Source organism: Bufo gargarizans, chromosome 5, assembly GCF_014858855.1.
Source record: "Bufo gargarizans isolate SCDJY-AF-19 chromosome 5, ASM1485885v1, whole genome shotgun sequence".
In the NCBI taxonomy this organism is placed as follows: Eukaryota; Metazoa; Chordata; class Amphibia; order Anura; family Bufonidae; genus Bufo; species Bufo gargarizans.
The window spans coordinates 167418763-167490851 of NC_058084.1; positions in this window are offsets into that span (position 1 = coordinate 167418763).

Consider the following 72089-nt stretch of genomic DNA (forward strand, 5'->3'; position numbering starts at 1 on the left):
CCATCAAGATTTTCCTTTTTTAGATCCATCCCCTTTAAGACCCAAAGGTGGTGTGAGGTTGTCAATAGAGATAAGCACATTTCTTAAACTCAGATCCATTTAGGCCAAATCAACCATCTGATGCACTTCACTTCGCTAAATTTTTTCTCTCTAATCACGCAAAATTCAGGTTTGGTAGAATCAGGATTTAAAAAAAAAAAGTCAGCTCGAATTTCAGAATTTTAGATGAGATTCGTTCATCTCTAATTTTTAAAGCGCCAGCCTTATTATCTTTTCAAACTTGACACCAGCAAAATCTACTGAAGAAGTGTCAAAAATCCCTCATGATATATACTGTAGGAATTATATTTGATGCTATAATTCCATTGTATATTTGTTTAATTTATTTTCATGGATATATAATTGTGTGGGCCTCTTGTTTCTCTCAATTTAAAATAAATGAAATGTTTAATAAGGTCCAATTAAGGCCTTTTTTTCTGGGCAATATTTGTCTGAATGAGTGTTCCTAAGAATGAACTTTACTTATCCTTGGCCCAAATTCATAATTCTCAACAGCATATGTCTTAATATAAATTAACAATTGATTGTCCTTCATACTGTTTGCATCAGCCCTTGGGAAAGACCCTTTAAATGAGCACTGGTTGACTTGTTATATCATCATCTGTACCGTGCAAATGAGGATGCATTTCCACAGTGGTGTGAAAGGTTCCTTGTATCCATACAGTGGATATAAAAAGTCTATACACCCCTGTTAAAATGTCATGTTTCTGTAATGTAAAAAAATGAGACAAAGATAAATCATTTCAGAACTTTATTGTGACCTATAAACTGTACTAGTGAATTGAAAAACAAACTGAAATCTTTTAGGTGGCGGGAAGAATGCAAAAAAAGAAACTAAAATAATGTGGTTGCATAAGTGAACACCCCCTCTTATAACTGGGGATGTAGCTATGTTCAGAATTAAGCAATTATATTCAAAATCATGTTGATTAGGAGTCAGCATACACCTGCCATCATTTAAAGTGCCTCTGATTAACCCCAAATAAAGTTCAGCTGCTCTAGTTGGTCTTTCCTTACATTTTCTTTGTCACATCCCACAGCAAAAGCCATGGTCCACAGAGAGCTTCCAAAACATCAGAGGGATCTCATTGTTTAAAGGTATCAGTCAGGAGAAGGGTACAAAAGAATTTCCAAGGCATTAGATATACCATGGAACACAGTGAAGACACCATCAGTGACATTACCAAGAACTGGACGTCCCTCCAAAATTGATTAAAAGATGAGAAGAAAACTGGTCTGGGAGGCTACCAAGAGGCCTACAGCAACATTAAAGGAGCTCTAGAAATATCTGGCAAGTACTGGCTGTGTGGTACATGTGACAACAATCTCCCATATTTTTCATATGTCTGGGTTATGGGGTAGAGTGGCAAGACGAAAGCCCTTTCTTAAGAAAAACAACCAAGCCAGGCTACATTTTGCAAAAACGCATCTGAAGTCTCCCAAAAGCATGTGGGAAAAGGTGTTATGGTCTGATGAAACCAAGGTTGAACTTTTTGGTCATAATTTCGAAAGATATGTTTGGCACAAAAACAACACTGCATATCACCAAAAGAACACCATACCCACAGTGAAGCATGGTGGTGGGAGCATCATGCTTTGGGGCTGTTTTTCTTCAGCTGGAACTGGGGCCTTAGTTAAACTAGAGGGATCTATTAACAGTTCCAAATAACAGTCAATATTGGCACAAAACCTTCAGACTTCTGCTAGTAAGCTGAACATGAAGAGGAACATTATCTTTCAGCATGACAACGACCCAAAGCATACATCCAAATCAACAAAGGAATGGCTTTACCATAAGAAGATTAAAGTTTTGGAATGGCCCAGCCAGAGCCCAGACCTGAATCCGATTGAAAATCTGTGGGGTGATCTGAAGAGGGCTGTGCACAGGAGATCTGACAGATTTGGAGTGTTTTTGCAAAGAAGAGTGGGCAAATCTTTCCAAGTCAAAATGTGCCATGCTGATAGACTCATACCCAAAAAGACTGAGTGCTGTAATAAAATAAAAATGTGCTTTAACAAAGTATTAGATTAAGGGTGTGCACACTTATGCAACCATATTATTATTTTTTTATTATTTTTTTCTCTCTACCTAAAAGATTTCAATTTGTTTTTCAATTGAATTGTACAGTTTATAGGTTACATTAAAGGTGGAAAAAGTTCTAAAATGATTTATCTTTGTCTCATTTTTTTTACATCATACAAACCTAACATTTTAACAGGGATTTGTAGACTTTTTGTATCCACTGTATATTTGATCAGTATTTCTCATCCATCCAAATCCCAGGCGTGGATCCTAAACAAATATATTGAAATAATTTTGACTTTTTTCCTCTCTTTAATCCACTCCTGATCATGACTTTAAAAAGTTTTAATAAGTCATTGGACAGCATTTATGAATGTTCTTACAACATTTTTCTTTTGCCACAGATATCTATTCATTTTCCAAACTGAAATCTGCAGCAAAAACGTTTAACATTATCTGCACTTTGATTAAAATGGGAATATTTGTCATAGTTCATACACCATGGATTTTTCCACAATCTGATTCAGAGTCCACGTTACTGAAAAAAAGCATTGAATAGGGACAAATCTGTGAGTGGATCTGTAGCATGTCAACTGAAAATCCAATGCAGAAAGTCGAGGGTCAGTCTTGGATTTCTGTTGCAGATTCCACAGCCGATACAATACATCATGGTTTTCCAATGTTTATTTTCCACCATGTGCATATACAATTAGACCTTGTAGGGATCCTATTGACTAGTGTAATAGTAATATGATGGTTTCACTATATTTATACTTTACCAGACGAAATAACAGAGGAGCAGTACATTGCAGAGGTATAACAATAGTGTGCGCCAGAATTTTTATTTCATTTGTCCTTTAAATTGGCATAATACGTGCTCTACAACATTCTGATCACTTACCATAGCCTACTGTGAAAATACTTAACAAACTTGTCTTCAATATCATGAGACCTTTAAGAACAGCCAGGGCTATTAAACAGTCTATAACTAAAACTATTAGATCAACTGTCTCTTGGGAGGTTGCAAGTTCCAATAGTTATATCTTGGCAATAATAAATTACCAAATAACCCTTGAAAATAACTTGTATAATGCATTTCCATTTCCCTAAGAAACAAACAGAATAAAAGTGATGGTTACTTCCAATGTGGGCAATAGAATTACCCCTGTTGTTTCCATAGCCTCAGAGGATATTCCAGAGAAAGACATATTGTGATCTAAATTATATAAACTTGTCTAAAATCAATGAAACATGCAAAAGACTATTGAAAAGAGGTTGCATGAGCCCATATACCAACAGAAGTCAAGCATCTGTGACATTGTGAGCAAATGAAGGTATCAGCTCCCACAGGACATGCAAATAAATATAACTTCACAGCATACTTAAGGGATTTGATATTGAATATGTAAAGATTCCTACTGTTAGGGAATGTAGAATTTGCTCAGCATTTAGAATAAAAGGTTCAGCTCCCACTATGTAGTCGAACACTGAAATTCTACATGTAAATTTGTAAAACTGCTTTAGTCTTTGTTTTGTATGTTTACGCAAAACATAGACAACGCACAATTTTATTTTGAAGCAAGAGATACGTGCTCACATGAGCCCTGCTACAGCTTCAAACAGCTCTTTGGTTGGGGTCCCGGGAGTCAGATAGGTCATCAATATCCTCACCTAAGGATAGGTCATTAATATTTAGTCATTGCATAACCTCTTTAAGTAAACATTGCAACAAGTTAGAGGGCATCTGACAGCAGAATTGTACATATGAAACTGTCTGACCTGTTGCATGTGTGCTTGGCCGTTGAAGGCATCTGTGTTGGTCCCATGAGCATCTAGGAGCAACAGGGGCGTTGCCATTATATCTAGAGGCTCTAATCTCTCTGCAACTGCCACTCTTCCTGCACTTTGATTGATACCCTGCCATTAGTACCAAAGTCCTATAGGGCTAGATAGGACTCTAGGTATTTCTGTGTATTAACACTCCTACCTCTGGGGTCTGTCATACTGATAGTCAGTCTGGATTTTGGTTAGGGTTTTACTAGTAGGTGTCCATCTTCCTTCCTTAGTTCTCAGGCCTAATTCCCTGTTCCTCCCTTCCTTCTTATGCTCGGTGTGGCGTTCCCCTCCCACACCGAAGCGTGACACTAAAATTAAACTATTTTACAAAGATATTCTGCAAAGAAGGATGGTCCAGAAGTCCACTGTTGTTTAGTTTAAAGGAAATCGAGTGCTGACCTCAATCCCATTGAACACCTCTGGGATAAACTGGAACACTACTGCCAACCTCACAAAGCTCCAAAATCTTTATAATCATATTAGTGAAGGGTATTATAGATGCAAACAAGGGCCTAATACATTGGTTTGGAATGTGGGTGTGTTATGTTTACTGTGCAGCATAAATAAAATGTTTCCTCTGTTCTATGGGTGAGTATAATTATGGTGATAGCAAATTTATATTTTGTGTATATTTTATTACTATTGCACAATAAAAACATTCAAAATGATGCTTGTTTTGTTGTCATATTCTAAGACCCCAAATGTTTTGTTTGTCTATCATTGGAGCTATGTGGGGACTTCTTTTAGGAAAGTGAACTTATTTTATTAATACCATTTGAAGTACTGCATATACAACTTTTTCATCACTTTGTATTTCATTTTGGACCAAGGGTAACCACAAAGTAGCAATTATAACTGTTGCATCTAAGGTGTTAAATGGATGGGCTCAGAGTATGATACTGCAGGCATGATGATACAAGTTCATGCAGGTATGATGGTCAGGTGTTCACCTGCTTTTGGCATTATATTGTATATTTTAATTATTTTAGTAGATAGGATGGAAATGGAAGCCAGAAGAAATCAGTTATTGAACTTCAAGTATTGGAAGCTGGAAAATAACCAAGCCGAAACTTTGTGAGACTGACAAAGGCAAATTTGTAATGGCTAGCTGACTGGATCAGAGCATTTCCAAAAATATGGGATAGATGTTCCTTGTATGCTTCGGTTATTACCTACTAAACGTGGATTAAGGAAGGATACCTGGTGAACCATTAAAATCATGGTCATGAGTGCCCAAGAATTAATAATCATTAACACATTTGGAGACGGAAGGCTAGCCTATCTGGGCTAATCACACAGTGCTACTGTAGAATAAATTGTTGAAAAAGGTAATGCTGGCTCCTTCATCTGGAGAAGGGTTGCTGATCCCATAAAGAAATATTGCTTCTGGACAGAAGATCTCAGAAATGATGATTAAAGTGATTGTATCATATGTAAAGGGATTAGGTAGCGGGGCTGTCGTCTCCTGGGTAGACAGGCACAGTTTAGCAGGCACACCGACGAAGTTACAGTCCACACGGCAGGAACTTCGTTTAACTGACCTCAGCCAGTTTTATTGTCAGGTTGAGGTACAGAACATAAAACATAGCAAACAAAAGTCCTAAGCCTGTCCGGCTCTAACTATACAGCAGGAAACCTCCCTGACCAAGTGCCGGCCTAATACCAAGCACCCAAACAAAATAGCAAAGTCCGTACCTCTTGTAGTGCTCTCACAGGCTCCATGCAGGTAACCTGTTCCCAGGCTGAGCGAGCTGTGTCTGCATTCTCAGCCTTATATCAGGCTAGCACACCTGAGGAGTAATTACCTGACAGCCCAAAAGCCGGACTGTCCGGATGGAGTGGGGCCCACCCTTCTCTCCCCACTCCAGCAACACAGGCCCTAAGAACAGGTTTTTTTGCAAACCCGAATTGCACAGACCTCTCCTGAACATTTCCCTGGTTGCTTTTAAATGACAGAAGTGAGAAATCTTGGGCACACATAGACCCCATCCACTACTTCTCCAGACACTCTGTCACACATAGAAGAGAAGATTGTGGAACAAAGGGAATATCTTTGCAATTATGTATCATTTATTTATTAAGCATCATAATTTTCAACTCATGATCCAGATGCTTCTTGCATTATCATAGCCACTTTTAGTGAACACATTGACCGGACGTTTAGATCCTAGTTGGACCTTCTTCAGCAGTCTAGTTATCTGGTATCTGTGGCTGGAGGTATGGCGCGCTGGTTGATGTGTTCACTAAAAGTGGCTATGATAATGCATGAAGTATCTCGATCATGAGTCGAAAATTATGATGCTTAATCAATAAATGATACATAATTGCAAAAATATTCCTGTGTGCCGCAATCTTCTCTTCTAAAATTTACGATTACCAATTACCAAATCCTTGCTGGCACCAGCTAATTTAGTGTGTGGAGCTCCACTAAAACAAAACTAAAGTGATTGTATCAATGATGCGTTCAGTCGATGAATTACCGTATTTTTCGCCGTATAAGACGCACTTTCCCCCCCCCCCCAAAGTGGGGGGGAAATAGCAGTGCGTCTTATACGGCGAATGTAGCCGATTTTGCCTAGTTTTCAATGATACACCCGCCGCGATGCCGTGCGGCGGGTGTATCAGCTGTGAGGGAGGAGGGGCTGGGGGCGGCATCTGCATTTATAATGACAGCGGAGCCCGTGCAGTGACTATTCTACTACACGGGCCCCGCTTACTGTATAATCAGATCCCTAATAGTTAATTGTTGTGTGCATGTAAAATCATAATGAGCGATAATGATGAGCGCTGTCTATTACTTACAATTAGAAGCGCTCGCTGTTCGGAGCAGAGAGGAGGGAGGAGGCAGGCCGGGAGGACGGGCGCTGGCAATGTGAGTCATACGTCACGCGCCTGCGCCGCCCACTTTATGAATGAAGCAGGCGGCGTGGGCGCATGACGGATGACTCACACTGCCAGCGCCTGTCCTCCCGGCCTGCCTCCTGCCTCCTCCCTGCTCTCTGCTCCGAACGGCGAGCGCTTCTAATTGTGAGTAATAGACAGCGCTCATCATTATCGCTCATTATGCTTTTACATGCACACAACAATTAACTATTAGGGATATGATTATACAGTAAGCGGGGCCCGTGTAGTAGAATACAGTCACTGCACGGGCCCCGCTGTCATTATAAATGCAGATGCGACCCCCACCCCCATTATAAAAGCAAATGCGACCCCCACACTTATGGAGGGGATCTGTGGATGACACATAGCATAAGATGCTATATATGTGTCATCCACAGATCCCCCCCATAACTGTCATACACAGATCCTCATAACAGTGCCATCCAGAGAGGATCCCCCATAAGTGTCACCCACAGATCCCCCATAACAGTGCGTCACCCACAGAGCCCCCATAACAGTGCGTCACCCACAGATCCCCCATAACAGTGCGTCACCCACAGATCCCCCATAACAGTGCGTCACCCACAGATCCCCCATAACAGTGCGTCACCCACAGATCCCCCAGAACAGTGCATCACCCACAGATCCCCCATAACAACAGATCCCCCATAACAGTGTGTCATCCACAGATCCTCCATAACAGTGCATCACCCACAGACCACAATTAGTTCAAAAGCGCACCTTTTGGTTCAAAATATTTTTTTTCTTATTTTCCTCCCCAAAAACCTAGGTGCGTCTTATACGCCGGTGCGTCTTATACGGCGAAAAATACGGTAGCATTTGCTCATTCATAGGGTGATCAGCAGCAACTTCACATAGGGCAATTATCGTGAATGAGCATTCCTACAAACACTCACTCCTGATAATTATTAAAATTATTGGCCCATATAAAGGGGCCTTTATTCTGAATGCCACATTTGAAGTTGCAAATCAATTTTTTCCCTAGGATAAGGAAAAATAGATTTTTTTTAAACTTATGGGGGTTTGTTGTCTTTGTCTTTGTCAACTATGCGGAATAACAGACTGAACAGAATCGGATGCACGTCTTATTTTAGCTATGCAAACTTTTTTACTATTTTTCTGCTACAGTGCATGACAGCTTGCTGCATTTAGGATTCAATAGACTAAGAGAATTAAGTAATATCATAGACCCTTATTTCTGATATTTAAGGAGACTATATGGACAGGGAGCGTTCCACAGGATTGGTGCTTAGCAAATGTGGTGCCAATATTCAAAAAGGGGTAAAAAACTGAGCTGAGAAACTATTGGCTGGTAAGTTTAACATCTGTCATGGGTAAACTGTTTGAAGGTTTTCTAAATATTTGTACAATCACTCAGAATTGAGAAAGCGAGTGAAACGTTTTCAAGAAATCTACAGTACGTCCAGTTGCCTTGAATTATTCTTTACAGATATATACCATGACCTGGATAAATGAGAACCTTCACAGACTTTTCTAAGAGATGCTATCTTGGAGTACCTCAATGAAAATAAAAGAAAAACCCAGTATCAGCATGACTTTATGAGGGATCGGTCATGTCAAACTAATTTAATCGGTTTTTATGAGGAGGTAATTTCTATACTGGACCAGGGTGGATCAATGGATGTCATATATCTTGACTCTTCCAAAGCATTTGATACTGTACCACATAAAAGGTTAGTATATAAAATGAGAATGCTTGGACTGGGAGACAATGTTTGTATGTGGGTAAGTAACTGCCTCAGTCATAGAAACAGAGGGTGGTTATTAGTGGTACACACTCAGATTGGGTCACTGTAACCAGCAGGGTACCACAAGGGGTCAGTATTGGGCCCTATTCTGTTCAATATATTTATTAATGATCTTGTAGAAGGCTTGCACAGTAAAATATAAATTTTTGAAAATTACACTAAACTGTGTAAAGTAATTAACACAGAATACTGATCAATTTAAGGTTATGCACATGGGAAGGAATAATACAAGTCACCTGTACATACTAAATGGTAAAACACTGGATAGCACTGACATGGAAAAGGACTTAGGAATTTAAGTGGAAAGCAAACTAAACTTTAGAAAACAGTGTCAGGGAGCTGCTGCCAAGGACAATAATGTGCTGCATCAAAAGGGACATAGATGCTCATGATGAGAACATAGTCCTGCCACTTTACAAATCACTAGTCAGACCACACATGGAGTACTGTATACAGTCCTGTGAACAAGACAGACATAACAGAGCTGGAGAGGGTTCAGAGGAGAGCAACTAAAGTAAGAACTGGAATGGGTCGACTACAGTACCCAGAAAGATTATCAAAATTAGGGTTATTCAGTTTTGAAAAAAGATGACTGAGGGGAGATCTAATAACTATGTATAAATATATCAGGAGTAAGTACAGAGATCTCTCCTATCATCTATTTATATCCAGGATAACTGTAATGAGGGGACATCCTCTGTAGTGATGTTCTGAACTATTCGACATGGCTTGTTCGCGTTCGCCGTGGCGGGCGAACATATGCGATGTTCGGTCCGCCCCCTATACATCATCATTAAGCAAACTTTGACCCTGTACCTCACAGTCAGCAGACACATTCCAGCCAATCAGCAGCAGACCCTCCCTCCCAGACCCTCCCACCTCCTGGACAGCATCCATTTTAGATTCATTCGGAAGCCCCATTCTTAGTGAGAGGAGGGAGAGTGTAGCTGCTGCTGATCTAATAGGGAAGGCGTTAGATAGGGCAGTGTTCTGTGTCCACAGACTCATCTGCTGTAAGGACAGCGTCCTGACAGCACCCCAAAAAGCCCTTTTTAGGGCTGGTAAATTAGTCTGCTTTATATATATATATATATATATATATATATATACACTCACCTAAAGAATTATTAGGAACACCTGTTCTATTTCTCATTAATGCGATTATCTAGTCAACCAATCACATGGCAGTTTCTTCTTTTACAATATTTTTATTGAGTTAATCAACAAAATAGTACAGGCATTTAGTAATAGCAGTTTGATCAGACATACCATAGTTGTGATAGTACTGAGAGCCTTGGCATCACATCCAATAATTGCCCGCATCAGGACAGGGGGGATAAGGGAAGGGACATAGGGGAAAAACAAATACCGACAGGTAACAACAACAACAACCTGCCCATGGTCCAAAATCATATCCACCATACCAATACACCTTATGTACGCATGATGTTTTAAACAGTATGCTCTCTAGACAAAGATAGGCCTCGAAGTGAGAAGGAGCACCATAATCTGTTTACCCTAGCTAATTTAGCACCCCCCTATTGACATGTCAATAACACCCACTCCCAACTCTCCCCTCTATCCATTGACAGTGGGAAACTTTTCTTTCCAAACCCCCCAATTATTCAGGTACTGTTTGAACCTACCCTGACAAGACGCCAAGGCGCCTTCCATTTCACAATGAAAGCTGACACGGTTGATTACCTCTGTGATACAGGGAACTTTATCAGATTTCCAATATTTAGCTATGAGGATTTTAGCAGCCGTCAGTACATGAAAGACAATCGTTCGATATGCCTTCGGCACTAGCTGCAACCCATAAAGCAATAAAACCAGATCCGGAGTAAAGGGGAGAATTAAGTCAGGAAATACAGAAAGCATTTTAGCCACTTCTTTCCAAAAGGATTTCAGGTTTGCGCATTCCCAGAAAATGTGCATCATATCCCCCCCAAACTTCCCACATCTCCAACACACGTTTAGTACTTCGGGATATATCGAGGACAACCTTTCTGGAGTCATGTACCATCTGTAAATTTGTTTCCTAGTAGCCTCTAAGTGATACGAACATTTGGAGTGTTTCTGAGCCAGTGAGAATATATGTTCCCATGCTATTTGATCCATAGGCAGGTCCAAATCTTTGGACCATTTATCCAACCCCGTTACAGCCTCTTTGTTATAAGCTTCCAGGAGTAGCTTATAAAACTTAGAGATACCCTTCTCCCTGTTACTAGCACCGAAGAAAAATGATGTAAATAAAGAGTCAGGATCACCTACTTCCTCTGGTAAAGAGTTCAATATTGATCTCAGCCTCAAATATTTATAGAACTCTTTATTGGAGATCCCAAACTTACTTGATAGATCAGTAAATTGCACCATCCCTGAATCTTTCCACACCTCTCTTACTGTCTTAATCCCTTTCTGTATCCATGAAGTAAAGGATATATCCGGTATCATCTGCTCTATAGCTTCCAACGGAATATCTGATCGTTTCATATGAACCAACTTTTTGGGAAGAATTACATTCTTCCACAACGCAAACCCTGATTTAACCAGTGTTGACTGTGTTTCACTACCTGCCGGATTGATATATGGACATTGTAGAGCTACCCTAATATTCTTTTCACCCGACATATTTGCCTCTATCTGCGCCCACAATGGAGGATTTGGATCCAACATTCTTTGCCTTATAGGAGTCAAAAGCGCTGCATAATGATAATGTAATAAGTTCGGAAAGCTGAGACCTCCCTGTGCAACAGATTTATAGAGGGTAGTAGCTGCTACTCTATGCCTAGCATTTTTCCACACGAAACGCAGCAACAGGGCTTGCAATTTCGCAATGTACTTTTTGGACACTGAAATTGGAACATTTCTAAACATATATAAAATTTTTGGCAGCACCATCATTTTTATTGTAGCTATCCAACCTACCCACGATATTTCATTGCTTGCATATGCTTTAATGTCCTCCTTTATTATGTCTATCAGCGGTTCATAGTTTATTTTAAATAGCTTTTTAACCCCTTAAGGACCGGGCTCATTTTCACCTTAAGGACCGGGCCATTTTTTGCAAATCTGACCAGTGTCACTTTAAGTGCTCATAACTTTAAAACGCTTTGACTTACCCAGGCCGTTCTGAGATTGTTTTTTCGTCACATATTGTACTTCATGACACTGCTAAAATTGGGTCAAAAAAGTTATTTTTTTTGCATAAAAAAATACATTTTTTACCAAAAATTTAGAAAAATTAGCAAATTTCAAAGTTTCAGTTTCTCTACTTCTGTAATACATAGTAATACCCCCAAAAATTGTGATGACTTTACATTCCCCATATGTCTACTTCATGTTTGTAGCATTTTGGGAATGATATTTTATTTTTTGGGGATGTTACAAGGCTTAGAAGTTTAGAAGCAAATTTTGAAATTTTTGAGAAATCTTCAAAATCCCACTTTTTATGGACCAGTTCAGGTTTGAAGTCATATTGTGAGGCTTAGATAATAGAAACCTCCCAAAAATGACCCCATTCTAGAAACTACACCCCTCAAGGTATTCAAAACTGTTTTTTCAAACTTTATTAACCCTTTAGGTCTTCCACAAGAGTTAATGGCAGATAGAGAAACAATTTTGAAATTTCTATTTTTTGGAAAATTTTCCAATATAATCAATTTTTTCCAGGAGTAAAACAAGGGTTAACTGCCAAACAACACTCAAAATGGGTTGCCCTGATTATGTAGTTTGCAGAAACACCCCATATGTGGTCGTAAACTACTGTTTGGCCGAACGGTAGCACATAGAAGGAGGGGAACACCATATGGGTTTTGGAAGGCAGATTTTGCAGGACTGGTTTTGTTTATACCATGTCCCATTTGAAGCCCTCTGTTGCACCCCAAGAATAGAAATTTCAGAAAAGTGACTCCATCTAAGAAAGTACACCCCTCAAGGTATTCAAAACTGGGTTTACAAACTTTGTTAACCCTTTAGGTGTTCCACAAGAGTTAATGGCAGATGGAGAAACAATTTTGAAATTTCTATTTTTTGGAAAATTTTCCAATATAATCAATTTTTTCCAGGAGTAAAACAAGGGTTAACTGCCAAACACCACTCAAAATGGGTTGCCCTGATTCTGTAGTTTGCAGAAACACCCCATATGTGGTCGTAAACTACTGTTTGGCCGAACGGTAGCACATAGAAGGAGGGGAACACCATATGGGTTTTGGAAGGCAGATTTTGCAGGACTGGTTTTGTTTATACCATGTCCCATTTGAAGCCCCCTGTTGCACCCCTAGAATAGAAATTTCAGAAAAGTGACTCCATCTAAGAAAGTACACCCCTCAAGGTATTCAAAACTGGGTTTACAAACTTTGTTAACCCTTTAGGTGTTCCACAAGAGTTAATGGCAGATGGAGAAACAATTTAGAAATTTCTATTTTTGGGAAAATTTTACAATATAATCAATTTTTTCCAGGAGTAAAACAAGGGTTAACTGCCAAACAACACTCAAAATGGGTTGCCCTGATTCTGTAGTTTGCAGAAACACCCCATATGTGGTGGTAAACTACTGTTTGGCCGAACGGTAGCACATAGAAGGAGGGGAACGCCATATGGGTTTTGGAAGGCAGATTTTGCAGGACTGGTTTTGTTTATACCATGTCCCATTTGAAGCCCCCTGTTGCACCCCTAGAATAGAAATTTCAGAAAAGTGACTCCATCTAAGAAAGTACACCCCTCAAGGTATTCAAAACTGGGTTTACAAACTTTGTTAACCCTTTAGGTGTTCCACAAGAGTTAATGGCAGATGGAGAAACAATTTAGAAATTTCTATTTTTTGGAAAATTTTCCAATATAATCAATTTTTTCCAGGAGTAAAACAAGGGTTAACTGCCAAACAACACTCAAAATGGGTTGCCCTGATTCTGTAGTTTGCAGAAACACCCCATATGTGGTCGTAAACTACTGTTTGGCCGAACGGTAGCACATAGAAGGAGGGGAACACCATATGGGTTTTGGAAGGCAGATTTTGCAGGACTGGTTTTGTTTATACCATGTCCCATTTGAAGCCCCCTGTTGCACCCCTAGAATAGAAATTTCAGAAAAGTGACTCCATCTAAGACAGTACACCCCTCAAGGTATTCAAAACTGGGTTTACAAACTTTGTTAACCCTTTAGGTGTTCCACAAGAGTTAATGGCAGATGGAGAAACAATTTTGAAATTTCTATTTTTTGGAAAATTTTCCAATATAATCAATTTTTTCCAGGAGTAAAAGAAGGGTTAACTGCCAAACAACACTCAAAATGGGTTGCCCTGATTCTGTAGTTTGCAGAAACACCCCATATGTGGTGGTAAACTACTATTTGGCTAAACGGCAGGACATAGAAGAAGGGGAACGCCATATGGTTTTTGGAAGGCAGATTTTGCTGGACTGGTTTATTTACACCATGTACCCTTTCAAGCCCCCTGATGCACCCCTAGAGTAGAAACTCCATAAAAGTGACCCCATCTAGGAAACTACGGGATAAGGTGGTTGTTGTTTTGGGACTATTTTAGGGGTAAATATGATTTTTGGTTGCTCTATATTACTCTTTTTTGAGGCAATGTAACAAAAAAATTAAATTCTAAAATTGTTTCTACATTCGCTATTTAGTTTTGTGGAACACCTAAAGGGTTAACATAGTTTGTAAAGTAACTTTTGAATACCTTGAGGGGTGTAGTTTCTTAGATGGGGTCACTTTTTTGGAGTTTCTAGTCTAGGCTACATCAGGGGGGGCTTCTAATGGGACATGGTGTAAAAAAAAAAACTGTCCATCAAAATCTGCCTTCCAGAAACCGTATGGCGTTCCCTTCGTTCTATGCCCTGCCGTGCGGCTATATAGCCATTTACGACCACATATGGGGTGTTTCTGCAAACTACAGAATCAGGGCCATAAATATTGAGTTTTGTTTGGCTGTTAACCCTTGCTTTATTACCGGCAAAATGGATTTAAATTGAAATTTTGCCCAAAAATAGGTGTTTTGGCACAGTTTTTATTTTATATTTTTAACACCGTTCATCCGAGGCGTTTGGTCAAAAGTTATTTTTATAGCGACGACTTTTACGCACGCGACGATGCCCAATATGTATGGCTCTCAGACTTTGGACACACTAAGCAGGCATCCTAAAACTGCGGCCCTCCAGATGTTGTAAAACTACAATTCCCACTATGCCCTGATGATGGCTGTAGGTTGTCTGGGCATGCTGGGAGTTATAGTTTTACAACATCTGGAGGGCCGCAGTTTGAGGATGCCTGCACTAAAACTAATATTTTTTGGGGAAAGAAAAATAGTTTTCGTGTCTCCAAAGTCTGAGAGCCATAGTGTTTTATGTTCTCTAGTGAACTGTTGGGGATTATAAAAATTTAGTACTCCATGGAAGTGTGATACTCCCTGAAGCAATTGATAATGCAGAGGCCCGGATGATCGGGGCACGTGTCACACTGAGTTGTGGTGTCCTTCCGTATCCCCCTCTTGTGACACACTCTGCACTTTTTTTGGGTTCGTCCCTTCTTTCCAGTATGGGGGACCACACCTGGAAAGTGTTGGCCAGGGACGATCCGGGCGCCTCCAGTTCCCGAGGTACTCCGGCCTGCTCTTTCCCAGGTCCGAAAAGATCAGGTCCTTGAGGACTGCCTCATAGAATTGGAGGAATGTCCCTGTGCTGCCAGCGCTTCGGGATAGTACAAAAGAGTTGTACATGGCAACCTGCACCAAGTAGACCGCAACTTTTTTGTACCATGCCCGGGTTTTGCGCATGGCGTTATATGGCGTGAGGACTTGATCAGAGAGATCAACTCCTCCCATATACCGATTGTAGTCGACGATACAATCGGGCTTGAGGACCGTTGCCGCGGTACCTCGCACAGGGACTGGGGTGGTGCCGTTACCGTGGATTGTGGACAGCATAAGGACATCCCTCTTGTCCTTATACCTGACCAGCAACAGGTTTCCACTGGTAAGTGCACGGGTCTCACCCCTGGGGATAGGTACCTGGAGGGGGTAGGCAGGGAGGCCGCGCTGATTTTTCCGCACGGTCCCACAAGCGAACGTGGATCTGGCGGCAAGGGACCTGAACAAGGGAATGCTGGTATAAAAGTTATCCACGTACAAGTGGTAACCACTATCCAGCAGTGGGTACATAAGGTCCCACACGAGTTTCCCGCTAACACCCAGAGTGGGGGGACATTCTGGGGGTTGAATACGGGAATCTCGCCCCTCGTACACACGAAATTTGTAAGTGTACCCTGAGGTACTCTCACAAATTTTGTATAGCTTCACGCCATACCTCGCCCGCTTTGTGGGAATATATTGGCGGAAACTGAGTCTCCCCTTGAACGCAATGAGCGACTCATCAACCGCGACCTCCCTTCCAGGTACGTAGGCCTGCTGAAATGTGGCCCCAAAGTGATCGATGACCGGCCGTATCTTATACAGCCGGTCATAGGCAGGATCACCTCGGGGTGGACATGCTGCATTATCGGAATAATGCAGACATTTCCGGATGGCCTCAAACCGGTGACGTGTCATGACCATACTGTACAGTGGGGTCTGGTACAAGACGTCCCCACTCCAGTATTGTCTGACACTGGGTTTTTGGACTAGACCCATATGCAGCACGAGGCCCCAAAATGTCCTCATTTCGGCTGCACTGACCGGCGTCCAGCCACCGGGTCTAGCCAAAACTGAGCCTGGGTTTTGAGCGACGAACTGTTGGGCGTACAGATTCGTCTGCTCCACCATCAAATTCACCAGTGGGTTACTGAAAAAAAAACTAAAATAGTCTATTTCAGTAAACCCCACTGTGGGAATCTGGATTCCAGGATTGCCAGCGAAATCCGGAATCTCAGGCTCAAAGTCCACTGGGGGACACCAGCTAAGTTCATCGGCAGGGGTCTCCGGTGGACTTATTTGGTGGGCCGGGAAACCAGTACGAACCCCAGGGCGGCTCGTACTAGGGTGGGCCACAGGATCCCTAGCATGTGGGGCCCCTGGCTCCGCCTGGCGGCGTCTCCGCCGCCTTGGTGGCTCATCGTCATCCGATGATGATGAGGAGGATGCGGATGATAAGAGGAACGTGGGGTCATCCTCATCCTCACTGGGGCTCTCAGAGTCGGAGGCAATCTGGGCATATGCCTCCTCGGCCGAGAACACCCGGCGGGCCATGGGTGTGTGTGCGTGTAGGTGTGCGTGTGTGTAAAACTTTATTATATGTGCGTGTGTGTGTGGGCAACGGGTGTTCGCGTACTAAAAAAGGCAAAAAAAAAAGGGCAAGTGTTAGGAAAAAAAAAAGTTAAAACTTGCTGATCAGCGGTACAACGCTGATCAGCGGTCGGTGGGGTGTGGGGCGGGCGATGCGCTAACAGTGGACGGACGCTAAAAAGTGCCGGCCAGTCAGCGCACGCAGAAAAAAAAAAGTGGTGGTGAGGAGGGGGGCTGGTGGGGGGTGGGTGGGGTGGGGGGGGGGCTGGTGTAGGGTGGGGGGGCTGGTGGGGGGGGGGGCAAGTGGCAGGGGGGGGTCTGGGTTAGGGTTAGATGGATAGATGGAAGTTTGGATAAGTTTTTTTTTTTTTTTTTTTTCCTAACTTACTTTTCCCTTCTTTCCCTGCCTAACGGTGCCTCTCCCTCACTGACCCTAACCTACCTGGGTGGCGATAGGTGCAGGAGGGTGATGGATGCCGATTAGGGGGACACAGGAGCTGGTGCTGGACGATGCTGCCGGGTGCTCGTGCAGAACAGGAAGAGGAGGGGAGAGAGGAGCGCAGGAAGTTTGAATCTCGCGCCTCTCTCCCCTGCACCAATCAGCACCCTGGACAGCAGTGTTCAGCACCAGGGCCAGCACCGCCTCCTCAAATCCTCGGACTGCGATTGGTGGTGTATAATTACGCCACCGATCGCAGTCTTTTTCCGGTTCATCGGGTCACAGGACACCCGAATGGACCGGAAACGCAGAAAACCGCAGGTCTGAATTGACATGCGGTTTTCTGCGATCGCCGATACGGGGGGGTCAAATGACCCCCCCCCTGCGTTGTTACGGGATGCCGGCTGAATGATTTCAGCCGAAATCCCGTTCCGATTAACCCCCGCGGCGCCGGAGTTACGGTTTTAAGTCAGGACGTACCGGTACGTCCTCGGTCCTTAAGGACTCGGGAAATAGGGCGTACCGGTACGTCCTCGGTCCTTAAGGGGTTAAAAGGGTAAGCCAATTCCACCCCCAGGTACGTAATACTTTCTGTTGCCCATTTAAACGGGAATTTTGATGCTATAGATTCCTGATCAGTGGGTGTCAGTCCCATATTCAACACTACTGATTTACTAGCATTAAGTCTATAGTACGAAATAGTACTAAATTTCTCTAAGATGGATAGGGCTGCTACTAAGGAGTTAACCGGATCGGTTAGTGCTATGATAACGTCATCCGCAAATAAGCCTATTTTATGTTCTTGTTCTCCAACTCGGACTCCCAGTACATTCCCCGCCCCCCGAATATATTCCGCCAGTGGCTCCATGACCAAGGTAAAGATAAGGGGTGATAACGGGCACCCTTGTCGTGTACCATTTGTGATGGGAAACCCTTTAGACATGAAACCAGAAGCCAGAACTTTAGCCGATGGCTTAGAGTACATGGCCAATATTGCAGTTTTCGCCACTCCCACAATACCAAATTTATCTAAGATCTTCTCTAGATAACCCCAATGAACCCTGTCGAACGCCTTCTCCGCATCCAAAGATAGGAGCAGAGAAGGCGTACGACGCTGCTCCACCAGTTCAATTAGGTCTATGAACCTCCTAGTGCCATCCGCTGACTGCCTTCCCTTTATAAATCCCACCTGGTCTTTATGGACCAAGCTAGGAAGAACCTCCGCCAATCTCACCGCTAGAATCTTTGCATACAATTTTAAGTCTGTATTCAGCAGCGAGATTGGACGGAAGTTCTCTGGTTTATCTGGAGACTTCCCAGGTTTTGGCAGTGTGATGATAGTGGCCTCCAACATTTCAGCTGGGAAATCCCCCCCCCCGTCCTCACCTCATTGAAAAGTTTCCTAAGAGAGGGTACAATATATTCCTTAAATTCCTTATAATAACTATTAGTAAGGCCATCCGGCCCCGGAGCCTTGTTAGATTTTAAACCCCTAATGGCACTTTGTATTTCCTCTTCAGTAATTTCTGCTTGGAGATCCTCTAGATGAGATTGGGATATTGCCGGTAGTTTAACCCCCTCTAAGAATCTATCGATTCCCTCCATGGTGGGCTGAACCGTTTCATCGTTTAGTTTTAAATTATAAAGTGATGAGTAGAATAAAGCCATTTCGTCAGCTATCATTTGAGGGTCAAAAAATTTTGTACCATTATTGCTAAGTATATACGGAAGTTTCATTTTACATTGCCTCTTTTTAAGCCTAGAAGCCAACAAAGAACCCGCCTTATTATCCCTACCATAATACTGAGCATTCATCCGCCTGATCGCCAGATCATACTTATGTAGATCCAGGACATGTAACTCTTGCCGCAACTCTTTTAGTTCTTGCTCGCGCGCTGCGCTAAACACACTTTTATTTAGGGAGCTAATTTTTATGATAGAATTAACTAGCCGTGCTCTATGTGCCTCTCTTTCTCTTTTATCCTTGGCTGCCAAACCAAGAAAGTGTCCCCTAGCATAGGCTTTATGAGCACACCAAACTGAACTAATTTTAACTTCCCCTGTGTCATTATAGGCAAAAAATTCTTTGATTAATCTATGTGACCCTTCAATATATTTTGACGAATGCAAAATCCTCTCATTTAAACGCCATAAACTGCGAGTACCTGACTTGAATTGCTCCATCAATGTAATATGAACTGGGGCATGGTCAGACCAGCTAATATATCCTATATCGCAAGAGATTACTTTAGGCAGAGTGTTTAGATCAGATAGAATGAGATCAATTCTAGAATATGTTTTATGCCTCTGGGAAAAGAAACTATAGTCCTGTTCATCTGCATGTTTGGCCCGCCAGACATCTACTAAGCCCTCCTGTTGCGTAGCCGAAAATAGCTGGGAAGGTGCATCTTGCTTCTCAGCAGCTGAAGAATCTAACGCTGGCCACATCAGTGAGTTAAAATCCCCCATGACTAATACGGAACCTAATTTAAGACCAGAAATGATGTTAAACAGTTTGCGGACAAATTTCAACGGCCCCTTATTTGGCGCATAGAGTGCAACTAATGTAAATGCAATATTATTTATCTCACATATTAAGATAACATACCGCCCCCCGTATCTATTCTGGAGTCAACCAACTTAAATGCCACAGAGTCCCTTATGGCTATTGAAACACCTCTCTTTTTCTTATCCCTCATAGTGGATGAGAAGACATGCGGATATTTTTTGTGTTTAAGTCTATATGCGTCAGGTGTGGCCAAATGCGTCTCCTGCACACACAGGACATCCGAGTTATCCAATAACGCATTTTTCCACAGCTGAGACCTTTTAAAAGGACTGTTAAGCCCCTTTGCATTAATGGTAGTAAACTTAATCACCATTCTGACAGTAGTAATAGAAGCTAAACAAAATGAGCCCCAATTCCAACTTCCCTATAGCTTCCAACAAGCCTTGAGTGCACTGTGCCTGCTTATTGTGCGTACATAGACCTGGACCATGGAACATAAAAAATACAAAAAATACAAAAAAAGTAAACAAATAAACCTCAACTGTTCCATATCTGGACGTCGACAACATTACGTCCTAGAGGGGATGTAATAACCACCACCTACGGCCGTATAAGCCTAACTATGACACAGTATCTGCGTAGTCGGGATTGAAGAAGTTAAGTCCACTGCCACTGCATAGAACCCCTTCAAGTATCCGGAGCACGTCCTCTTGTCACTTCAGACCACTCGCCATCCAACTTCGCCGGTGAAGGAGCCTTGGACCTTTGAGAACTGGATGGTGACATGTTCCAATTGTCCAGCAAAGCCACAGCTTCATCCACTGTTGACGCCACAAATTTCCTGCCTCTGTATGAGATAAGCAGTTTTGCCGGAAACCCCCATCTGTATTGAACGCCATGATGGCGTAGAGTTTTGGCCGCTTCTTGGAATTCTCTCCTCTTCGCAAGGGTAGCCGCTGACAGATCTGTATACAAGGATACCTCTCGAAACCTCTCAGGTAAGTTAGGGCTTTCTCTGGCAGCCGCCATTATTCTTTCCTTTACATGGTAAAACGTGATTCGCGCCAAAACATCTCTTGGCACCTCAGCTGGAAGACTTTTAGGCTTGGGGATCCTATGAGCCCTATCAATATATAGCTCAGATTGCGACACGTCTGGTAGTAAGGCCACAAACAGATCCGTCAGAAAAACGTGTAGATCTTCTTGCTTAACCGTCTCTGGGATACCGCGAAATCGGATATTATTTCTACGGGAACGGTCCTCTAAATCAATTACTTTCGCTCTCAAGAATTTCAGCTCTTCTTCTTTTTCGTTCTGTGTATCCACCAGATCATTGTGCGCTCTGGCAAACTCCGCCATTTTGTTCTCTAAATGAGACGTTCTGTGCCCCACAGCCATTATCTCTCTCTGAAGAGGCACTAACATTTCTTTAATGTCCGCTTGTAGGAACTTCCTCAGATCCCCCATCAGCATAATAAGCATGGATTCAGTAAGGGGATTATCCCCACTTCTAGCCCCAGACACTAAAAGGTGTTCCTCCTGATATTTCATCAGGGCTGACCTGCTCTGTGCCTCTGGGCTCCCGCTCTGAGCCTGCCACACATTGTGCTGCTGACCTCCAGCTCCAATGATCAAGCCTGCATTCTGTGTGCCGATGGATTCACTCTGTGCTGTACTCAGCCGAATCGCAGGTGACCCGATGCTCGCCTGTAGCGAGGAAGAGGCTGCCGGGCTCATGTGAGTAAGCTCAGCCGCGGTGCGCAGGGCCGCGCTTCCATCAGCGCCATCTTGACTGCCGCTTACCGCCGGGAAGAACTCGGTGAGTTTGGAAGATGCCGGCTTCTTTTTAGGCTTCACCATCCTTCCCCCACGCTGTCTCCTTCTCCTGCAATGCGTAGAACACCAGCTGTTTCTGAAAAAATCGCTATGAGCCGCTATGTAGGCTTAATGGCACCGGAGCTCAGCTAACGTGCGTCTTGCTCCATGCGCCGCCGGCCACGCCCCCCACATGGCAGTTTCTTCAATGCATGTAGGGTTGTGGTCCTGGTCAAGACAATCTCCTGAACTCCAAACTGAATGTCAGAATGGGAAAGAAAGGTGATTTAAGCAATTTTGAGTGTGGCATGGTTGTTGGTGCCAGACGGGCCGGTCTGAGTATTTCACAATCTGCTCAGTTACTGGGATTTTCACGCACAACCATTTCTAGGGTTTACAAAGAATGGTGTGAAAAGGGAAAAACATCCAGTATGCGGCAGTCCTGTGGGCGAAAATGCCTTTTTAAAGCTAGAGGTCAGAGAAGAATGGGCCGACTGATTAAACCTGATAGAAGAGCAACGTTGACTGAAATAACCACTCGTTACAACCGAGGTATGCAGCAAAGCATTTGTAAAGCCACAACACGCACAATCTTGAGGCAGATAAGCTACAATAGCAGAAGACCCCACCGGGTACCACTCATCTCCACTACAAATAGGAAAAAGAGGCTACAATTTGCACAAGCTCACCAAAATTGGACTGTTGAAGACTGGAAAAATGTTGCCTGGTCTGATGAGTCTCGATTTCTGTTAAGACATTCAAATGGTAGAGTCCGAATTTGGCGTAAACAGAATAAGAACATGTATCCATCATGCCTTGTTACCACTGTGCAGGCTGGTGGTGGTGTAATGGTGTGGGGGATGTTTACTGGGCAAACTTTAGGCCCCTTAGTGCCAATTGGCCATCGTTTAAATGCCACGGGCTACCTTAGCATTGTTTCTGACCATGTCCATCCCTTCATGACCACCATGTACCCATCCTCTGATGGCTACTTCCAGCAGGATAATGCACCATGTCACAAAGCTCGAATCATTTCAAATTGGTTTCTTGAACATGACAATGAGTTCACTGTACTAAAATGGCCCCCACAGTCACCAGATCTCAACCCAATAGAGCATCTTTGGGATGTGGTGGAACGGGAGCTTTGTGCCCTGGATGTGCATCCCTCAAATCTCCATCAACTGCAAGATGCTATCCTATCAATATGGGCCAACATTTCTAGAGAATGCTATCAGCACCTTGTTGAATTAATGCCACATAGAATTAAGGCAGTTCTGAAGGCAAAAGGGGGTCCAACACCATATTAGTATCGTGTTCCTAATAATTCTTTAGGTGAGTGTATATATATATATTGCAGTTGCCTGGCTGCCCGTGTGTGAGAGGCTGCAGGCTCAGTCACAGACAGTACTGTGTGCACACCATTCATACAGGGTGTCACAGACAATACCTTGCAGATAAAAAAAGTCAATTTATATTATTTATCTGTGATATAATCGCAGTTGCAAGCCAGTGAGTGACTGTGTGGCCCAGAGACAGTACTCTGTGCACACCGTCCATACAGGGTGTCACAATACCTTGCAGAGAAAAAAAAATTCAATTTATTATTTTTCTGTGATATAATCCCAGTTGCAAGCCGGTGTGTGTCTGGCCCACAGACTGTATTGTGGCCACTTGCTGCTAGGCCACCACTGATACCGTTACAGAGTGTCACTCACAAATACCTTGCAGATAAAAAAATTCAATGTATTATTTTTCTGTGATATAATCCCAGTTGCAAGCCAGTGTGTGTCTGGCCCACAGACTGTACTGTGGCCACTTGATTGGCCACTTGATAGGCCACCACTTATACCGTTACAGGGTGTCACTCACAAATACCTTGCAGATAAAAAAAACAAAACAATTTATTATTTTTCTGTGATATAATCCCAGTTGCAAGCCAGTTTGTGTCTGGCCCACAGACTGTACTGTGGACACTTGCTAGGCCACCACTCATACCGTTAAAGGGTGTCACTCACAAATACCTTGCAGATAAAAAAAATGTTTTTATTATTTTTCTGTGATATAATCCCAGTTGCAAGACAGTGTGTGTCTGGCCCACAGACTGTACTGTGGCCACTTGCTAGGCCACCACTCATACCGTTACAGGGCATTCAATTAAATTCAATAAATGGGCCCCAGATTGGGGACGTAACAGGGATTAAACTGATGAGCAGAGAACTACAGAAAATACCACTCATATCGGGTGTGACAGTAAATTGCACGGTGCAGATGCAGTGACCGTGGATTCAAACAAAGGGGAGGGAGCCAGCATTTTTTTAACCATCTCCCTGTTCGAAAAATCAATTCAATTCACCTTTCGGGGACCCTTGGTGTTGTACGTGGCTGGATGGAGAAATAAACCTTCAATGACATCAACGGGACATGGCTAGCTTGGTATCCAACCTTGTGCAAATGGGGAGTTTGCGGTTGGGCAAATGGACTGTTTGCGGTGCATTAAATGGGGAGTTTGGTCTGTCAATGTCTGTGATGCGGGCGTAACCCTTACACTACCTGAACGATACAACATCATATCTGATCGTATACACACACTTGATGTTTTAAACCACGTTGTTCAATATATTTTAGGATTGTTCGTTGATTTATGCCCTTTATGGATTAAAATTCAACTCTGCGTCAACTATGTAATTTTCATTGGGAGTTTTGCCATGGATCCCCCTCCGGCATGCCACAGTCCAGGTGTTAGTCCCCTTGAAACAACTTTTCCATCACTACTGTGGCTAGAAAGAGTCCCTGTGGGTTTTAAAATTCGCCTGCCTATTGAAGTCAATGGCGGTTCGCCCGGTTCGACCGTTCGCGAACAATTGCAGAAAGTCACGTTCGCCGTTCGCGAACGGAAAATTTTATGTTCTCGACATCTCTAATCCTCTGCGTCTGGAGCAAAAAAGCTTTCTACACAAACAGAGGAGATTATTTCCCGTAAGAGGAGTGAGACTACAAAACTCTCTGCCTGGGGAGGTAGTGCTAGGGAATTCAGTGAGGGGCTTGTATGTATTTCTGGAGTGTAATAGTTAGAGATAAGCACATTTTTAAAAAATTCGATTCGGCAGGTTCGCCGAATTTTCAGAAAAAAATTTGGTTCAATCCGAAAAAAAAATTCTGGCGAATTGCGTTAAAAAACAGCTATTTCCTGGCTGCAGAGAGCCTTTATAGTGGTGTAGAACACTGTGCCTTGAATATAATATAATAATTAAATATAATAGTGAAATAATATTGTCAGTATGACATGCAGATGACAGGCTTCACTCTTAGAATCACTGCACACTTTACTTTCTTGAGCAGCCACAGGGCCAAAACTGACCAAATAACTCAAGTATGAACTCAAGAAGAAGCACACTCCTTTTACACCATCGTCAGGTGATTCCACATAGATGTCTACAGAACCTGATCTATTAAACGCTTATACAAGTAGAGCCCCCTGACAGAAGGAGAGGGTGTCAGTAGTAAGTTTGTGTTGACGTCACAGATTATTTTGCCCTTCCTCTGATTCGTCACAACAATAACCCGGAAAAAGCGATCCTGTATGTGGAGCATCTGCCTTCACTCGGTCAGCATTTGGTCAGTAATCCATCAGTATTGCTATTGCCCAAAAAAAAACAGGAGTGGATCCAAAACAGAGATGACACATGAATGGAATATTTGCATGTTTTCTGTGTTTTGCACCCACTCCTGCGTTGTGTGTCCCATTTTTTCTTCCTTCTGACAAATCAGAGAAAGGCTCAAATAAATGATAAAGTCAACCAGGCCGAAAGGCAAAACAGTGGGGAGAATAGGAACAGCATAAAAAGTCCACAGAGTGGCCCTATGAAATAGTGGTGAGGTAGAAGCAGCATGAGGAATCCACAGAGTGGCACAATGACAGTGTGGAGGTGGAAGCAGCAGCATCAGGAGGCACAGAGTGGCACAATGACAAAGTGTGGATATGTCGGCGGCAGCATCAGAAGGAGGCCACAGAGTGGCACAATGACATAGTGTGGAGGTGGCAGCAGCATCAAGAGGCCACAGAGTGGGAAGGTGACATAGTGCGGAGGTGGCATCAGGATCAGGAGGCCACAGAGTGGCAAGGTGACATAGTGTTGTGGTAGCAGCATGAGGAGACTACAGATTGGCAAGGTGACATAGTGTGGAGGTGGCAGCAGCATGAGAAAGCCACAGAGTGGCACAATGACAAAGTGTGGATGTGTCGGCATCAGCATCAGAAGGAGGCCACAGAGTGGCACAATGACATAGTGTGGAGGTGGCAGCAGCATGAGGAGGCTACATAGTGGCAAAGTGACATAGTGTGCAGGTGGCAGCAGCATGAGGAGATCGCAGTGTGACCCCATGACAGAGTGTGGAGGTGGCAGCAGCATCAGGAGGCCACAAAGTGGCAAGGTAACATAGTGTGGAGAAGGCAGCAGCATGAGGAGACTGCAGTGTGACCCGGTGACAGAGTGTGGAGGGGGCAGCAGCATCAAGAGGCCACAGAGTGGCAAGGTGACATAGTGCGGTGGTGGCATCAGGATCAGGAGGCCACAGCGTGGCAAGGTAACATAGTGTTGAGGTAGCAGCATGAGGAGACTACACCCGCTGACAATGGTGGGTGTAAAAAGGAGCACTTGGCATCAGATGCGTGGCATCAGGTGGTAACATCAGAATAGTAGCTGAGGCAGGTAGCCAGAAGAAACCGGTCTCTTTTGTCAAAGTGTTGGTGTAGCACCATAGATGATCTAGTCTGATGCATCAGGCATTGGTAGGTGGAAATCCTGGCTGATCCACCACTGATTCATCTTGACAAAGGTCAGTATTTCCACATTTTGGGTGGACAGGCGAGTTCTTCTTGGGGTAATTATGGCCCCCACCACACTAAACACCCGCTATGATGCCACACTACTGGCTGGGCAGGACAACTTTTCCAGGGCATACTCGGCCAGTTGCGGCCACAAATCCAGTTTGGCTTCCCAGTAGTCCAGTGGATCTTTAATGTGGGCTGGCAGGGTGCTGTCCAAGTATGCCACCACCTGCTGGTTCAGGTCCTGTTCCAGGTCTAGCTGCTGCTGGTGAGTAGTTTACTAGGCGGGTGAAGAAAGCTGGTCATCAGTGACTCTAGACTCAAGTTGTGCTGATGGAGCTGGAAGTTGTGCTGATGGAGCAGCCATGGCAGAGGAACTTGAGCGCAGAGGGCTCCCCCAGTCGTCAGACCTGCGAGAGGATGGACGATGTTGCAGATAGGCAGCGGACAACTGACTACATAGGATGTCTCTATAGCAGTTCAGTTTGTCCTCCCTCTCAGCGGGTGTAAAAAAGGCCCCCATTTTATGCCGTCAGCGAGGGTCCAACAAAGTGGGGAGCCAGAAATCATCCCTCTGCCGAATGGTGACAATTCGGCTGTCACTACACAAGCAAGTGAACATGCATCGGGCCATTTGTGCAAGTGACTCGGAAGGACTTCCTGCCTCCATCTCCACTCAATACTGCCACGGTGTGTCTGGGTCCTCTTCCTCCTTTTCCTCATCACCTTGTAGCTCCTCTGGTTGCTCCTGCTCCTCCTCTACTGTCACCTATGTATAAAAACCACCCATTTCGCTATACATTGCTTGTGCTCCAATGTCCTCCTCCTCCTGCAGTTCAGCCCCCACAGGGCTCATGTGGCGATGAGATCTAGGCGCCACGTCTCCAGTCCCCTGACCAGCCAGTTCCAGGACATGAAGCTGTGAAATGACGTCGTTCATCAAGTAGTGGCGACTGACAAATAACGTGGCCTCCTCAAAGGGACTGAGTAAATGGCAGGTGTCACGCATGAGCTGCCACTGGCTGACATCGAAGTTAAACAGGGAAGTACTCCTGTCAGCTTGAATCATCAAGAAATCTTTTATGGCCCTTCCGTTTTCATATATGGAGCGTGGAATTCCAATGGGTGGAAACGTCGCGTATCAGCCTATGTTGGGGGATGCCATTTGCAGTACAGCAGCCCTGCAGGGTATGGCGATGGTGAGGTCACGGTTACTTAGGCAAACGAGGGTTTCTCTGGGTTACTCACAGTTTCTTGAAAGACCCTGGGCAGGTGTACAGCAGTGATGGAGAGGCTAGCACAGGGGACCTCTGGGACACTCTCAGTGTATAGGGACCCGGCCTGATGGTAGATGAGGTACCCTGGATGTTTCAGGGGGCAAGGTCCCTTTAAGATTTGTGACTGCCAGTGCCGGTAACGGTGGCACACCGATTTATGATAGGAATAATTGAGGAACACGTTGTTGTGGTGAACCAAAACTTCCTTTTACTGGAAACAGTTAACTATTTACAGTCTAGGTTCAGTTCTACATGGCAGTAGCAATTATAAGCAGGCTTTTACAAATGGCGGGCACAATGTTCTTGCAAGATACTCAGAGGGTTAAAACACTTACAGATAAGGCTGCACTTTTCCTCAGAAATCCTGTGCACTATTCCTCAGAACTCCTGTCTGTCTTTATCCCAAGGCCCGTATGCCCTAATGCTGGCTTTATCCTTGGTTAGAGTAAACTTCCTCAGGTATATACAGTACAGACCAAAAGTTTGGACACACCTTTTCATTTAAAGAGTTTTTTTTATTTTCATGACTATGAAAATTGTAGACTCACACTGAAGGCATCAAAACTATGAATTAACACATGTGGAATTATATACATAACAAAAAAGTGTGAAACAACTGAAAATATGTCATATTCTCGGTTCTTCAAAGTAGCCAGCTTTTGCTTTGATTACTGCTTTGCACACTCTTGGCATTCTCTTGATGAGCTTCAAGAGGTAGTCACCTGAAATGGTTTTCACTTCCCATCTGTGCCCTGTCAGGTTTAATAAGTGGGATTTCTTGCCTTATAAATGGGGTTGGGACCATCAGTTACGTTGTGGAGAAGTCAGGTGGATACACAGCTGATAGTCCTACTGAATAGACTGCTAAGTAAAGAAAAACGAGTGGCCATCATTACTTTAAGAAATGAAGGTCAGTCAGTCCGAAAAATTGGGAAAACTTTGAAAGGTCCTAGATGTTAAATATAGGTTGTTATTTTTAGAGAGAAAATGGTGCGATCCGTCTCCACTTACTTGAGTGGTACTCCTCCTAATTGGTTAAACTTCATAAAAAATTCCCATAAACTAATCCTATATTTAATTATAAAATCACACCGATTGTGCTGATAAGTCACTGTGTGTTGGTAATGTCCCGTATCAACAAAGTTGTATTCAGGGATAAGTGATATTCAGATAGCGCTCCGCTCACTTGATACTTTTTGTAAACAGTATCTATCCTTATTGTGCAAACTATACACCGTTTCAGACAATTGTAATTAAATTGCTGGAAAGGAAAATCCTTGGTGAGTGACTGATAAAATTTGCTATCGTTCACTTCACCTCCTCATGTCATGATAATGCGCTTCATAATATTTTACCCACAAGTGTGGGCTTACCTCCGCCTGTGCTGCTGTTTTGATGGGACTTGTTGGTTAGTCTTTCCTCTGCTTTATGTGCAGGCGTCCCGGCTGCAGAGTTGTTAGCGTCATTTCGTGTCTCTCACAGCTGATCGTCAAGTGATAGTCCTATGCTTCGGGGTATCTATCCAGGATATATATATCCTTGCATTAATTAGTTCCTTCTGCCCTTCAGCTCTCAGGTTGGCTGGTTACTCTTCTGCTCTGCTCTGCGCTTTGGTTGTGGGAACTGCAGGTTTCTCAGGAGGCAACGTCTTTCCCTGGTGGCAACTGGAAGCCTGGGCTGTCTAGCTGCATGTCAGGAGGTGGCCCTCAGCTCCTCTCTGCTGAAGTGCACACTCTCTTCTGTCTCCAAACAGACTCCTGACTACACAGACTCCCCTTTCCCTGAACAGGACCTGACTATTTATATTAGGGGTTCCCTAGCTCCCTCTACTGTCTATGAGGAGGAACTACACCCTAATAGGCCTGATACACACATAACAGGGAAAAATACACAGAAAAGCATAGCAATAAACATTAAAATGGACTGTTAGATACAATGCCACTGTTCCACAGGAGGTGGAGGACAACATGGCCCAATTGACCCTTGTGTAGTGCCCACATTTACCTAGTGGGACACTTCACATTCTGCCGCTACAGCTCAAGGAGGGTGTGCTTTGCGGTGTAGTGCATGCAAAGTTTCCTGGCCATTTTTAGGATGTCTTGCAGATAAGTGGAAGACTTCAGGAACCGCTTGAGAACCAGATTGAACACATGAACTCAGCTCTCCTTGACGCAGCGTCGATACCATGTTCTTCCCGTTGTCGGTCACCATGGTTCCGATTTTGAGTTGTCGCGGAGAAAGCCATAATTTGATTTCTTAATGAAGGACACAGAGCAGTTCCTTCCCTTCATGACTCTGTTCACCCAGGCAAACGAGGTGCAGAACAGCGTAACACCGCCGTGCCCTGCACATGTCGTATGCTGGAGGGGCACTGTGAATTGTCCCTGCAGTGGAGGCTGAGGACACGGTGGAGGATGAGGAGGCAGAGGCGGACATTGTCGCAGGACCAACGGTGTGAGAACGTGGAGGTGGAAGCGGCGTCACCTGGCCAAGTTGCTAGTGTGGCTGGGCAGGAACCACATTTACCCAGTGGGTCATAAAGGACATATATTGTCCTTGACCGTAGTTACAGCTCCACATATCGGTGCTGCCGTGCACTGACCTACCTCTGTATATGTGTGCAGGGCTGGTACTGCCTTTTTTACTAAGAAATGACAGATAGGAATTCTCCACCTCGGCTCGGCACAAGCCATCATTTCTCTGAAATGTGCAGAGTTCACCACTTGGAAAGGGAGGGACTGCAGCACTAGAAACTTGGAAAGCAGCACGTTCAGCTTCTGCTCCGTAGGATAAGTGCAAGCATACTGTTATCTCTTGGCAATCGCTTCGGTGATTGATTGCTGATGGAATGACTGATGAGGAGTAGGATGGCGAGGAGCAGAAGCATCAGGACCAGCAGATGATGGGAAGGACAGACAGCACTCTTCAGCTGAGGTGGTGGAGCCTTGACTGGCTGAAACCAGGTGCGTGCCAATGGGTGATGCAGTGGTTGCTGCGGCAGGCTGGACCACCACATCGGAGCCACGGTTCTCCAAGGCCACTTTATGGTGATGCTGCATATGTTGACGTAGGGTCGTGGTGCCAACATTGACACCCTGGCCACTCTTCACCTTGTTCCCACAGATTCTACATATGACAATGTTCACCTCCTCCGGCGGCTTAAAAAAAAACTGCCACACTGCTGAGTAGGTGATTTTACCCCCAACTGCCTCCATGGACCCGTGCACCGCTACTTCCCGGGTTGGTATTCTACTGCGAAGCGGGTGGTCTACCCCAGGTACGTGTAGCTCTTGACCTCACACTGCTGCCATCCTGCTGACTCCAGGCCATGCTAGCGACTTGCTTGCCCCGCTGCTGACATACGAGCGAGCTGCTACCCTCTTCTTCCAATGATGATGAATCCCCTTCATCACTTGGCTCCCAAGTGCGATCAGCTACATCATCATCATCAAGTACTGTCTGCACGTCACTGATGTACTCTTCAACCGTCTCTGGGTCAGCAGCCTGACCGCTCACGACACCAGCTCCCACTCCACTCTCCTCATTACTACTGCCTGCCTAGTGGAGGAAGCGGCGTATGTCTCCTCCACATCTTGGCTTGCCAGTAGCTGCTGACTGTCTTCTAGTAGCTCGTCCTCACTGTATAGTGGAGCTGAGCCCATAGCACACAATACTTCTCTGGCTGAGGGAACAGAAAAGGACAGAGGCAGGTTGAGGACAGGTAAGGGCCATGCCAACTAAGGGTAGTGTCTGACGAACCCACTGACTCTTGGCTGAATGGCTGGGGGTGTCTGATGTCACTCGCAGCAAAGTCGAAGATCGGGTCAACCATTCAAGAAACGCTGAATTGCTGGTCAAGACACGACCACTAGCTGACACTGGGAGCTCAGGCCTCTCAAAGTGACCCCTGCTGCCACGCCCCTTACTCTGCTGCGACCTCTGCATGCACCAGAAACATTTAGGCCTCTGCAACGCCCCTATGCAGGGCCTGGCACTTATCTGCCTGACATACTGTTAGATATAATAAATAAATAAAAAGGAAATTAAAATACCCCAAAAAAGTCAGAATTTTCTCACTTCACCACACAACAGCTAATAATCCCTTTTTTCACACTAATACACACAAAAAAGGGCTTTAGAACATATAACTGCACCGCTGAATGGAAAATATATTTTTCTTTTGCCACTAATACACGCCACAAAAGGCTTTAGAACTTCACCACTAAACGTCAAATCTATTTTTATTTTGCCACTATTATACGCCACAAAAGGCTATAGAACATATAACTGCACCGCTGAATGGCATATATATTTTTCTTTTGCCAACATTACATGACAAAATGAGCTTTAGAAGATATAACTGCACCGTTGAACGGCAAATATATTTTTCTTTTGCCACTAATACACGCCACAAAAGGATTTAGAACATATAACTGCACCACTGAACGGCAAATATATTTTTATTTTGCCACTAATACATTCCACAAAAGGCTTTAGAACATATATCTGCATCACTGAATGGCAAATATATTTTTATTTTGCCACTAATACATGCCACAAAAGGCTTTAGAACATATACCTGCACCACTAAACGGCAAACATATTTTTATTTTGCCACTAATACATGCCACAAAAGGCTTTAGAACATATAACTGCACCACTGAACGGCAAATATATTTTTATTTTGCCACTATTACACGCCACAAAAGGCTTTAGAACATATAACTGCACCACTGAACGGTAAATATATTTTTCTTTTGCCACTAATACACGCCACAAAAGGCTATAGAACATATAACTGCACCGATGAATGGCAAATATATTTTTATTTTGCCAATATTACACAACAAAATTAGCTTTAGTAAGATATAACTGAATCGCTGAACGGCAAATATATTTTTCTTTTGCCACTAAAACATGCCACAAAAGGCTTTAGAAGATATAACTGCACAGTTGAACGGAAAATATATTTTTCTTTTGCCACTAATACACGACAAAAAAAAGCTTTAGAACATATAACTGAACCACTGAACAGCAAATATATTTTAATTTTGCCACTTATGACACTCCGCAAAAGGCTTTAGAACATTTAACTGCACCGCTAAATGGAAAATATATTTTTATTTTGCCACTTCTACACAACAAAAAGGGCTTTAGAACATATAACTGAATGGCTAATATATTTTTATTTTGCCACTAATGCACACCACAAAAGGCTTTAGAACATATAACTGCACCGTTGAACGGCAAATATATTTTTCTTTTGCCACTAATACACGCCACAAAAGTATTTAGAACATATAGCTGCACCGTTGAATGGCATATATATTTTTATTTTGCCAATATTACATGACAAAAAGTGCTTTAGAACATATCACTGCATCGTTGAACGGCAAAAATATTTTTCTTTTACCACTAATACACGCCACAAAAGGATTTAGAACATATAACTGCACCCCTGAACGGCAAATATATTTTTATTTTGCCAATAATACATGCCACAAAAGGCTTTAGAACATATAACTGCACCGCTGAACAGCAAATATATTTTTATTTTACCAATATTACACAACAAAAAGGACTTTAGAACATAACTGCACCGCTGAACAGCAAATAGATATTTCTTTTGCCACTAATATACACCACAACAGGCTTTAGAAAGTATAACTGCACTGTTGAACATCAAATATATTTTTCTTTTGCCACTAATACATGCCGCAAAAGGCTTTAGAACATATAGCTACATTGTTAAACAGCAAATTTATATTTTTTTCCACTTATACACGCCACAAAAGGCTTTAGAACATATAACTGCACAGCTGAATGGCAAATATATTTTTATTTTGCCAATATTACACGACATAAAGGGCTTTAGAACATATAACTGCACCGCTAAACTGAAAATATATTTTTATTTTGCCACTATTACACAACAAAAAGGGCTTTAGAACATGTAACTGAACATTAAATATATTTTACTTTTGCCACTAATACACGCCACAAAAGGCTTTAGAACATATGACTGCACCACCGAATGGCAAATATATTTTTCTTTTGTCACTAATACATGCAACAAAATGCTTCAGAGCATATAACTGCAACACTTAATGGCAAATATATTTTTATTTTGCTAATATTACACAACAAAAAGTGCTTTAAAACATATAACTGCACCGCTGAATGGCAAATATATTTTCTATTGCCACTAATACACGCCACAAAAGGCTTTAGAACATATAACTGCACCGCTGAATGTCAAATATATTTTTATTTTGCCAATATTACAAAACAACAAGGGTTTTATAACAAATAACTGCAACGCTGAACGGCAAATATGTTTTTCTTTTGCCACTAATTCACGCCACAAAAGGATTCAGAACAGATAACTGCACCTCTGAACGGCAAATGTATTTTTTTTGTCATCAATATACGCCACAAAAGGCTTTAGAACATATAACTGCACCCCTGAACGGCAAATATATTTATATTTAGCCACTATTACACACCACAAAAGGATTTAGAACATATAACTGCACTGCTAAATGGCAAATATATTTTTATTTTGCTAATATTACATGACAAAAAGTGCTTTACAACATATAACTGCACCACTGAACAGCAAATATATTTTTATTTTGCCATTAATACACGCCACAAAAGGCTTTAGAACATACAAACCGGATTCCGAAAAAGTTGGGACACTATACAAATCATGAATAAAAACTGAATGCAATGATTTGGAGATGGCAAATGTAAATATTTTATTTGTAATAGAACCTAGATGACAGATCAAATGTTTAATCCGAGTAAATGTATCATTTTAAAGGAAAAATACGTTGATTAAAAATTTCACGGTGTCAACAAATCCCCAAAAAGTTGGGACAAGTAGCAATAAGAGGCTGGAAATAGTAAATTTGAGCATAACAAAGAGCTGGAAGACCAATTAACACTAATTAGGTCAATTGACAACATGATTGGGTATAAAAAGAGCTTCTCAGAGTGGCAGTGTCTCTAAGAAGCCAAGATGGGTAGAGGATCACCAGATCCCACAATGTTGCGCAGAAAGATAGTGGAGCAATATCAGAAAGGTGTTACCCAGCGAAAATTTGCAAAGACTTTGCATCTATCATCATCAACTGTGCATAACATCACCCGAAGATTCAGAGAATCTGGAACAATCTCTGTGCGTAAGGGTCAAGGCCGTAAAACCATACTGGATGCCCGTGATCTCCGGGCCCTTAAACGACACTGCACCACAAACAGGAATGCTACTGTAAAGGAAATCACAGAATGGGCTCAGGAATACTTCCACAAACCATTGTCAGTGAACACAATCCACCGTGCCATCCGCCGTTGCCAGCTGAAACTCTACAGTGCAAAGAAGAAGCCATTTCTAAGCAAGATCCACAAGCTCAGGCGTTTTCACTGGGCCAGGGATCATTTAAAATGGAGTGTGCAAAATGGAAGACTGTTCTGTGGTCAGACGAGTCACGATTCGAAGTTCTTTTGGGAAATCTGGGACGCCATGTCATCCGGACCAAAGAGGACAAGGACAACCCATGTTGTTATCAAGGCTCAGTTCAGAAGCCTGCATCTCTGATGCTATGGGGTTGCATGAGTTTGTGTGGCATGGACAGCTTGCATGTCTGGAAAGGCACCATCAATGCAGAAAAATTTATTCAGGTTCTAGAACAACATATGCTCCCATCCAGACGTCATCTCTTTCAGGGAAGACCCTGCATTTTTCAACAAGATAATGCCAGACCACATTCTGCATCAATCACAACATCATGGCTGCGTAGGAGAAGGATACGGGTACTGAAATGGCCAGTCTGCAGTCCAGATCTTTCACCTATAGAGAACATTTGGCGCATCATAAAGAGGAAGGTGCAACAAAAAAGGCCCAAGACGATTGAACAGTTAGAGGCCTGTATTAGACAAGAATGGGAGAGCATTCCTATTTCTAAACTTGAGAAACTGGTCTCCTCGGTCCCCAGGCGTCTGTTGAGTGCTGTAAGAAGAAGGGGAGATGCCACACAGTGGTGAAAATGGCCTTGTCCCAACTTTTTGGGGATTTGTTGACACCATGAAATTCTGATTCAACATATTTTTCCCTTAAAATGGTACATTTTCTCAGTTTAACCCCTTAGGGACCCATGACGTACCGGTACGGCATGTTTCCCGAGTCCTTAAGGACCCATGACGTACCGGTACGTCATGAGTTTAAATTGAGATTGTGGTGCCCCAGGGGTTAATCCGCACAGGATGCCGGCTGAAATCATTCAGCCGGCATCCTGTCACAACGCCTGGGGGGGTCATATGACCCCCCCGTATCGGCGATCGCAGCAAACCGCAGGTCAATTCAGACCTGCGGTTTGTTGCTATTTCTGCTGTTTCTGATCGCCGCGGTCCCTGACCGCGGCGATCAGAAACTTTAGTGTGGCACAAATCTATAGTGATCACCCCCCCTGCACCCCTGCATGATTTTAGTGGGAGGTGCAGGGGGGGTGTTGCGGGCTGTGTGGGCGGTGCGGGAGGCGGGCGGTGCGGCAGGCGGGATCGCGATCCCCCGCCCGCCTCCCGCCGAATAATCGTTGGCTTCTAGTGGGTATACCAGGGTGCCAGCACATTGCTGGCACCCTGGTATAAACGGCTGACATCTGTGAGAGAGCAGCCCCCCGATGGGAGAGGGAGAGAGCCCCCAGACAGCCCCCCGACACCCCAGTCCTTACCCTTCCCCGTCTGCGAAGTTGTGGCAGACGGGGAAGGTTCCCATGGCAACAGGACGCCTGCTCAGGCGTCCTGCTGTCCATGGTGCTGAACAGATCTGTGCTGAAAGCATAGATCTGTTCAGTGTAAGTAAAATACAGTACAGAAACATATATAGGTTCTGTACTGTATTATGCAGACACCAGACCCACTGGATCTTCAAGAACCAAGTGGGTCTGGGTCAAAAAAAAAGTAAGAAAAAGTAAAAAAAAAGTGAAAATCAAAAAACACATTTATCACTAATTAAAAATGAAAAAAATAAAATTCCCTACACATGTTTGGTATCGCCGCGTCCATAACGACCTGATCTATAAAACGGTCATGTTACTTTCCCCACACGGTGAACGCCATAAAAATAAAAAAATAAAAACTATGAGAAAATTTAAATTTTGCCCACCTTACTTCCCAAAAAAGGTAATAAAAGTGATCAAAAAAGTCGCATGTACGCTAAAATAGTGCCAATCAAACCGGCATCTCATCCCGCAAAAAAATGAGACCCTACCCAAGATTATCGCCCAAAAACTAAAAAAACTATGGCTCTTAGACTATGGAAACACTAAAACATCATTTTTTTGTTTCAAAAATTAAATCATTGTGTAAAACTTACATAAATAAAAAAAAGTATACATATTAGGTATCTCCGCGTCCGTATCGACCTGCTCTATAAAAATATCACATGAGTTAACCCCTCAGGTGACCACCGTAAAAATATAAAAATAAAAACGGTTTAAAAAAAGCAATTTTTTGTCATCTTACGTCACAAAAAGTGCAATAGCAAGCGATCAAAAAGTCGTATGCACCCCAAAATAGTGCCAATAAGACAGCCATCTCATCCCGCAAAAAATTAGACCCTACATAAGATAATCGCCCAAAAACTGAAAAAACTATGGCTCTTAGACTATGGAGAAACTAAAACTTTTTTTGTTTTAACAATGAAATCATTGTGTAAAACTTACATAAATAAAAAAAAAGTATACATATTAGGTATCGCCGCGTCCGTGAGAACCTGCTCTATAAAATTACCACATGATCTAACCTTTCAGATGAATGTTGTAAATAACAAAAAAAAAAACGGTGCCAAAAAAGCTATTTCTTGTTACCTTGCCGCACAAAAAGTGTAATATAGAGCAACCAAAAATCATATGTACCCTAAACTAGTACCAAGAAAACTGCCACCTTATCCCGTAGTTTCTAAAATGGGGTCACTTTTTGGAGTTTCTACTCTAGGGGTGCATCAGGGGGGCTTCAAATGGGACATGGTGTAAAAAAAACAGTCCAGCAAAATCTGCCTTCCAAAAACCGTATGGCATTCCTTTCCTTCTGCGCCCTGCCGTGTGCCCGTACAGCAGTTTAAGACCACATATGGGGTGTTTCTGTAAACTACAGAATTAGGGCCATAAATAATGAGTTTTGTTTGGCTGTTAACCCTTGCTTTGATACTTGAAAAAATATATTAAAATGGAAAATCTGCCAAAAAAGTGAAATTTTGAAATTGTATCTCTATTTTCCATTATATCTTGTGCAACACCTAAAGGGTTAACAAAGTTTTTAAAATCAGTTTTGAATACCTTGAGGGGTGTAGTTTCTTAGATGGGGTCACTTTTATGGAGTTTCTACTCTAGGGGTGCATCAGGGGGCTTCAAATGGGACATAGTGTCAAAAAACCAGTCCAGCAAAATTTGGCTTCCAAAAACCAAATGGCGCACCTTTCACTCTACGCCCTGCTGTGTGGCCGTACAGTAGTTTACGGCCACATATGGGGTGTTTCTGTAAACGGCAGAGTCAGGGCAATAAAGATACAGTCTTGTTTGGCTGTTAACCCTTGCTTTGTTAGTGGAAAAAATGGGTTAAAATGGAAAATTAGGCAAAAAAATGAAATTCTCAAATTTCATCCCCATTTGCCAATAACTCTTGTGCAACACCTAAAGGGTTAACAAAGTTTGTAAAATCAGTTTTGAATACCTTGAGGGGTGTAGTTTATAGAATGGGGTCATTTTTGGGTGGTTTCTATTATGTAAGCCTCGCAAAGTGACTTCAGAGCTGTAGTGGTCCCTAAAAATTTGGTTTTTGTAAATTTCTGAAAAATTTCAATATTTGCTTCTAAAGTTCTAAACCTTGTAACATCCCCAAAAAATAAAATATCATTCCCAAAATAATTCCAACCTGAAGTAGACATATGGGGAATGTAAAGTCATCACAATTTTTGGGGGTATTACTATGTATTACAGAAGTAGAGAAACTGAAACTTTGAAATTTGCAAATTTTTCCAAATTTATTGTAAATTAGGTATTTTTTTATGCAAAAAAAATAATTTTTTTAACTTCATTTTACCAGTGTCATGAAGTACAATATGTGACGAAAAAACAATCTCAGAATGGCCTGGATAAGTCAAAGTGTTTTAAAGTTATCAGCACTTAAAGGGAAACTGGTCAGATTTGCAAAAAATGGCCAAGTCCTTAAGGTGAAATAGGGCTGAGTCCTTAAGGGGTTAAACTTTTGTTCCGTGATTTATGTTCTATTCTGAATAAAATATTAGAAGTTGGCACCTCCACATCATTGCATTCAGTTTTTATTCAGGATTTGTATAGTGTCCCAACTTTTTTGGAATCCGGTTTGTATAACAGCACTGTTGAACAGCAAATATATTTTTCTTTTGCCACTAATACATGCCACAAAATGCTTTAGAACATATAACTGTACCACTGAACGGCAAATATATTTTTATTTTGCCACTAATACATGCCACAAAAGGCTTTAGAACATAAAATTGCACCGTTGGACAGCAGATTTTTTTTTTCCGCTTATACACGCCACAAAAGGCTTTAGAACATATAACTGCACCGCTAAACAGAAAATATAATTTAATTTTTCCACTATTACACAACAAAAAGGGCTTTAAAACATGTAACTAAACGGCAAATTTATTTTACTTTTGAAACTAATACACGCCACAAAAGGCTTTAGAACATATAACTGCACTGTTAAAAGCAAATATATTTTTTTTTCCACTTATACACGCCGCAAAAGGCTTCAGAACATATAACTGCACCGCTGAATGGAAAATATTTTTTTCTTTTGCCACTAATACACGCCACAAAAGGATTTAGAACATATAATTGCACCGCTGAACGGAAAATATATTTTTCTTTTGCCACTAATACACGCCACAAAAGGATTTAGAACAGATAACTGCACAGCTGAACGGCAAATATGTTTTTCTTTTGCCACTGATACATGCCACAAAAGTCTTTAGAACATATAACTGCACCGCTGAATGGCAAATATATTTTTATTTTGCCACTAATACACGCCACAAAAGTATTTAGAACATATAGCTGCACCACTGAACGGCAAATATATTTTTATTTTGCCACTATTACACACCACAAAAGGCTTTAGAACATATAACTGCACCGCTGAACGGTAAATATATTTTTATTTTGCCACTAATACACGCCACAAAAGTATTTAGAACATACAGCTGCACCACTGAACGGCAAATATATTTTTATTTTGCTAATATTACACAACAAAAAGTGCTTTAAAACATATAACTGCACTGCTGAATGGCAAATATATTTTCTATTGCCACTAATACACGCCACAAAAGGCTTTAGAACATATAACTGCACCGCTGAATGTCAAATATATTTTTATTTTGCCAATATTACAAAACAACAAGGGTTTTATAACAAATAACTGCAACGCTGAACGGCAAATATGTTTTTCTTTTGCCACTAATTCACGCCACAAAAGGATTCAGAACAGATAACTGCACCTCTGAACGGCAAATGTATTTTTTTTGTCATCAATATACGCCACAAAAGGCTTTAGAACATATAACTGCACCCCTGAACGGCAAATATATTTATATTTAGCCACTATTACACACCACAAAAGGATTTAGAACATATAACTGCACTGCTAAATGGCAAATATATTTTTATTTTGCTAATATTACATGACAAAAAGTGCTTTACAACATATAACTGCACCACTGAACAGCAAATATATTTTTCTTTTGCCATTAATACACGCCACAAAAGGCTTTAGAACATACAAACCGGATTCCGAAGAAGTTGGGACACTATACAAATCGTTAATAAAAACTGAATGCAATGATGTGGAGATGGCAAATGTAAATATTTTATTTGTAATAGAACGTAGATGACAGATCAAACGTTTAATCCGAGTAAATGTATCATTTTAAAGGAAAAATGCATTGATTCAAAATTTCACGGTGTCAACAAATCCCCAAAAAGTTGGGACAAGTAGCAATAAGAGGCTGGAAAAAGTAAATTTGAGCATAACAAAGAGCTGGAAGACCAATTAACACTAATTAGGTCAATTGGCAACATGATTGGGTATAAAAAGAGCTTCTCAGAGTGGCAGTGTCTCTCAGAAGCCAAGATGGGGAGAGGATCACCAATTCCCACAATGTTGCGCAGAAAGATAGTGGAGCAATATCAGAAAGGTGTTACCCAGCGAAAAATTGCAAAGACTTTGCATCTATCATCATCAACTGTGCATAACATCTCCCGAAGATTCAGAGAATCTGGAACAATCTTTGTGCGTAAGGGTCAAGGCCGTAAAACCATACTGGATGCCCGTGATCTCCGGGCCCTTAAACGACACTGCACCACAAACAGGAATGCTACTGTAAAGGAAATCACAGAATAGGCTCAGGAATACTTCCACAAACCATTGTCAGTGAACACAATCCACCGTGCCATCCGCCGTTGCCAGCTGAAACTCTACAGTGCAAAGAAGAAGCCATTTCTAAGCAAGATCCACAAGCTCAGGCGTTTTCACTGGGCCAGGGATCATTTAAAATGGAGTGTGCAAAATGGAAGACTGTTCTGTGGTCAGACGAGTCACGATTCGAAGTTCTTTTGGGAAATCTGGGATGCCATGTCATCCGGACCAAAGAGGACAAGGACAACCCAAGTTGTTATCAAGGCTCAGTTCAGAAGCCTGCATCTCTGATGCTATGGGGTTGCATGAGTTTGTGTGGCATGGGCAGCTTGCATGTCTGGAAAGGCACCATCAATGCAGAAAAATATATTCAGGTTCTAGAACAACATATGCTCCCATCCAGACGTCATCTCTTTCGGGGAAGACCCTGCATTTTTCAACAAGATAATGCCAGACCACATTCTGCATCAATCACAACATCATGGCTGCATAGGAGAAGGATCTGGGTACTGAAATGGCCAGTCTGCAGTCCAGATCTTTCACCTATAGAGAACATTTGGCGCATCATAAAGAGGAAGGTGCAACAAAGAAGGCCCAAGACGATTGAACAGTTAGAGGCCTGTATTAGACAAGAATGGGAGAGCATTCCTATTTCTAAACTTGAGAAACTGGTCTCCTTGGTCCCCAGGCGTCTGTTGAGTGCTGTAAGAAGAAGGGGAGATGCCACACAGTGGTGAAAATGGCCTTGTCCCAACTTTTTGGGGATTTGTTGACACCATGAAATTCTGATTCAACATATTTTTCCCTTAAAATGGTACATTTTCTCAGTTTGAACTTTTGTTCCGTGATTTATGTTCTATTCTGAATATATTAGATATTGGCACCGCCACATCATTGCATTCAGTTTTTATTCACGATTTGTATAGTGTCCCAACTTTTTTGGAATCCGGTTTGTATAACAGCACTCTTGAACAGCAAATATATTTTTCTTTTGCCACTAATACATGCCATAAAATGCTTTAGAACATATAACTGTACCACTGAACGGCAAATATATTTTTATTTTGCCACTAATACATGCCACAAAAGGCTTTAGAACATAAAATTGCACCGTTGGACAGCAGATTTTTTTTTTCCGCTTATACACGCCACAAAAGGCTTTAGAACATATAACTGCACTGCTAAACAGAAATATATTTTTATTTTTCCACTATTACACAACAAAAAGGGCTTTAAAACATGTAACGGCAAATATATTTTACTTTTGAAACTAATACACGTCACAAAAGGCTTTAGAACATATAACTGCACTGTTAAAAGCAAATATTTATTTTTTTTCCACTTATACACGCCGCAAAAGGCTTCAGAACATATAACTGCACCGCTGAATGGAAAATATATTTTTCTTTTGCCACTAATACACGCCACAAAAGGATTTAGAACATATAATTGCACCGCTGAACGGAAAATATATTTTTCTTTTGCCACTAATACACGCCACAAAAGGATTTAGAACAGATAACTGCACAGCTGAACGGCAAATATGTTTTTCTTTTGCCACTGATACATGCCACAAAAGTCTTTAGAACATATAACTGCACCACTGAATGGCAAATATATATTTTTTTGCTACTAATACACGACACAAAAGCCTTTAGAACATATAACTGCACCGCTGAACGGCAAATATATTTTTATTTTGCCACTAATACTTGCCCAAAAATGCTTTAGAACATATAACTGCACCGCACAAGGCCAAATAAGAAGTAGAAATATTTCCTTGTAATAAATAATGATGAGCGTCAGGGGCTATATTCGAATTCGAGACATTTAATTAACATTTGAGCGAATATTCGTCATATATTGGCGAAGTTCGCTATCCCCATTCATTATTTTTTATCAATGCGAAAATTGCAATGTAAAATTTGCTTACTGCGCTTGCAAAAAAGGGACAAGGCCTAGTTTAGCAACTGTTTTCAAACTACCTGAAGTTTGAGGAGATTGGAAAACATGGTGGCAGCAATTTTCGCGACAGTGAGGAACAACTCCTGATCATTGTAAGTAATTTAGCATTACAGCAGTGTATTTGATTACATTTCACATGCATGTCAGAACAATCGCTTTATATGCAGATAGTGTTATAAAATATTTGCAATTGCGAAAATGGTCACTTGTGATGCGAATGTTTTTTCGCAATACATAAAACTTCACATTTTATCAGGTCTAAGTAGATATTACTGATTGGTGCACTAAGTATTGTTGTGACATCACAGCACTATGTCTGTAGCATGTATGTATAGGCAACATAGAAATATCTCTCACATGCTCATTGCACATCCATTTTCCTGTTCCACACTATATACCCCCCCCCCCCCACACACACAGAAACACAGTCTATAGATTAGAGTTTGTGTCCTGTTGGAGAAGCTTTCTTTGTCTTACCGCCAGTATTTGCTGGTTCATTTAGAGTTACCCAGGGTGCACCATGTGGAGGCGAACCAGCTTTACACCCTATACCCCACCATCGCTTCACTAGACAGATACATCTCTGTTCAGCTGGCCAATATCCGATTGCTCAGACCCCACACACATACAATCTCAATACAATACGATCTTATAATGGTAACATTACATCTAATATTTCCCATTCAAAGACTTAAATACTCAGAGCGGGTCAGAGAGATCCGTGACAGAATGTGCCCAGGTACAATGCCTACATTACTTTTGTATCTCTTGCCAACACTCTGTAATGTATATATACGGTTATGCAAATAAGTATTTAATCCCTTTACAAATGATTACTTAGTACCTGATGTGACATGTAGCAAATCATCAGGTTGCATAATACATCTCTATCTCGCCATGAGTATATATATATATATATATATATATATATATATATACAGTACAGACCAAAAGTTTGGACACACCTTTTCATTCAAAGAGTTTTCTTTATTTGCATGACTATGAAAATTGTAGATTCACACTGAAGGCATCAAAACTATGAATTAACACATGTGGAATTATATACATAACAAAAAAGTGTGAAACAACTGAAAATTCTATATTCTAGGTTCTTCAAAGTAGCCACCTTTTGTTTTGATTACTGCTTTGCACACTCTTGGCATTCTCTTGATGAGCTTCAAGAGGTAGTCACCTGAAATGGTCTTCCAACAGTCTTGAAGGAGTTCCCAGAGATGCTTAGCACTTGTTGGCCCTTTTGCCTTCACTCTGCGGTCCAGCTCACCCCAAACCATCTCAATTGGGTTCAGGTCCGGTGACTGTGGAGGCCAGGTCATCTGGCGCAGCACCCTATCACTCTCCTTCATGGTCAAATAGCCCTTACACAGCCTGGAGGTGTATTTAGGGTCATTGTCCTGTTGAAAAATAAATGATGGTCCAACTAAACGCAAACCGGATGGAATAGCATGCCGCTGCAAGATGCTGTGGTAGCCATGCTGGTTCAGTATGTCTTCAATTTTGAATAAATCCCCAACAGTCTCACCAGCAAAGCACCCCCACACCATCACACCTCCTCCTTCATGCTTCACGGTGGGAACCAGGCATGTAGAGTCCATCCGGTCACCTTTTCTGCGTCGCACAAAGACATGGTGGTTGGAACCAAAGATCTCAAATTTTGACTCATCAGACCAAAGCACAGATTTCCACTGGTCTAATGTCCATTCCTTGTGTTCTTTAGCCCAAACAAGTCTCTCCTGCTTGTTGCCTGTCCTTAGCAGTGGTTTCCTATCAGAAATTCTACCATGAAGGCCTGATTCACACAGTCTCCTCTTAACAGTTGTTCTAGAGATGTGTCTGCTGCTAGAACTTTGTGTGGCATTAGCCTGGTCTCTAATCTGAGCTGCTGTTAACCTGCGATTTCTGAGGCTGGTGACTCGGATGAACTTATCCTCCGCATCAGAGGTGACTCTTGGTCTTCCTTTCCTAGGGCGGTCCTGCATGTGAGCCAGTTTCTTTGTAGCGCTTGATGGTTTTTGTGACTGCACTTGGGGACACTTTCAAAGTTTTCCCAATTTTTTGGACTGACTGACCTTCATTTATTAAAGTAATGATGGCCACTCGTTTTTCTCACCAACGCAACTGATGGTCCCAACCCCATTTATAAGGCAAGAAATCCCACTTATTAAACCTGACAGGGCACATCTGTGAAGTGAAAACCATTTCAGGTGACTACCTTTTGAAGCTCATCAAGAGAATGCCAAGAGTGTACAAAGCAGTATCAAAGCAAAAGCTGGCTACTTTGAAGAACCTAGAATATGACATATTTTCAGTTGTTTCACACTTTTTTGTCATGTATATAATTCCACATGTGTTAATTCATAGTTTTGATGCCTTCAGTGTGAATCTACAATTTATAAAAGTCATGAAAATAAAGAAAACTCTTTGAATGAGAAGTTGTGTCCAAACTTTTGGTCTGTACTGTATATATGCAAAATATATAAATAAAGTCATCAATAAATAAATATATAAAATAATTCATCCCTAAATAAATAAATTCATCCAGAAATATATACAGACGTTAAAAAACAACAATGTTGAACGGAGAGCCAAGCAGAGGGATTGACAAGGGACCTTGCCCAGTGCCCTGAACCGACAGTGGGGGCCAAGAAGTCGCTGTTGATCCAGGATTCATTTTGATAAATGTCAGTCTATCCACGGAATCTGTTGACAGACGAGTCCGCTTGTCGGGGACCACCCCTCCTGTCGCTCAGACAATACGCTGGAGGGGGGGAAAAACAGTACTTCCAGTGCATACTAAGTGAGCTCACGGCAGGTGTCCGGCCTGGCAACCCAGTACTCCATGGGGTCGTCGGAGCTCCTGCTGTAGGAAGAACCGACAGACCCCATGTAGTCTGCTACCATGCGGGCCAGCCGCTGGTGGTGACTGCTGCTGCTGCTGGATTACACAGACAAGTAGAACAACCTCATCTCACACATAAGATTACCTACTCGTCTGGAGCTGTTTGGGCCAGCCACCTGCTGGGTGAGATGAGCGGGGAGAACTGGAGCGTGAGGAAGAGGGTTTGCCTGCTCCAGGCTGGCATGAACTGCATCAGTTTCCCCTTGCAGCATAGGTCTAAAAGAGTGGCCAACCAAAAATCATCCCTCTCCTTAATTTTACTGATCCTGCCGGAGGAATCGCAGCATTTGGGCAGCCATGGGGAAGAGGACAGCCCGCTGTGACTCTTCTTGGTGGCCCAGGACCATGACATCTAGGTTCTCCTGCTACTGCTACTCCCTGTGGGAGTTGCCTCACCCCCAGACTAACAGTGCCTCTAGCACCAGCTCACCCTCCTGACCAGGCCCAGGCTCTTAGACATCAGCAAACTTCTCAAAAAATTCTTCCTCCTCCTCGTCCTGGGCCTGGTCTTAGTGGAGCAGTATTGCCTCTTCTTGCTCCACCAAGGCACTCTCCCCAGCATCGAGCAGGCTTTCTAGTGTCCTGTCCAGCAGGAACACTATGGCGAGCACGTCATTGAGGCCGACATACTCACAATCTGGAGCACGGTCTGGCAGCGGATGTGCCCCACACTTGTGTAGCTACGGGGATGCTTGCTAGGGGGCTCAGCAGTGGTGGAGACAGTGGCTTGAGGGAGAGCAGCAGTTCTTCCCTGCACTCCCCGGGACGGCACCACAAACATCTGCCGGAATGCATTGCAGTCCACAATATTGAAGGGTAGCAGATGTTGGGCGATAACCCTTGTCAGGCCTATTGAGTGAACGCACCCATTGGTCCCCAGGGGTGTAGGCCGTGTTGCGTTCAAAAGCGTCGGCGACCGATGGCTGGCGCCGGACGGAAGTGGAGGCGATAGAAGAGGGTGCAGAGGAGGCAGTACCAGTATCTTTAGGAGATGGAATGGGGAAGTGGGAATGCATTGTTGGAAGAGGGTGGGGTGGCTGCAGGACAGGGGCAGGAGCTGCTGTCCCCTGCGCAGTGCTGCTGGCACTGCTGTGACCACCCTGCATCTGGTCCCGCCAGTGGTTGACTCTCTGGTGCTGAGGAAGGGCAGTGGTACCCAGCTGAACAACAGATCTCCCTTTCCTCACCCTGGCATGGCACAGCTGACAGAAGGCAATTGTCTGATCGTCTGCTGCCAGGGTGAAGTAAGCCCAAACAGCCTGTCAGATGGAGTGGTGCTGGCTTGTGCTTGTTTGGGCTCGGTGCGCACAGGTGGAACAGGCATCTGCTGTTGCTGCTGCCGCCTTCTCCTGCTGCCATTACCAGTGGAGCGCCTGCCACTGGGTTCCCTGGTGACCTGGCGCACCGTTTGCCTTGGGTGCCTACCTTCCTCATCAGTGCTGCTGTCACCTGACAAGGGAGGTGGCACCCATTCTAGGACACCTTCCTCTTCATCCCCTGTAATCAGACCCAAGGTCGACCAGTGGTTGACTGAGGGGAACAGCAGACATGGAGCCCCTGACCTGGCTCCGCTGTCCCCTTGTTTACGCCTGGGTCTGACTAGGTGCAGGGGTTCTGTGGCTGAAACCACCCACACCAGTTGGTAGGGAGGTCACTGGGGTACTGACGGACTGTACCCCCTCCTCCTCATCATCCATTCCAAAAGGTCCTGAGCATTCGGACCAAGTTCTAGCTCACTTTCCTGCATTACCTCCCTCAAGATGTCCCTCAGGGACAAGTCTTGGGAGCTGGAGGCTGGTCTTTCAGGAGGCAGAGAGCTGCTGCTACTCATAGCCAGGGCATAGGACTCAATGACACAATGACACAATGACACAAATGACACAACTGCTTCGGCGTCCTGAGATGAAATGGGGCAACTGCCACACCCTAAAAAATCACGGATGAGGCGGATGCCCCTGCCACCTGTGCCCGCCCCTCTGTGGGTAGAGGAGCGGCCCCGTGCTGGCAGCAGTCCAGCACTGGGACCAACTCCTCTACCATGACCATGGCTGCCGGCACGACCACATCCACTCATGATTTGAACACAATGTTTTAAAACACCATAAAAAAATATAGAAAGAAAATAATGATGGAGTTTGGGCTAACTTTATTGGGTTGGGAACAATGGGGCAAAATGAAATAAAATAGACACTAAATCTTAAAACAATGACACAAAAACAGACAGGAAAAGCCTTTTTTTTTTTTTTTTTTTTTCACAGACAAAGGACCTTGACAATAATCCTTCCCTAGCACACGAAACCCTAAAACAGTCACACTAAAACATAGCAAGAGACTTTTTTTTTTCACAGACAAAAGATGCTGACAATAGTCCCTCCCTAGCACACAAAACCCTAAAACAGTAACACTAAAACACAGCAAAATACTTTTTTCTTTTTTTTCACAGACACAAGACGCTGACAATAATTCCTCCCTAGAACACGAAACCCTAAAACAGTAACACTAAAACATAGCATAAAACACTTTCTTGTTTTGTTTAGTTTTTTTTTCACAGACAAAAGACGCTAACAATAATCCTAGCACACAAAACCCTAAAACATAGCAAAATACTTTTTTTTTTTTTCACAGACTAAACAGACAGCAAAAGGCTACACTATACTATCTATCTATCTATCTATCTATCTATCTATCTAACTAACCTACACTGCGCCCTGCACTTGAACCTATCAGCTACACTATTCACTATTAATTAACCTACACTATCCCCCACTAACTATCTGGATTATATATATAACTGAGCTAGCTAACTAATGTACCTAACACCCTACACTGGAACCTATCAGCTACACTATTCACTAACTAACCTACACTATCTACCACTAACGATCTGGATTATATACAGTCAGGTCCATAAATATTAGGACATCAACACAGTTCTAACATTTTTTGCTCTATACACCACCACAATGGATTTGAAATGAAACAAACAAGATATGCTTTAACTGCAGACTGTCAGCTTAAATTTGAGGGTATACATCCAAATCAGGTGAACGGTGTAGGAATTACAACAGTTTGTATATGTGCCTCCCACTTGTTAAGGGACCAAAAGTAATGGGACGGAATAATAATCATAAATCAAACTTTCACTTTTTAATACTTGGTTGCAAATCCTTTGCAGTAAATTACAGCCTGAAATCTGGAACGCATAGACATTACCAGACGCTGGGTTTCATCCCTGGTGATGCTCTGCCAGGCCTCTGCTGCAACTGGTTTCAGTTCCTGCTTATTCTTGGGGCATTTTCCCTTCAGTTTTGTCTTCAGCAAGTGAAATGCATGCTAAATCGGAATCAAGTCAGGTGATTGACTTGGCCATTGCATAACATTACACTTCTTTCCCTAAAAAAACTCTTTGGTTGCTTTTGCAGTATGCTTTGGGTCATTGTTCAATCCATCTGCACTGTGAAGCGCCGTCCAATGAGTTCTGAAGCATTTGGCTGAATGTGAGCAGATAATATTGCCTGAAACACTTCAGAATTCATACTGCTGCTTTTGTCAGCAGTCACATCATCAATAAATACAAGAGAACAAGTTCCATTGGCAGCCATACATGCTCACGCCATGACACTACCACCACCATGCTTCACTGATGAGGTGGTATGTTTAGGATCATGAGCAGTTCCTTACCTTCTCCATACTCTTCTCTTCCCATCAATCTAGTACAAGTTGATCCAGAACTGTGAAGGCTTTTTTAGATGTCATTTGGCAAACTCTAATCTGCCCTTCCTGTTTTTGAAGCTCACCAATGGTTTACATCTTGAAGTGAACCCTCTGTATTCACTCTGGTGAAGCCTTCTCTTTATTGTTGTCTTTGACACACATACACCTACCTCCTGGAGAGTGTTCTTGATCTGGCCAACTGTTGTGAAGGGTATTTTCTTCACCAGGGAAAGAATTCTTCGGTCATCCACCACAGTTGTTTTCCGTGGTCTTCCGGGTCTTTTGGTGTTGCTGAGCTCACTGATGCGTTCCTTCTTTTTAAGAATGTTCCAAACAGTTGTTTTGGCCACGCCTAATGTTTTTGCTATCTCTCTGATAGTTTTTTTTTTCCAGCCTAATGATGGCTTGCTTCACTGATAGTGACAGCTCTTTGGATCTCATCTTAAGAGTTGACAGCAACAGATTCCAAATGCAAATAGCACATTTGAAATTAATTCTGGACCTTTTATCTGCTCATTGTAATTGGGATAATGAGGAAAAACACACACCTGGCCATGGAGCAGCTGAGAAGCCAATTGTCCCATTACCTTTGGTTCCTTAGCAAGTGGGAGGCACATATGCAAACTGTTGTAATTCCTACACCATTCACCTGATTTGGATGTACAGTTGCAAGAAAAAGTATGTGAACCCATTGGAATGATATGGATTTCTGCACAAATTGGTCATAAAATGTGATCTGCTCTTCATCTAAGTCACAACAATAGACAATCACAGTCTGCTGAAACTAATAACACACAAAGAATTAAATGTAACCATGTTTTTATTGAACACACCATGTAAACATTCACAGTGCAGGTGGAAAAACCTCTTTTGGCAGCAATAACTTCAACCAAACGTTTCCTGTAGTTTCAGATCAGACGTGCACAGCGGTCAGGAGTAATTCTTGACCATTCCTCTTTATAGAACTGTTTCAGTTCAGCGATATTCTTGGGATGTCTGGTGTGAATCGCTTTCTTGAGGTCATGCCACAGCATCTCAATCGGGTTGAGGTCAGAAGGCGTATTTTCTTCTGTTTAGGCCATTCTGTTGTTGATTTACTTCTATGCTTTGGGTCGTTGTTCTGTTGCAACACCCATCTTCTGTTGAGCTTCTTCTGGTGGACAAATGGCCTTAAAGAGGACCTTTCACCAGGAAAAAGTATGTAAACTGACTATACCGACGTGGCGCCGCTCCGTTCTCCGGTTATAGCCTCCGGTATGTTCCTACTTAGGCTCCACCCAGGGGAACCTGCCGCGGTCTCTTCCTCCTATGCTGTAGCGCTGGCCAATCGCAGCGCTCAGCTCATAGCCAGGCTATGAGCTGAGCGCTGCGATTGGCCAGCGCTACAGCATAGGAGAAAGAGACGCCAGCAGGTTCCCCTGGGTGGAGCCTAAGTTCCCCCGGGTGGAGCCTAAGTAGGAACATATAACCGGAGAACGGAGCGGCGCCCGGGGATAACAGTAAGTGCAGGGGGATTCCTGGGCGCCGCTCTACACGTCGGTATAGTCAGTTTACATACTTTTTTCTGATGAAAGGTCCTCTTTAAGTTCTCCTGCAAAATGTCTTAATAAAATTGGGAATATATTTTTCCTTCGATGATAGCAATCCGTCCAGGCCCTGACGCAGCAAAGCAGCCCCAAACCATGATGCCCCCACCACCATACTTCACAGTTGGGATGAGATTTTGATGTTGGTGTGCTGTGCCTCTTTTTCGCCACACATAGTATTGTGTGTTTCTTCCAAACAACTCAACTTTGGTTTCATCTGTCCACAGAATATTTTGCCAGTACTGCTGTGGAACATCCAGGTGCTCTTGTGCAAACTGTAAACGTGCAGCAATGTTATTTTTGGACAGCAGTGGCTTCCTCTGTGGTATCCTCCCATGAAATCCAGTCTTGTTTAGTGTTTTACATATCGTAGATTCGCTAACAGGGATGTTAGCATATGCCAGAGACTTTTGAAAGTCTTTAGCTGACACTCTAGGACTTTTCTTCACCACATTGAGCAGTCTTCGCTGTGCTCTTGCAGTCATCTTTACAGGATGGCCACTCCTAGGGAGAGTAGCAGCAGTGCTGAACTGTCTCCATTTATAGAAAATTTGTCCTTCCCTGGACTGATGAACAGCAAGGCTTTTGGAGATACTTTTATGACCTTTTCTAGCTTTATGCAATTAAACAATTCTTAATCATAGGTCTTCTGAGAGCTCTTTTGTGCGAGGCATCATTCAGATCAGGCAATGCTTCTTGTGAAAATCAAATCCAGAACTGGTGTGTGTTTTTTATAGGGCAGGGCAGCTATAACCAACACCTCCAATCTCATCTCATTGATTGAACTCCAGTTGGCTGACACCTCACTCCAATTAGCTCTCGGAGATCTCATTAGAATAGGGGTTCACATACTTTTTTCACCTGCACTGTGAATGTTTACATGGTGTGTTCAATAAAAAACATGGTAACATTTAATTATTTGTGTGTTATTAGTTTAAGCAGACTGTGATTGTCTATTGTTGTCACTTAGATGAAGATCAGATCACATTTTATGACCAATTTGTGCAGAAATCCATATAATTCCAAAGGGTTCACATACTTTTTCTTGCAACTGTAAATACCCTCAAATTAAAGCTGACAGTCTGCAGTTAAAGCACATCTTGTTTGTTTCATTTCAAATCCATTGTGGTGGTGTATAGAGCCAAAAATTTTAGAATTGTGTTGATGTTCCAATATTTATGGACCTGACTGTAAATGAGGTATCAAATGTAATATGACACAGCAATTCAGTAAAGTACAGAAATCACACTCCTCTCTCTCACAACTGCATGAAACAGCACAAAATGACTGCTGCGGACGTTCTTATATAGTAAGGGGTAGAAAACTTTCCTATTGGTTGCAGCCTTCTCATTGGCCCACAAGCTAGTAGCAGGGAGGGATACTGTTTAAATTCGAGATTACCTATATATAGCGCTATATTCTAAATATTTGCGAAGTCTTGAAGAGCCGATATTCGCGAGAAAAATTTCTAATACGAATATTTGCGCTCAACACTAGTAATAAACCCTGTCAATGGCTGTAACACCCCAATAACAAGAATGGTTTTCTGGAATTACAGAGCTGTATAATGGCAATTTGGGTGCCCAGTCAGTGCAGCAAGCTGTAATAGGATTGTTCTATTACCCAGGCTGTAACTTCCCCAACTGAACCCTGTTCATCATAAATGCTGTGGAATGATTCCTCCCTATCCTTTCCCTACACCTTGAATAATCTTTCCTGCACTTGTAAATCGTTTTTTTAGCACAATATAATTTTGTCCAGCAATGTCCCTAGCGCCCGCTGACGTCTCTCCTTGCACTAAATACACTGGAAAATGGCTGAATCCAAAAAAGCTGAGGCTATTTATAGGGCTGGCTGGCTGCTGATTGGCTGCATGCATTATGGGTGATCCCACCTTCCCAGAGTTCCTTTCTCCATGTCCTCACACGTGCAGCAGCCATTTTAGGAAAAAATGCAATTTGTTACCACGAAGCATGAGGAAATTTTGATTCGGTGCGAATCAAATTTTTCCTGAAATTCAGATCGAATTCTACTTCGTCAGCTTCGATTCGCTCATCTCTAGTAATAGTATTACAGGTTACAGTTATTAGATTTCTGGAGAATAGTCATTGATCTAGGGAATTATTCTGATTGCCTAATTGGAGCAGGAAAGGAAATTGTTATCCCCAAATGAGGAAAATTGGCTTCTACCTCACAAGTTGTTTTTTTCACTTTCCTCTGGATCAACTTGGAGGATAACTGGTTGAACTGGATGGACAAATGGCTTTTTTCAGCCCTACAAACTATGTTACTAGACACAGACTGGTCAGAGTGCCCATGCTAACCCATGATAACTACAAAAGCACCTACAATAGGCATTTGAGCATTAGAAATGGCCCATGAAACAATGGAAGATGGTGGAATGGTCTTATAAATTAAGGCTTAACGTGTATTGCCTGAGGAAAGGACTGTTATAGTCCAAAAATGCATCCCTTTTAGGTCTCCTGCACACGTTGGTGTCCCGTTGCCATATTGCAGATCGCATTTGTGGATCCATTCCGTGTGCATTCTGCATAATGGATGCGGACCCATTGACTTGAATGGGTTCGCAAATCCGGAGATGCGGAATGGTGCGGAATGGGACCATGGAACGGAACCCTACGGAAGCACTACAGAGTCCTATCTTTTTGCGGAACGGGCAGATCGCGAACCCATTAAAGTAAATAGGTCCGCGATCCACTGTGGCTGCCCCACGGTTGATGTTCGTGCATTGCAGTCTGCAATTTGCAGGTTGCAGCACGGTCACAGGTGCACACGTTCATGTACAGGAGGCCTTACACTGACAATAATTGGATCAAACCTGTCATCATTGTTTCTGGACTCCATTGGTAAAGCAGTTCTGAGATCAGTCCTTTTTCGAGTTTTCCTTGTCAACTGTGCACTTCTGGACCTTTTCTCCAGCTGGATGAGGCAGCGGCATACCAACGATAATTATGACCCTTTGAGAATTTGTGCACCCAGCAAAACCAGGGCCGTCTTTAATATTGATTGGACCCTGGGCAAAAATTTACTTGGGCCCCCTGGATCCCGCCTTCCCACACCTTAGCATGCAATCACGCCCTCCACCACAACACACACACAAAAAATCCACACATCTGGTAGAGTCCAGTGAATGACTGTAAATACTTCCAGTTCTGAAGACTCCAGCGGCTCAGGATCAGTGCTCTGGGCTGGAAGTGGGCACCGCTCTGCAGGAAGGAGACCAGGGCTCGGCTCACCCTAGTGTTACAGTGCACCCCAGCACCCCACAGTATGCAGTATAGCACCCTATAGTATACAGCACCACACAGTATGCAGTTTAGCACCCCACACTATACAGTACCCCACAGTATATAGTAGAGCAGTATAGCAGCCCACAGTATACAGCACCTCACGGTATACAACACCTCACTGTATACAGCACCCCAAACTATACACGATACAGCCCCCCACACTATACAGTACAGCAGTATAGCACTCCCCCCCACTATACAGGCCCCCCCCCCACTATACAGGCCCCCCACAGTATACAGCCCACCACACAGTATACAGCCCACCACACAGTATATAGGCCCCCACACAGTATACAGGCCACCCCCCCACACAGTATACAGCCCACCACACAATATACAGCCCATTACACAATATACAGCCCACCACACAATATACAGCCCACCACACAGTATACAGCCCACCACACAGTATACAGCACCCCACTATACAGTAGTTTACAGTATATTAACATAACAGCCCCTGTCACCTTTTTCTGATGTAATCGTTACACAAAAAAGCTCCACAGTTAACTTCTGCAACACTCAGTAGGACCTGTGATGACCTCATAGCCATGTGACCAGTAATTGCTAGGTTACTGGTCACATGGTAATGATGTCATTAAGGTCCTAGATCACAACTCATTAAGATCCTAGAATTAAGATCATTAACACAGTACGATCATGATGCCTGTGTAGCCGACAGCCTGACACCCGGGGCAGTAGCTAGCAGGGCTCAAGAGGCAGCTGCCTTGGGCCCCCCAGGAGCAACTGGGCCCAGGGCAGCTGCCCCTTTTGCCCCTTGGTAAAGACGGCCCTGAGCAAAACTATAGTATTAACAGAACCAAAGTAAGGCTACTTTCACACTAGCGTTCGGGTGTCCGCTTGTGAGCTCTGTTTGAAGGGGCTCACAAGCGGACCTGAACGCATCCGTACTGCCCTAATGCATTCTGAGTGGATGCGGATCCGCTCAGAATGCATCAGTCTGGCAGCGTTCAGCCTCCGCTCAGCAGGCGGACACCTGAACGCTGCTTGCAGCGTTCGGGTGTCCGCCTGGCCGTGCGGAGGCAAGCGGATCCGTCCAGACTTACAATGTAAGTCAATGGGGACGGATCCGTTTGAAGATGACACACTATGGCTCAATCTTCAAACGGTTCCGTCCCCCATTGACTTTACATTGAAAGTCTGGACGGATCCGTTCAGGCTACTTTCACACTAAAAAATTTTAACATTATAATGCAGATGGATCCGTACTGAACGGATCCATCGTCTGCATTATATGAGCGGATCTGTCTCAGACGGATCCGCTCTGAACGCAAGTGTGAAAGTAGCCTAACAATGGCCAATAAAATGTCAAATGATGGGCAACCCAGATAGATCAATATGAAAAAAACAAAAATAGAGGGTGACATAATTAATGCATAACTTTTAATACATAATTCAAATAAAATAATGGCCCAATAAGTCAGCAGATAAATAGAAAGTGATGCTCACCTGTGCAATAAACAACAGTGCAAAGGAAAAAAGGAACGGTCTTACCATAGGGTAATGTCCTGACAAATGGTGCCAGGATAGAGTCTATATATGTACCAGCATTTTGACTGAGGCTGTTGAGTCCTGACACAATGGGGCGCCCCTTTTTTCCTTTGCACTGTTGTTTATTGCACAGGCATGCGCCACTTTCTATTTGTCTGCTGACTTATTGGGCTATTATTTTATTTGTATTGTATATTAAAATTTATGTATTAAATACGTCACCCTCTATATTAGCTTTTTTCAATATTGACCCAGAAAAACTACAAAACAAAACTACAGCAAGTTGTAGCACCGTGTACCTGTCCACTCGATATCATAAGTGGTTTTGCTCTCTGTGTGGTTTTGTGTGTTTTCCATTAGACAGTAATTGAAGACTAGCACACCTTTCGTCAAATAACACCACTAAGGGTGCTTTCACACTAGCGTTATTCTTTTCCAGTATTGAAATCCAGCAAAGGGTCTCAATACCGGAAAAAAACGCTTCCGTTTTGTCCCAATGCATTCTGAATGGAAATCAATCCATTCAGTATACATCAGGATGTCTTCTGTTCCGTCCCTTGTACGGTATTTGACCAGACAAAATACCGTAGCTTGCTGCGGTATTTTTTTCGACCAAAATCCCGAAACACTATCGCATTTGCCATATTAATTTCAATAGAGATGTATTAATACCGGATCAAATACGGTATTTGACCAGACCCTTAATTGAAGACTTGCACACCTTTCGTCAAAAGCAAAGGGTCATTGCTAGGGTTTTAAAAAGAACAGAGATGTGGCCACAGCACTCGTACTGATGGCCATGTGACCAGCGCAATAGACTTTAATTGGTTGTAAAAATGGCTGCGTGATGGCCACTACTTAAACAACTGTCACACGGCCATTTTCATGTTTGTGTGCATGTAGCCTAAATAACACCACTAAGGGTGCTTTCACACTAGCGTTATTCTTTTCCAGTATTGAAATCCAGTAAAGGGTCTCAATACCGGAAAAAAAAACTGATCAGTTTTATCCTAATTCATTCTGAAAGGAGAGCATCCTGTTCAGTATGCATCAGGATGCATCAGTTCAGTCCCTCTTACGCTTCTGTTTTGTCCCAATGCATTCTGAATGGTAATCAATCCATTCAGTATACATCAGGATGTCTTCCGTTCCGTCCATTGTACGGTATTTGACCAGACAAAATACCGTAGCTTGCTGCGGTATTTTTTTCGACCAAAATCCCGAAACACTATCGCATTTGCCATATTAATTTCAATAGAGATGTATTAATACCGGATCCGGTATCAAGTGTTCCAGAGAATGCTGCATCGCCGGATCCAGTTTTCCGGTCTGCACATGCGCAGTTCTTTCTAGCTTTGAAAAAAATGTAATGCCGGATCCGTTATTCTGGATGATACCGGAAAGACAGATCCGGTATTTCAATGAATAAGTCTAATGGATCCGGATCTGGCAGGCAACTCCTGCAACGGAACTGCCTGCCGGATCCTCACTACGCTAGTGTGAAAGTACCCTTACTTGCCTTCCTCCCTGCAATATACAGCCCCATGCAACTAATATCACTCCCCTCCCTTCAGCCTCTCCAATATACAGTCCCATGTAACTAACATCACTTCCTCCCCCAGCCGCCTCCAATATACAGTCCCATGTAAATAACATTTCTCCCTCCCTCCAGCCTCCTCCAAAATACCAAGCAGGGAGGAGGGTGTACGAGAGGAGAATTACAACTCCCAGCATTACTCTGGCTCTCACACCGAGAATCTATCCTTTCATTTACCTCTCCTCATGTCACAGAGGTTATCATAGGTTCTTCACCACTACTTCTGCTCCTTCCTCTCCTACACTGATCACATGACATCAACACAGGTCCTTCTCCACCACTAAAACTCTGTCTCTAGCACTGATCACAACTATGATGTAATCACAGGTCCTTTAGCTCCTGCAGTGCATCTTGGTCCATAGTCACTGCTGTTGTTTATGTGGCTGTAGACCAGTTAAGCAGGGAGCTATTGTTCTGATGGGGATCCTGGGCAATTCTGCCTCAGTGATTCAATTGTATTGCCGTCCTGAGGAATGGCAATACAGTTGTATATGTCCTACGGCAGTACATTCGGGGCCCCAAATGTTTTAACCCAGCGACTCCCCTGCAAAAGCCCTCAGCAAGAGGGACTCTAACTTTTTCTGCATGGGACTCTCGCTCCTTTGTTTTTGCTCCAGTAGCAGGCAAACATTTACAGAAAATATCAGATCTGAAAGTGCCCATTTAAAGGGAAACTGTCACCTCAATATCGCATATAAAACTGTCAGCATTACCTTATAGTAGCCCCCAGTCTGTTATTAATGATGTGTTTGATCCGGTAATTTTATGCTCCATACATGACAAAAACAATGTTTTAATCCCCATCAGCGCTATCTCGACGGTCAGTCTGAAGTCAAGGAGGCAGCGGCCTCCTTGCTTTAAGTCCAGTTAAGCACGCCCCCTAACCGTCCCCTCTTCTCTGTGTTTGACATCCTGCAGTGCGGCCTGGGATCACGTTAGTCTCACACATGCGCAGTGCGCTCCTTTTTTACTGCGCGATCCCGGCTCCAGCAGTTAGCCGGGTTTCATCAGCACACTGCGCATGCGCGAGACTAACGCGACCCCAGGCCACACTGCAGGATGTCAAACACACAGAAGAGGGGACGGTTAGGGAGCGTGCTTATCTTGACTTGAAGCAAGGAGGCCGCTGCCCCCCTGACTTCAGACTGTTCGGCGAGACAGCGCTGATTAAAACAAAGTTTTTGTCATGTATGGAGCATCAAATTACCGGATCAAACACATCATTAATAACAGACTGGGGGCTACTATAAGGTAATGCTGGCGGTTTTATATGTGATTTTGAGGTGACAGGTTCCCTTTAAGGCCCCTTTCACACGAGCGTGAAGGATTAGGTCCGGATGCGTTCAGGGTGTGTTCAGTGAAACTCGCACCATTTTGCAAGCAAGTTCAGTCAGTTTTGTCTGCGATTGCGTGCAGTTGTTCTGTTTTTTCCGCGCGGGTGCAATGCGTTTTGATGCGTTTTTCACGCGCGTGATAAAAAACTGAAGGTTTACAAACAACAACTCTTAGCAACCATCAGTGAAAAACGCATCGGACTCTCACTTGCTTGCGGATGCAATGCGTTTTTCACGCAGCCCCATTCACTTCTATGGGTCCAGGGCAGAATATAGAACATGCTGCGATGTTCACGCAATGCAGAACTGATGCGTGAAAAACAACGCTCATGTACACAGCCCCATTGAAATGAATGGGTCAGGATTCAGTGCGGGTGCAATGCGTTCACCTCACGCATTGCACCCGCGCGGAAAACTCGCTCGTGTGAAAGGGGCCTAAGGGGAATACGACAATCTTAATTACTCACTGAGAAACCTTTTGCCTGACATTTCTTTTGTTCCCAACTGCAGAGTAAAAATATTACTACAATAAGACTATATTCAATACTGTATCACAAGGATACTGTAAAATGAATTCTATCGTTTGAAATCTATTTTGAATACATTGACAAAATATTCAACCCCCAGAAATTCATCTAAATAGAGAAAAAAAAAAAAAAAAGCTTATATTAATCTTTTACAGAAAGGATGGTTACAAAATGCTTTTATCTAATTTACCGGACTTGAATGAATATGCTACTGAACCTTTTTCTTAGTAACCATCGAAAATTCTAGGGAAAATGACAAGTTCTTGCTAACAATTAAATGTAGCCTTAAGTGCAGTTAAAAAGCAACTTATTCCTATCCAAGAGCTGTTGGATCAATACCAGAAGAACAAAGGACCTTTTAGGATGTTGAATAAAAACAAAAAAATCTCAACTATATGTCTCCTTTTTTCATTTTTATTTTCACTAGCAAGCCATCTTTTTGTTCAGTTTCTTTATCTGAAGCTTTGTATACATATTTTTAATCCTACACGAAAATGATAGGATGTCAAGAAGGATCTATAATAACAGCATTTTTTTTATTTCACTTCAAAGAGTTTGCAATTTCTGATCCATGTGACATTCACACTCCTTCAGGGTCAAACAACATCTTGCAGCCTTCATAAAATGATTAAATATTTTAAACAGCTCCTGCTTATACCTTCATCGCCCCATGAGACTGATACTGTTATCGTTTTTGTCAAAGGCAGTTTCCATCCACATTTGTCATTCCAGCTTGCATTTATGAGTTATCAATCGCCACGTCAAAATGCAAAATAACTGATGTTCTTTGGGCGGTATTGGATGGTCTATCCGGGGCTTTTAATCAATGCTGATTTTTATTTTCCATACCCATACATAAATCTTTACCATTCTGGGCCACACATAATGCATTTATACAAAGCACAGTGACAGGAGCAGTAGTTATATTATCAAACATTATACCTTGGGGCTAACTGAGTATCAAGGGCTTTCAAAAGGGAACACTGGGAATTGCTGTGCAGAAGAGATGACTGCAGAGGAGAATGGAACGAATTGGTAGTTGCTCTGAATAAATCAAGATCATGCTACATAATCTTTCCAGCTTACATGCAACCCTAATTCCTTCCCTTCACTGATCATCTCTATATATAGCCATTTTAGCCATTATGGGCTTGAATATAATTTTAACAAAAGCCTTATAAAATGCTTAATTTCTTCAAATATACAACAGTAGTGTACAATGCACGAAATACAAATGTAAGTTTAATGAAATAGATACGACATATTGGTCTAACAATACAGAAAAATCCATGCACAATTAGGCTTGCTTATAATGAATGCTTTGTACTGAACCACAATATTATATTTTGAAATTGGTATAAAATATTATTGCAACTTTAGCAACTGTGTACACATGTTATATGCTCTGCTTTCCCAGAAGGATTTTATTTTGGAAATACAGTACTAATTTCGGGACTAAGAATGTATGGTAACTGGGTGGCAATATAGATCAATATCTATCAAACTATGGGGGAGATTTTTATCCCCCTGTGCAACTTTTCTGACAAAAAAAAGAGATGAGTGAAGTTTTCAAAAATTTGTTTCCAAAGCGTCTCCAAATGTTGACAAAATTTGCCAAAATATTCGATCTGAATTTATTCATCACTAAGCCATTTTAAATTACCTATTTCCTGGCTGCAGGGAGCGTGTATGTTGGTGTACATCACAACATGCATAGCTAGTCTGCTGTGGTAATGAAACAATAAACAATTAGTATGACAGGCAGGTGACAGGCGTCACTCTTAGGCCCCTTTCACACAGGCGAGAATTTCGCAAGGGCGCAATGCATGTGGATGCGGTGCGATTTTCACACATGGTTGCTAGGAGATAATAGGGATGAGCAACCCCATTAAAGTCTAATGACTATTATTTTCCCTTATAAGATGGTTACTACAGACTTAACTTAATACAGAATGCTTACTAAAATGTGCCTTGAGGGGTTAAAAAAAAAAAATTAACTCACCTCATACACTTGTTCGCACAGCCGGCATCGTCTTCTTTCTTCCTCTTTCAGGACCTGCAAAAGGAACTTTGATAACGTAATCGCGCTCACCACGTGGTGACGTCAGTGCAAGTCCTCCTGAATGAAGATAGAAGGATGTACAACAGCCATTTTTCGAAAAAATCTGATTTGTTACTACGACTCCCCAGGAAATTTGGATTTGTATTGAATCAAATTTTTCCTGAAATTTGGATTGAATTCCACTTTATGAAGTTCGATTCGCTCAACACTAGTCACAAACTTTGTCAAAAGTGGTGTTTTGATGCCGCCCTCACTACTTTTCAGAAAGGTGGCATGGCAATGAGGCCAGCAAGTGCATAATTCAGTTACACAATGGTATAGCACCTCTCTGTATCACGCTGACTGCCCACTGCGATTTCAAGTAAGAAGAATTAACAGACATAAAGCACTAAAACCAAAATAATGATATCAGATTCTCAATGACTTGCTAAATACTTATCCCAAACCTCATACCACAGTGTTAGCCATACCACATTACAACTCAAGAGGAAAAAAAATAACTCCAGGACCTCTGCAAGGTTAAGAGAAGTAAGAGGAGATAACATGAAAATTAAAGGGGTTATCTAATATCATAAAGAACCCCCCTATGTGCCGGGCCCCTTACAGGGAATATACCGTATTTTTCACCCCAAAAGTGGTGGAAAAATGCCCCTGCGTCTTATGGGGTGAATACTAATGAGCGTTTCCATAATGGAAGCGCTCATTAGTTCCGGAGGACCGGGAAGCGGTGAAGTCTCTGTACTCACCGCTTCCTGGTCCTCGGCTGTCAGCTGTGCAGGGCTGTGTTAAGTTTTTTTTATGTTATAAAACTTGGGGCTGATCTGAGGACATGGGGGTGATGAGAGGCTTAATGGATGATAATGGGGATGATGAGAAGCATAATGGATGATAATGGGGGTGATGAGAGGCATCATGGATGATAATTGGGGTGATGAGAGGCATTGTGGTTGATAATGGGGGTGATGAGAGGCATCATTGATGATAATGAGAATGATGAGAGGCATAATGGATGATAATGATGATGATGAGAGGCATAATGGATGATAATGGGGGTAATGAGAGGCATCATGGATGATAATGAGGTGATGAGAGGCATCATTCATGATAATGGGGATGATGAGAGGCATAATGGATTATAATGGGGGTGATGAGAGGCATAATGGATGATAATGGGGGCTGATAAGAGGCATAAGGGCTAATATGAGGGCTGATGAGAGGCATGGCGGCTGATATGGGAGTGATGAGAGGCATGGGGGCTGATGAGAGGCATGATGCTCTTATCTGAGGTCTGATTGGGGGTAATTTACATTGGGGTCTGATCTGAGGTCTTATTGGGGTCTTATTAACATTGGGGGTCTGATTGGTGGTCCGAAATATTTTTTTCTTATTGTACTTCTCTAAAGCCTAGGTGCGTCTTATGAGCCGGTGCATCTTATACGTCATCCATAATGCTAGGAAGGCTCATCACCATCCCCCCTGCCATTGGCTGCTCCCCCCCCAGACACCAGATCTATTCATCATGTACAGGAAGAAGCAGCAGCGGCGGTACGGGGACCAGGAGCAGTGCAGGGAGCGGGGTAAGTATATTGCCTGTGAGGGGCCCGGCATATTGGGGGATGTTTACAATATTTGATAACCCCTTTAAGGAGTAAGTACTAAAAGAAGGAATAACATTTGACTATTTTACAATACCCCAGGCAAACTTTACAAGGAGAGGAGGTGTCCTTTCTTCTCAAGCTCTCTCGCTGTCTCAACTCAGCTGGTGTGTTCTTTTTGCTGCAGCTCTCTTCTTGTCACAGCGCAGGTGGTGTGCCCTTTCTTCTTCAGCTCTCTCCCTACCACAGCTCAATAGGCCTGTTCTTTTTCAGGGTGGGTGTACTTTCTTTTGAAGCTAGCTCCCTGCCACTATCACAGCTTCAAACAGTAGATATAGCTGGTGACAGTTAAAGGATGAAATTAAGCATGTCCGTTACTGAAATTGGCAAAAAAATAAAGTAAAGAACAAACAACAGGTAGTGCTACATAAATACATTTTATTGAGTAACTCAGTGACTATACTAAATTTTTAATTACATGCTATTACAACAATATTCATTTTCAGATGTTGGTTTGAAAAATGTGGAATAAGCAGCGGCCTATAGCCAGGCATCTGGGGTATCCCTTGCCCCTTAGGAGGTTTCTATGAAATATGTCCCTCTTATAGAGCAAGTAGTCATGACACAAGTTGCAGTTAAGCAACAAGGACATTGAGTCCCCTTTGTAGATGGTAGTGTTGGTACCCAGGTGTAGGATTTCCAGATTGGTGTAGCAAGGCCTACAATATTTCTGAAGGTGTTGTATGGACATGTCACGGTGCTCCTACCTAGATATACTTGGATCCCAGACGTGGTGTAGTCCGAAGCAAGTGCAAAAGGGGGTTGTTGAACTTGGGTGATGAATAAGTAGAATAAATGAGATGACACTTTCTGCACCAACCAAGATAGTGGGGGGTATAAAAGAGGTGGCAACGGGCACTCTGGGATATTACAAGTATTTTTTGTGGGACATCCCCTTTTATTCCCTTGCTGGGAATAGTCACTGTTTAGGAGAGCACACTGAAACTAAATTTACATTTTACTTAATGGTTTGCCTGGTAAAATCAGACAACCTATAAGTAAAATGTAAATTAAGACCGTCAGTGTTCCATTTGTGACTCAAAGCAGATTTATTCTGGCTTAAAAAGTTATCTGTCTGCTAAACTCTCCTTGACCCCTTAAAATCTGTCTTTCTCAATCTTTAGAAACCACCCCTACCAAAATGTCTAATGATATTCTTATAGCTAAAAGTAATGGCAAATACTCTGTACTGATTCTTCTGTATCTGTTTGCAGTATTTGACACTGTAGACCACCAACTTCTCCTCAGTATGCAACACTCTATTGACCTTGACACTGCTCTCTCCAAGTTATCTTCCTATATCTCTGTCCACTCTTTCAGTGTATCATTTACTGTCTTTACTTCCTCCAGGGCCATAGCTATAGGGGAAACAGGGTAAGTGGCTGCTTTGGGGCCCAGGCCCACAAGGGCCTCCCTCAGACGGAGCGGCTGCTGGGCCTTGTCTGAGAGCTCAATCTTAACTAGCCACAGGAGTGGGGGTTGCAAATATGTTGCTCGGGGGTGGGTGGTATTCAAAAATTTGCTGTGGGGCCCAGTTAATTGTTGTTATGCCACCAACTTCCTCTCCTCCTCCTCTTGATGTTGAGTTTTCTCAGGGTTACTGTGACGAAACCAACCTCGCCACTGGGTGGTGGAGAAGCCTGGCTACCAGCCTCTTGCCCCAGGATTATGGGCCCTCTCATCAGCCAGGCTTCCTTTGTTCACAAAGGACTTTTACTAACTTTTGAACCCCTGGTCTAATTCGTGCCATTTTGGGATATGTTAAATGTCTATGTGTACTGTAAAGGGTGGGACATTGTATATTTGAGTAGTGATGTCTGTCCTATTGTCCCCACGTGTGAATTGGCAATTTCCCTTTGTCCTGAGAGATAATTGACTTACTCCTCGGTTGTCTCCTGGACAGAAGATACTGTGTATTCTCCTGCCTGTGATACAATTGCATCAACCCATTGTGTGGGGTAATTGTATCACAGGCAGAGGGGAGGATTTTGTGTGGGAGTGTCTGAGTGTACTGTACATGTTTATTGGTTGTTTTTACAAAACCCTGTGGGTGGTAACCTTGTTGGAAAATGTGTATAAGTCAATGCTTGTGTGTTCAATAAAGTGTTCCTGTTTAACCCTTCATCATGTTGAGGCTGGTGTTTGGGTAACTGATCGACACTGGGGATTGCTATACGCTGAAGATTTGCTATACTCCCCGGGCTATACTATTAGCTCTAGTAAGAGCTGTTCCTGCTCTCTGGATTTAGGAGAGGTTCACCCACTGGAGCCTGGAGCCTTGTCGTAGGTCCAGGGTGGGTAGGAGACGGTGAGACCTCAACCAAGCTTCGGCGGTTCGTGGGGTCTGCAGCGCTTACAGTGTCAAGTGGAGTGCTTGGAGTCCTCGGGAAGCACTAGGAGCATCTATCGACAGAGGTACCCGGTCGGGGTGCCAGGAGATCTGTTACAGTTGCATTTTAGGTAACCTCTTTTCCTTAGTATTTATCAGTAGTTTAGTTTTTCGTACCATCTCTACACAGATGACACCCAACTATATAACTTATCCCATAACATCACCCCTGCACTACTACAGAAAACCAGTGGCTTCCTGTCCACTGTCTCTAATATTATGCCTTCTCTCTGAAACTGAATCTTTCAAAAACTGAACTTCAAATCTTTCCCTTATCTACTAAAATACTGTACCTACCAACCTGACAAATTTAAGGTGAAACGTGTGGTGACATGTGTTTTAGACCCCTGGCACCACACTCCCTCAAAAATGTCCACAGGTTGGTTATTGTCCATACCTTGTTATATTTATTTTCTCATTTATGTTTCTCTTGGTCCTACAGTGACTTAGGAGTAGTTGCCCCCTTGAGTTGGTATGTTATTTCATCCCCTTTGTATTATTAGGCTTGCTACAGTATGTACTGTAGACTTGACCTTATTACTTCCTGATACTATTTGGATTGGTATAGGCTTACCTATCTCTGTGTTATGTAAATGTCTTTCCATCTGTTGAGGGAACTATGTTGTTGTTGTGGGATCCATACTCATTGTGGCGTTTGTGGATATTGTTCCATATTTAGGTGTTTTGTCCCCAGTCTACAGGATTTATGTTTACATACTGTATTTATTTATATATCCTGCAATAAAGAATATAATATTTTTTATATATGGTTCTGAGTCCTTTTTTCCCCTGTTATAGGGTTTTTACATATGTTGTTGTTTAATTGGAGCAGGCCTATTTGTTTTGTTTTTTACTAACCTACCTAAGGCTACTTTCACACTGCCGTTTCTGGGTCCACCTGTGAGATCCGTTTCAAGGCTCTCACAAGCGGCCCAAAACGGATCAGTTCAGCCCCAATGCATTCTGAATGGATAAGGATCCGTTCAGAATGCATCAGTTTGCCTCCGTTCAGCCTCCATTCCACTCTGGAGGCGGACACCAAAACACTGCTTGCAGCGTTTTGATGTCCGTCTGACGAAACTGAGCCAAACAGATCCCTCCTGACTTACAATGTAAGTCAATTGGGACGGATCCGTTTTTACTGACACAATATGGTATTGCAATTGAAAACAGATCCTCCTCCCATTGACTTTTAATGTATTTTTTGTTGTTGATGGTAATGGAAACGGATCCGTTCTGAATGGATACAAGCGTTTGCATTATAGGTGCGGATCCGTCTGTGCAGATACCAACCGGATCCGCACCTAAACGCAGGTGTGAAAGTAGCCTAAACCTCATATTTTAAGTATGCCTGCTTGTGGTTATGTTTGACTCCCAAAATCAATCACTGCACATTGTAACAGCGGTGATCTTCGGCCAGTGCTTCCCATTCACAGCTGCAGTCCTGGGCTCTGTCTGTGTGGGTGCTGTTGTTTTGGGATCCGCTCTACAGTTTGCTCTCAGCCCTGACCACAGCATGCTTGCTGCTTGTTTCCTGCAGCACTTCCTTAAAGGCCGGCGTGCGTCACTTTCTGGGTTAGGTTATGTGACTTTGCTGACCTATCCTAGCCCTCCTACGCATATATAAGTAGCTCAGCCCCCTTCCCAGATGCCTCAGGGCCAAGGTCCTTGTGTCCTGCTAAGGTTCTTGGTTTCCGCTAGTGTTCCTATGTTCCTGACTTGTATCTGTATTCCTGGACTCTGATACCTGTTAGATCCCATTCTTCTTGCCGTGACTCTCCTGTTGCCGATCCGGATTGCCTGACCTGTACCTGTGCTGCCTGCGCTGACCTTTTGCCTGTCTGACTATGACCTCTGCCTCATCCTTTGGTATTGCACGTCTGGTACCTTTCTCAGGTACCTCCTGGTCACCCTGGACCAGCTGCCTCGTGTGCCTATCCTCCTCAAGAGGTAGCGACCTGATGTTCTCCTCGGGAAAGTCTATCCCCACCATCAGGGGCACTGTGAAGATCCAGGGGTTCACTTAGATAATGCCCTTAGAGGAGGTAGAACACATGGCACAGTGGGTTCACACCCGCTGGTTCGTGACACACACCCTTGTTGTCTCCGCCTCAATTGCATTTCCATAATCAGCCTTTTTCTCACAGTGGAAACGTCCAAAATTCTTGTTGGTGCTTTGATTCATTCTTTTTTTGGCTACTGTAACTTATTACTAATCCGTACCACCCTCACTAAATTCTCCTCCTTCAGTCTGTCTTAATTGCAGCAGCTAGGCTCACCTAACTGTCCACCTGATACACTAATACCTCTCTTCTGCGCCAGTCACTTTTCTGGTTGCTCGTCAACCACAGAATACAGTTCAAACTTCTCACCCACAAAGCTCTACACAGTGCTACACCTCCCTATATATCCGTTCTTATTTTTGTCTATCATCCTACTCATGCTCTCCTTTCTGCCAATAACCTAAGTTTAACATCTTCCATAAGTTGAACCTCTCAACATCTCCAAGACTTTTCTGAATCCGTACCAGCTCTCTGGAATTCACTGCCCCAGACATTCATTCTCAACTTTCTTATCATTAAATGTTCCTTAAAAACACATAAACACATCTTTTTAGCCAGGCTTATCATGTTCCCTAAACTGGCTCCTGACTCTTTGCTATTTATTCCCCGCCCCTCATTTTTCAGAATCAAACGTCATCTTCTGACACCCCACACTCACTGAGCTAGCTCATGCAGCTCTATGTGCACTACCGTGATTTGTACAAAGTTGGATGGAGCATTTTAAAAAACAATCAATTTTACCTTTTGTGTCACCCCCATTATACAGTTGTGAGCAGGACCCTCACTCCTAGTGTTTCAATTGTATATTAGCCTGTAATCCTGTGATGTCTATTTTGATTTGTATATGTACCTCTGAATTGTAAAGCTCTTTGGAATATGGTGGTTATTATTTTGGTGTTGGTATTATTCGAATACTGTATAACACTATTATGAGCACGTTGGTGATATATTAAAATTTTATGTAGACGTATATTATTTTACATTAATAGTCAAGTGTTGTTTGGCATTATAGTTTTTTTTGGACTTTGAATGGTATTTTCCATCAAAGATTATCGAGATATTTTGACTGGGATTATTTTTTATCTGTCTACATTTTACATACCATATTGCTTTGATATGTACTGTGACCTTTTATTGTTATGGATTTTTAAAGATCAGGTGCTGTTGATATTGAGGTTTTTTACTCAAAAATGTGTGGAATTACTGGTCTATTTCTAGTCTTTTTCTGTTTCTAGAAGCTCTTTAGATACCTGTCTCCTTTATTTATATTTTTTTAATGATGTAGTTTGATAGAAGTTTATTTTATTTTTTTAAAAGACCATATATAATGCTAGACAATCATCTGACAATATAGATAGGTAAAATTATTTTGGCAAGTAAAAGATGATACAAATAATTGCCCTTTGCGTTTCAAATATGTATATTAAATGTGTGAAATTTACTTAAAGCATATATAAAATATTTCTGAAGAGAAAAAGCTTTAAGCAATTTTATTCATTAGAATTTGCTACATTGATGATACTTTTTTTTATGATATATTGATTTTGTTCATGAACAATTTGACTTAAAAATGAATCTGAACGCATAACCAGATCAGATAGATGAATTCAGCGACCTGGCCACAGGGGTGCATGTCAGTGTGCGTGTGGTCAGATGGATGCAGATGAGTTCTGAAGCTCCCTGGACCAGCACCCATTGATACTGAGCGTGCACAGGTTCTCCTCTTTGGGAACACTCTGGGTTCATCCTGCCTGATGGTGCTCGAGGTGCCCTTGATGTTGACGGTTTTATGGTGCGTGGTTCCTGTTGTCATGACACCAGCACCTAGCGGTACAAATGTAGCGCAGGAAGTACTAATGAGGAGACAGTTGTGCAACAGAATGGTTTCTTTACTAGGGTTGATCTAGAATATTCTAATCGCAAATTTTTATCGCGAATATCGGCACTTCAAGAATTTGCGAAGATGTAGAATATAGTGCTATGTATTCGTAATTGCGGATATTCTAGATTTTTTTTCCCATCAGTAACCTCCCTTCTTGCTTGTGGGCCAATGAGAAGGTTGCAATATTTTTATCAGAGCTTAGCAACATCCCTAGCAACCAATAGGAAAGTTGCCTACCCCTTTACTAAACTTGTAGGATAACAGGCCGAACTGAATGGACAAATGTCTTTTTTTGGCCTTATATACTATGTTACTATGTTATACCTTACTATATAAGAAACTCCCCAGCAGCCATTTTTTCCTTTTTTTTTTGTTGCAGTTCTGAGAGAAAGAGAGATAGTCAGTGTAGGTTAGATAGTGATATAGAAAAACAAGAAGGGCGACCCAAAGTGTCCCAGGGAAGAGTGGGAGAGAATGCCCACCCAATATAATCACAAAGGACACTTTAAAAGGGTAACTCGGTACAAGCTCCCGAGTACAACAACAGAAACATAAGAAAAAGGAGCTCATAATACCATGATATGAAAATATATATTTTATTTTATTGAAGCATGATAAAAATTACATAAATAGAAACAGTAAATATGATGCTGTGAACAAGATAAAATAAGAGCAGAGGACAGAAGAGAAAGAGTGCCACTTTGGGGAAGCACACAGGTCAAAAATACAATGTATCTATGAATCATAGGATAATGCTGGGAACAGTGATATAGTGTAGCTGATAGGTTCCAGTGCAGAGTGTTAGGTAGTGTGATAGGAATTACTGTTTCTCTGCTGTCCATACATACAGGGAGTGCAGAATTATTAGGCAAGTTGTTTTTTAAGGATTAATTTTATTATTGAACAACAACCATGTTCTCAATGAACCCAAAAAACTCATTAATATCAAAGCTGAATATTTTTGGAAGTAGTTTTTAGTTTGTTTTTAGTTTTAGCTATTTTAGGGGGATATCTGTGTGTGCAGGTGACTATTACTGTGCATAATTATTAGGCAACTTAACAAAAAACAAATATATACCCATTTCCATTATTTATTTTTACCAGTGAAACCAATATAACATCTCAACATTCACAAATATACATTTCTGACATTCAAAAACAAAACAAAAACAAATCAGTGACCAATATAGCCACCTTTCTTTGCAAGGACACTCAAAAGCCTGCCATCCATGGATTCTGTCAGTTTTTTGAGCTGTTCACCACAGCCTCCCAGACACTGTTCAGAGAGGTGTACTGTTTTCCCTCCTTGTAAATCTCACATTTGATGATGGACCACAGGTTCTCAATGGGGTTCAGATCAGGTGAACAAGGAGGCCATGTCGTTAGATTTTCTTCTTTTATACCCTTTCTTGCCAGCCACGCTGTGGAGTACTTGGACGCGTGTGATGGAGCATTGTCCTGCATGAAAATCATGTTTTTCTTGAAGGATGCAGACTTCTTCCTGTACCACTGCTTGAAGAAGGTGTCTTCCAGAAACTGGCAGTAGGACTGGGAGTTGAGCTTGACTCCATCCTCAACCCGAAAAGGCCCCACAAGCTCATCTTTGATGATACCAGCCCAAACCAGTACTCCACCTCCACCTTGCTGGCGTCTGAGTCGGACTGGAGCTCTCTGCCCTTTGCCAATCCAGCCACGGGCCCATCCATCTGGCCCATCAAGACTCACTCTCATTTCATCAGTCCATAAAACCTTAGAAAAATCAGTCTTGAGATATTTCTTGGCCCAGTCTTGACGTTTCAGCTTGTGTGTCTTGTTCAGTGGTGGTCGTCTTTCAGCTAGGGATGAGCGAACTCGAACTGTATAGTTCGGGTTCGTACCGAATTTTGGGGTGTCCGTGACACGGACCCGAACCCGGACATTTTCGTAAAAGTCCGGGTTCGGGTTCGGTGTTCGTCGCTTTCTTGGCGCTTTTGTGACGCTTTCTTGGCGCTTTTTGAAAGGCTGCAAAGCAGCCAATCAACAAGCGTCATACTACTTGCCCCAAGAGGCCGTCACAGCCATGCCTACTATTGGCATGGCTGTGATTGGCCAGAGCACCATGTGACCCAGCCTCTATTTAAGCTGGAGTCACATAGCGCCGCCCGTCACTCTGCTCTGATTAGCGTAGGGAGAGGTTGCGGATGCGACAGTAGGGCGAGATTAGGCAGATTAACTCCTCCAAAGGACTTCACTTGATTAATCGATCGATCTGCAGCTGTGCATCATTGAGCTGCTGAAATTCAAATGCTCACTCACTGTTTTTAGGCTGCCCAGACCGTTTGTCAGTCACTTTTTTCTGGGGTGATCGGCGGCCATTTTGTGTCTTGTGCGGTGCTGCGACCAAGTGCATCCAAGCTGCGACCAAGTGCATTTAACCCTCAATGG